Source organism: Pseudochaenichthys georgianus, chromosome 22 (genome assembly GCF_902827115.2).
Source record: "Pseudochaenichthys georgianus chromosome 22, fPseGeo1.2, whole genome shotgun sequence".
Classification (NCBI taxonomy): domain Eukaryota; kingdom Metazoa; phylum Chordata; class Actinopteri; order Perciformes; family Channichthyidae; genus Pseudochaenichthys; species Pseudochaenichthys georgianus.
Window position 1 is genome coordinate 25,830,338 of NC_047524.1, and position 68,542 is coordinate 25,898,879.

General features: G+C 41.8%; 1 protein-coding gene across 1 annotated transcript; it reads right to left on the reverse strand.

The window, feature by feature from the left end:
* Window positions 1-6,554: 6,554 nt before the first annotated feature.
* On the reverse strand, window positions 6,555-60,185 carry LOC117468095 (thyroid peroxidase-like). Its single transcript, XM_034112076.1, has 12 exons — window positions 60,095-60,185; window positions 54,319-54,403; window positions 54,045-54,205; window positions 31,370-31,499; window positions 30,222-30,351; window positions 27,241-27,732; window positions 11,827-12,085; window positions 10,874-11,044; window positions 9,752-9,989; window positions 9,439-9,647; window positions 9,150-9,323; window positions 6,555-6,619 (listed from the first exon to the last, which is right to left on the reverse strand). Exons 1-12 carry the CDS (start codon window positions 60,183-60,185, stop codon window positions 6,606-6,608), a joined length of 2,154 nt encoding a protein of 717 aa, XP_033967967.1. The 3' UTR covers window positions 6,555-6,605.
* Between the last annotated feature and the right edge of the window lie 8,357 nt (window positions 60,186-68,542).

Here is a 68,542-nt window from a genome sequence, read left to right on the forward strand (position 1 = left end):
TAATTACACAACATTGATTGGTTTGAATTGTGTACAATGCTTTTGTATTTTTCCCCTTCGATTCGGAGAAACAAATGTTTTTTCGGAGTTTTAGGATGGCCGAAGACACTACACTACCCATAATCCTCAGCTATCGTTTGGGACTACACCATGTGCTTAGCTTGACAAACCCCGTGATCAGTCCTCAACCTCTGTGATTGGATGCGCGACGTTACACCTGAATGAAATTCAGTGAAGGTGATTGTCAAGTGCCAACAATCAGGCGAGATATTTGATAGTTGGTGCTTGAGAAGACTAAATATTTATCTTCAGATCCGTTTAAAGCATATTCATTACTCGTTATTCTCTAATAGTTCATTAAAGACTGTATATAATTGCTATTTTGTACATCCCTTTCAAGATTTTATAAGGTTTATTGACATATCATATACACAACAGTGTAGTTATGCAATGAATGAAAATCTTGGGTCACAGGTTCCTCAACAGTGCATTACAAGACATCTATCAATGTGTGTATACTTCCACCATTACACTGTCGTATTCTGCACATTTCTTTAAATAAAGCCTTATTAGTTTGTCTGTTTTGCACATCCTCCTATCAGGCACTAAACTGTTTTATTCTAGATATCATTTGAGTATCTTCTTGATATTTTCTATAATATATTTATATAATTGACCTTCTACTTTCCCACTATTTTGTATGTACTCTTAATATTTAAATGTTTTCATAAAATATAACACATTCAAAAGTGCTTTACAAAAATGAAAGACATTAAGAAAAAGGCATTTTAAACAGTCATTACACAATCTACCTGTATTGCAATTACTCTACACGTGTAATAACGTGCTTTAACCAGTAGGTGGTTTGGGTTACAAGCATAGGTTAAAAGGCTGTCAAGTTTACAGTGTTAACAAAATCAAATATACTGCTGTTTCCGGTTTAGTTTACGACGAATATTATTTTGTTATTGTTTTGATATTTGTAACACAAAAGCGATGGAAAAAACCCATAGCAACAAAAAAAAGATGGTCTTAACATGACCCAGCGGTCTAGAAGTTAATAAAAAACAATAATATCAAAACAAAATATTACTACTAACTTTATTGTGAAATTAAAACAGAACGGTAAAAGAATAGTTTCCGGTCTATTCTAAGCCCGATCTCTGTAGATAAATAAATAACTACGACAGATGTGTAATATTTAATGCAGCAAACCATTTATTACAATGCATTCATGTGATGACTTTCAAAGAGTAAAGCAAGCACTGCTGAATAAAGTATGATTTTCTCTTTTACGAAACATTTTTTTTTCATATGGAATGCAGTTGGAGGTCAACCAATCAAAGAGCTTGAGGACTGATCACGGGGTTTGTCAAGCTAAGCACATGGTGTAGTCCCAAACGATAGCTGAGGATTCTGGGTAGTGTAGTGTCTTCTGCCGTCCAAAAACTCCGAAAAAATATTTGTTTCTCCGAATCGAAGGGGGAAAAAACAAAAGCATTGTACACAATTCAAATCAATCAATGTTGTGTAATTAACAAGGATAATCTGGTGTTTTTTAGTCGATGAGTAGTTCAGATATCACTGTAAAATCAATCGACAGTAAGGAGAATAGGCTACTTACTTCCGGGTGTAAAATTCTCCGTTATCCAATGGGAATGGACGCTCGTAATACAATACAGGGGACATGATCTTTATCTTTTAAATAATGTTAACTAAAGGGAACAATCTATTTGACACAGCTGAAGCTCTGGCCTTCCTTAAAAACTAACTAATTTAATAAAAATCACAGTTGCATTACACACAATGCAGTGTTTTTTGAGAACACAAATTCGTAACTAAAAAAAATAAAAATAATTATGAATACTGTGAATACTGTTCAAACAATACTTGTGTTTGTGTTTTATATTGATTTCTCTGTTTTATCCTTTCATAAAGGTGAGGACTAAAATGGCTCTAAACAAGGGCTGTTTAGAGTAAACAGGGTTTTATTGCCCTATGGGGGAGGTGTAGGCATGCAGGACAGGGTGCTAGGTGGGGGAAGAGTATATTCTGCTTAAGATCTCTAGCATGTCATGTTTCAGGGAAGTCTACATATCTTGAATAGTATATGTGTGGGTTTAATTACTTTGTATTCTGTGTAACCAGAAGTTGGAGATATGAGAGATGAAATATTTGTGTTATCTTAAATATCCTTTAAGACACATCTGAGGTCTCTGGAATGTGAGGGGGGGGGGGTGTGTGTGTGTGTGGAGGCTGAGTAAACTCCACCCCTTCCTGTTTCTGTTGGTATTTGAGAGCCATGCATCTTTTTGTTCTCTCTCTCTTCTCTTCTCGCCCGGACCGGAAGGTCGTGGCAGCCCGTGAACAAGGGCCAGGAGTAGGCATACTCCTGACATTACGCATATGATATGATATGGCTTTGTATGGTAATGTATTGATTGTATTGCATTGTTATATTACCATTAAAATAGATTATTGTTGTAACGGATACTTGTATGTTCTGGATTCCTTCCTGTATGATAACCAGCTTGTTAGGGACGCGCGGAGATTTGGAAAGCGGACCAGTTGTCCCTCAAAATCTCTATCAATACCCGTAGAATTCTGTAATTGCATATCAGGTGGTTGCTGGTTTAGATTATATATCAATCTTAGCTCAGTGTTTCCCCCTCGTAGCCGCTGTGCACTTGGGAAAAGCTCATTGTTGCTGTTTCCAGACCTAGACATAGAAGTCTCAACAGGTAGTATATTCCACTCAAAGCCGCTGTGCTTGGGGGGGAGATTGGAACTGGTCTCTCCTAGACCTACACATAGCAATCACTACGTAGTATATTCCCCTCAAAGCCACTGTGCTTAAGGGGGATGGCTTGTCGGCTGTTCCCCGGCCTTCACATAGCAGTTTCACTAATATCACCAGCGTCAGGCTCTCAGTCCTCACAGTTTTGGGGGGATGTAATCTCCATGCCGTGTTGGGGGATAGTTATCTAATCATCACTCAATGTTCTTTGTAAATCTGTGGAGTGATGAGGCCCGAGCCTAGATGCCAAACTCAAACTATATGCTGCTTCTAATAAACATATTAAGAAACACGTGAGTTGTCTGACTGAAATACAATACCTCAGAATGGTACAGGTAAATGTACTTAGCAGCTTTACACCACTGCTTATATCATTCTTATTTGCATAAATGTAGTTTCGATGATGACTAACTTCTGAGGGGAAAGCCCAGGGCTTCTGAATGCTCTATTTTAGTTTGAAAAAACATCCATAACAAGCAGAGCTATTTAATAGAAGAGTTACGACATCTCCGTTCACTCCAATGGACCACTTTTTTACAGCAATGGCGGATCGTGGAGCCTCTCAATCGTTCCCCGGAAGTTAGCGCCAAGGCTGGCAGAGCTGTGGAGTTGCAGCATAATACACCGTTCGTGACGGACTTTTAAAGGTAAGAAGAAGTTTAAAGATTTATATTGCGGATATTATCAGTACATCTGATTCAAATGAACATGTGAATTAAAGGATGTCAGTGGATTATCCCTAAATTAGTAGATTTAGGGAACGTTTACAGATAACAGATTAAGCTAGCATACCGAAGCAAGTTAGCAACACACGTTGAACAGCCTTTTAATTGTAAATTCCGTTCTCTTAATGTCATTTCGTCCAACATGTTGAATTAGAGAAGAGGGGCTTCTAAACGGGATTGTATGCGGGGGTGGAGGGAGTTAAATATTAGATAAATATAACTTTGGTGCGTGTAAGAGTGAGTGTTTTTAGCAGAGCCATATTGTGTCCTTGTGATTCTTTTGATTATTACCTGTCTGTATAATGTTGCAGCTCAGCTGATTCTGGATTGATGGCAAAGGGAGAGGGACTTAAGTGAGAGTGAAAACACAAGATACGTTTAATACTACTGTTTTATATAAGTAAACACCTTATCTCCCCAAGGCATTTCCCATCCAATAGGTGTGCTGTGTGTATAACCCTTTCTCCTGTCTGTTACTCCCTCTTTCAGCACAAGAACCAGAGGGGGATTCAATGGAGCCTGAATACCTGCACTGAGACCCTCACCCTGCACCCTGAGTCTCAACTCTCAGTGTTTTTCAAGCCTTTCCCTATTTGTTTGTATTAAACAAAACATTAAGCTTTCCCAATGGTGTGGTTTTCGTTTTATGAAAAAGTGCAAATGCAGTGTTTGTATATAATTACATCACATATTGTGTTGCTGTTGGTCGTGAAATTGCTCCTGCTGACTTGAGCCAGCCATTTTTTCCTCTGCTCTGTGTCAGTGGGGAAGCCGTACATTCGTACTCCTTTCTCTGAGCGATTTGAGCATCCCCAGGCAGCACATCAAACCATGGTGGCTACTAGGAGGCAGCACAGAAAACCAGGACAACACGAAGGAAAAGGCACCGACAAACTGCATGATATGCTATTCAATGTTTATTGAATTCCATGTATTTGCAATGGATGTTCCTAAAACAACACATTTAACATCATCACCATCATCATCACCATCATCATCATCATCATCATCATCATCATCATCATCATCATCATCATGCTGCTGCTGCTAGTCCTTTGATAGTCACCTGTCGGTCTCCTGTCCTTTCTGAAAGCCATAAAGATGACATTAGTCATTTAGATAACTTGTGTCCTCAATTACCATGGGATTACTGAAACTACCATGAATTTAAGAAAATGGTAGAAATGAATCCAATCTGAATTTTAAAGCATTACTTTAGATCCCCTCCCTCTAAATATATCAATACACATTAGAAAGTGATGCTCCTGACTACCATACAAGTTTAAGAAGATAATATTGGTTTGAAAGAATTCAAAGCTATAAATAAACAGCAACAGGCTCTTTAACAAGGCACTGTTAGTAACATGTAAACTAGTTGTTCACACTAATCCTAATATTATCACTTAATATTAGCAAATTCGATTTTATTTTTTAAAACATATTGATGTAAATACATACACATATCGATTTGTTGTATAAATATTGCAAATCAAAACCTTTATTCACTAATAATTAACAAAAATCGTAGTTCTATCTCCTGTTATCAATGCATTCACATTGCCCGCCATGAACTTCCGGGGAACGATCCTCGTCTACATGAACCACGTGACGATAACCGTTTTTGGACTTCCGGTGTCGTAACTCTTCTATCTATATGGCGCTGATAACAAGTACTGCCAATTAAATGTCTCTCAGAAAACAATACAAGGCATACCAACATACCTGTTGCTATAATCTCTTTCTTTGTGTGTATTCAGAACCAGCTGTCATGAATGATTAATTTGCCAATTTGTTAAACGGAAAGACAATTTATTGTTCTTACAGTTCAGTTATCAGCTCACAATGCTGCTACTTTATTAGCAATCCACTTCTTAAATAAAATAAAATGTATAACACTATCATAGTGATCAGGAAATGTTGTTTTGCATCCTAAAGGGGATATTCACCTATCATCTGGAAAAAAGTAAGTGTTCATTTTTAAATAATATTTAAAAGTCTTATTTAAAATGTCCAATGTAAGGAAGAGCAAGAAAACATATTATATTATTTTCCTATTGCTGTAGTGTGTTGTGTAAATGGTCACCAAAGACTACAATCCTATAGTTCATGTCAGTAGTAGTTTGACTATGCAACACTCACACTTCTATTGGCTAGTATTCCAACACATTGTATTTGATACAGGCTAAGGTTCGGGATATCTCCAATCACAACAGAGCCAGCCAGCTAACCAATCAGAGCAGACTGGGCTCTGGTTTCAGACAGAGGGTAAAAAGAGGTGCTGCAGCACGCAGTATGAGAAAAATAAAGAGCTTTCTGAACATTGAAGCATGGAGACACGTCACAGTAGAGACACAAAACACAAATATGAACGAAAATAGCATAATAGGGCCCCTTTAACAAAAACAATTACTAACAGATAGTTAAATGATACTGAATGTAAAAAATACAGAATACCAGCAGTATCAGACACAAGTACTGGCACGAGCAAAACAATATGACTCAAGAACACAACCAGGCAAAAAAGGTTTAGTCAAGCGTTTAATCGAAAAAGCAAAATATTACAGGCTAAGATAAAAAATGAACAGACTGGAAGCAATGAAAAACAACCAACTAAGTTGGAGGAAAAAGACTAATGGAGCAACAAAAAAACAACCAAGTAAGTTGGTAAAAACGCTAAACAGCTAGAACTGTAGCTTACTTTAGGAGAGTATCTTGGAGCACTTCATGCTAACTGGCACTGAACAAGGCAACATCACAGACTAAATACACAGGGGAGGAGGGATGATTAGGGACATCTGAGGCTCATTGCGGCCAGGCAGGTGATTAACAGGGAAGGAAAACACACCAGGTGAGGGAGTGAGGCGATTAGACAGGACCAGGATGTGACAAGCAGTTAACATGACATATAATCAACTTTATTCAATTTATTTTGTGTGTATTCAATTCCATTTAAATGTTTAAAACAAACTGTTAATCAAAACAATCATGAAATACAGCAAAAAAACAAAACAAGCATGGCTTCTTTCCCTGAGCTGGGTTATAAAATGATGAAGCATTTCTGGATCTGCTGCATTGTTAACAACTTAGTGATGAGTTCCTGTAAAAGAAAACCACAACATGCTAATTATTATGGTGACCTTTTAATATCACATGCATAACCATGATAACACTCACTGCCAACCAACCAGGACATACAGCAAGACTTTCCCACGTTAGATTGCATACTTTTATATAACTTACGTAATGGCCATGGCCCTGTTGTATTGTTAACACCCAAAACTAAAATAAATATTGTGCGTCCTGCAATTTGGATATTGCACTAGTCCATTTTGCACACACACACACACACACACACACACACACACACACACACACACACACACACACACACACACACACACACACACACACACACACACACACACACACACACACACACACACACACACACACACACACACACACACACACACACACACACAATAAACACATTAGAATACAGTCCCCCTATCTAATTTTGTTTAACTTTGATGTTTTCTTAATTTTTTCATTCTCTTTTTTTGTGCTTAAGGCAAGGCAAGGCAAGGCAAGGCAAGTTTATTTATAGAGCACTTTTCAACGCAAGGCAATTCAAAGTGCTTTACAAAAAAAGACATTAAGCATTAAAAAAGAAAAGCTAATCAAATAAACATTAAGAAAAAAATACATGGATAAAAGTTACAGTGCAGTCTAAAATATAAATAGTTCAATTAAACATTACAAGAAAAAGTACATGGATAAAAGTTACAGTGCAGTTTAAGATATGAATAGTTCAAATAAAAGCAGCGACAAAAAGAAAAGTCTTCAGCCTGGATTTAAAAGTAGTCAGAGTTGCAGCGGACCTGCAGGTTTCTGGGAGTTTGTTCCAGATATTTGGAGCATAATAACTGAACGCTGCTTCTCCATGTTTAGTTCTGACTCTGGGGACAGAAATCTGACCAATCCCTGAAGACCTGAGAGATCTGGATGGTTCATAATTTAGCAGGAGGTCAGAAATGTAATTTGGGCCTAAACCATTCAGTGCTTTATAAACCAGCAGCAGTATTTTGAAATCTATTCTTTGACACACAGGAAGCCAGTGTAAAGACTTCAGAACAGGAGTGATGTGATCCACTTTCTTAGTGTTAGTGAGGACTCGAGCAGCGGCGTTCTGAATCAGCTGCAGCTTTCTAATAGATTTTTTAGTGAGACCTGTGAAGACACCATTGCAGTAGTCGAGTCTACTGAAGATAAAGGCATGGACAAGTTTTTCCAAATCCTGCTGTGACATTAGTCTTTTAATCCTAGATATGTTCTTTAGGTGATAGTAGGCTGATTTAGTAACTGTTTTAATGTGACTGTTGAAACTCAGGTCAGAGTCCATGACTACACCTAGATTTCTGGCTTTATCTGTTGGTTTGAACATTGCAGACTGAAGCTCAGCGCTAACTTTTAAACGTTCTGCCTTGGCTCCAAAAACCATTACCTCAGTTTTATCTTTGTTTAATTGGAGAAAGTTCTGACACATCCAGTCATTGATTTGTTCAATGCACTTACTCAGTGTTTGAATTGGAGCATAGTCTCCTGGTAAAATTGTTACGTAGATTTGTGTGTCATCTGCATAGCTATGGTAACTTATTTTGTTGTTCTTCATTATCTGAGCCAGTGGTAGCATGTAGATGTTAAAGAGAAGAGGCTCCAAGATGGAGCCTTGAGGAACCCCACATGTCATATTTGTCGTTAAGCAGTGTCACTGTACTGTATTGCTGTTTTTCTTGTTATGAATGTTTTGGAAAATATATAATACAATCAAAATAAGAAAATGCTATAGCAGAAGGAAAATGTGTACATTCTTTTTGACTTTCTTGACTAAGCACATCAAGCTGACTTATGAGAGAGATGAACATGTTTTTATATTTCAGTATGTTCACTGTTGCAAAAGTCTCTGATTGAAGTTAACTTCATGCCAGCTAATAAATTAACAATAACTTAAATTCTTTAATAATAATTACGTTTGGGAATAAATTCCTTGGACAAACTATAGTAGATCAAAAGCAGTTATGTCCCTGAACACCAACAACTTTTATATGGATTGATAATTGTGATCTTTCCACATTCTAACAAACGATTGACCACACAATTGAGACAATGTTGAGAAATTAGTCCCCATTATTAAAATGTCACATTAACAAACTTCACCAACAGTTGTAGAAATGGCTTGGAGTTGAATTACAACTTGTTTTTGTCATAAAGAAAATGGGTGACAAATGGTTTGAATCAGAAATCAGCCTTTTCCCCATTGAAACATAACACTTTCTCCGCTAGTACCAGCAGATAGCAGTATAGCTCCAGTCAGCCAAGAGCACAACAGTGCTGCATATGCAAGAAGCGATATGTGCTGGGTTATGTCTATGGTTTCTATCCAAATCATATCAAAGACATCTGTATAAGTTTTTTTTGGATCAGTTCATGCAATCACGAGCATATTAACCAGCTTAAAGGGAAATATTCCTTTTAATGTTAAACCACTCAACATACAGTATACAACATTACATAGTCAGTCAAATCAATTTTAGGAAACAAATCCATGGCAAAAATAGTTCATGTACCTGTACATTGTGGGGGATGATTACTCCATCGATTTTCCTCGCAAATTATTGCAGCGGCACCCTTTAACTTGAAACCATGGTAACAGGAGTACAGAGCAACCAGTTTGCCAGATGTCGAGGACAGAATAAAATCCCCATTCTTTATCTGTCTTGGAGTTCCACACTGTACTAAGTCTGGAATTGAGAAATAAAAGTTTTTAATGTTCATGTGTAGAGGAATAATACAATTCAAAGTAATGTGTGTTATCAATTATAGGGACCAAATACGACGAATGTTACTCAAGCCCACCTCGGCTCTTCTCTTCCCTCCAAGCTTCCAAATTGATGGATGGCATGTGATCACAGGATAAGTAATCATTGGGGAATTTCCCAAACCTGAATGAATCAGTGTGGACTTCCCTGATGTTGCTGTTGTCACAGATGATCCGAGACAGAGAACCATTTAGAAGCTCATCCTTCTGTTGCTGGCTAAACATACCGTCAGCCTCCCACCAAAACCTGAAAGAGAAATCAAGAAATTATATTTTAAACAGCCCCGGTGTGGTCCAAGGTTAGGTAAATAAGATTAAAATAGTTTTTTAATCCATAAAATGTAAAGGTACCTATCACCATCACGAAAGGCTTTCATTTGCTTTCCAATCAGGCAAGCATTGAGGGGACCAGTTCTTGAGCCTGGCAACGTGTCTTCAACAAGCCCTCCAAGCCATACATCAATATTGTCAGGATTTTTGTATAGTTGTAATATCTTCTCTGCAACCCTGTAGTCTCTTACAACCTCTTTGAGACCTTCCAGTGTCTTGATGCGCTCCAATCCACAGAATGACCTCCAATCATTGTATCCTGAAAAATAATATCAACACAAAATCATTTAAAAGGATCATACTCAAATGCATTTCCTTCTCGGTAAGAGTGATACCACTCTCATGTCCGTACGATTAATATGAAGTTACACCTCAGATAGGGTTAGCTTAGCTTAGCAGGAAACACCAAAAAACAGCTAGTTAGCTCAACAAAGATGACAAAAGTCATACTAAAACCTATTACGCTCATTTTACTTTTCACCTATCACGTTTGTTTACTGTTTAAAAAAACAAATACAAAAAGTTGTTGTTACAAAGTGCTAAAGGGTAGACTTATTCTTGACTCACAATGGACAGCTATAAAAAAAATCAGCAGATCTAGAGATGTCTTCTTTTTTATTCCATGCATTTCTTTTCAATATCTGAAAATTAACCACAATGCAACTCATTCACATTCGGAATTTTGGGTGTTATGCTAATAGATGCTAACGTAGCCTCAAGCTGCAAAAATAAGCAGCATGCTACATAGGTCTGGTAAAATCACTTATTTCTGACTCAACACTACCAGATTTTTCAGTTTCAATCTTTTCTTTTTAATGACTGATTTTAAATGCCATTTTCTTAATGTCTTTCATTTTTTGTAAAGCACTTTGAATTGCCTTGTGTTGAAAGGTGCTATATAAATAAACTTGCCTTGCCTTGCAGTCACGTGGGGACATCACATAATGCAATTTATTAGACACAGCTCCCATTAGAGAAACAAAAGGTTTATAGCAAGATTTTCATTAGAGAAGTAGTACTACTAATGTCCTCCACACAGACTTGAATGAAAACATAAAGCTAATTGCCCAGCTTCATTTTTAGCGAACAGACGTGTTTTTGTAACTCTCGGAAATAAGTGAACTGATTCCGCCCAGCACTTACCTGGAAGGCCGTGATCCCGTCCTCTCTGTAGGTTCAGTGAAGCGAGGTCCATGAACTGTGAGTTATTGAGAACGATTAGCCTCTCTGTTACCTCCTCTGTCAACAGCATGTTTGCGCTTGCTGTAGATGCTGGAGTTCCAATTGCACCTCTCAGGGTCGGTTCAATTCCACCTAGACACAAAAACAGTCAATTTTAGATAGTTATGTTCTGTAAGGTTCAGAAATGCTCTTAGTACACATAACAAGATAACAACGTTCTTGTAAACAAACCATTTTCAAACAATTCTGACTTACTTTAACTATTCTTTAATCCCTTATTCCAAACAGACCAGACACAAATGGTAAAATGTCCTTTATGCTGTTCAGAAAACAGGTCTGTATATCACTGCTAAACCTGGCTTTTCTGCTACCCTTGGGCTCACAGGGGTCCAAACAACTTCATTCAAACAAACCGGATAAATGCACTGCTGGGGATGAATACTCTGTGTATCATAATAAAACCTAGTTACACTCAAAAATACACTTTTGGTAAGACTGCTGCGTTTCCCTCTATATGATGGGAAAACTTCAGACATAGGAGATCTGGAAAAAAAAGACCACCGGTTGTATGTTACTATTTCAAATGGATTACGCTTTAGAAAAACAATGAGTGTTCTAATATGTAATGATAGGTGTCAACGCAGAATGTCAAGTGGAGTAGTGCACATTTTGCTAGCAGCACACTGCATGTCATGTACTAGATATATTAATACAGGTTTTACTCTATAGACGTATGTCCATTCATAGGTTCTCTTTCATAAGTCACTTGTATTGCATTCAAATAATAATATCACTAAGATACACATTCATTCTGAACAAAGTCACGCTGAAGCTGACCTAAATACAGTATTTTGTGTGCGCATGTAGGGAACATTATTACATCCAATGGGCAGCTTTGTACTGTGTGTACTGACCTTCTTTGACTATTCTCCATGGACTGAAGAAAGTGCTACTGATTCTCAGGTGGGGGAAGTGCTCATGCATCTGGAAGCTCTCATTCAGTCTCTGGAGTATTGGAGAGATGGTGCCGTGGCCAAACCTGAATGCAGCGGTCGCAAACACATTGGATGTTGAAGGGTCTGTAGTTGGATCATATCCCCGATAGGGTCCAATGTACTGTTCAAAAGACTCCTCGCCAATGATTTTTGGAACATAATCTCTCATGGTGATGATCTGGTAGGCAAAAAAGAGAAGGGGGATCACAAAGAAGCTGGACTTAGATGGACATGAAAGAAAATAAAGCCACGTGATTGAATAACCTCCTGTAGCGATTACTATAACATACTCGCTGTTGGGGAATATTTTCCAAGGCCCATAACTTTGACCCAGTTTATCAGTTCAAACTGTCCTGACTGAGCACACGCACCTCGTAACCTTGGCTGCTGTGCTCTCAGTGTTCTGTCTCCCTGTTCCTGCCTGTTGGCGTCAGCTGATAGAGGTGTTATCATTCTATGTTCCTGCCTGTTGACGTCAGCTGATAGAGGTGTTATGATTTTATCTTGTTATGCAGCAGGTTGATGATGCTCTCTGAACTAGCTAAATACACGGGTCTGGGTTAGAGTTCTTCAGAATTGACGTGGCAACTCTACCGTGCAGTCAGATCGTGGCTGCTGTGACTTGTGATGTGAATTCTCCGGCCGAAGCTCCAAATAAACCATCAGTGTTTGACATCAAAGCTCCTGCTCTTCCCGTGTCTCTTTCCTGAGTCGGTGACTCCCACTGCATTGCTGCTACACAGAAGTTTCCCTTACACTTGCCCTTGGTATTGATTAAGAATATCCAGAGATAGTTTATGCATGCAACTAAAATAAATTCCCTTAGGCTTTCCAGTGTGAAGAATACTTCTGTAATATCTCGACCTTGAACACATGATTGCACATTTGTTCCCTCACAGTTCACTGCAGAGAACTCCATCCATCCTCATCTCTATTTATAAAGGCCTCAATTCACCACCTGAATCCCAACACATATCTCACAAATGCATACACATGCATGCACTCACACAGATGCTAATACACAGTACACGTTACTGCGATCACATGTCTTGGAGTTGTACGGAGCATTCAAATTAACTATGTTGTTGCATTGATGATACTAATGAAACGTCAACTGCCTTCAGTGTAAAGACAGACAGTGTTTAAGACTACTTTGCAAGAATGATGGCTAAGACTGGGTAATGTAACTTAATTAGCTGACTCACTGAAACACAAGAGGGACTTCACTTTGACTTTGAGGGCACACTTTAAATTGGACTGATGCAATTATCAACTGGGAAATATTGCACTTTCTCATCTACTACATTTACCTGATAGCTATAGTTACCGGTTCATTTCATTTCATTTCAAACCTTTATTTATACAGATAAATCCCATTGAGATCATTGATCTCTTTTTCAAGGGAGACCTGCTCAAGTAGTTCCACATGAAACATAAAACATAAATAGAACAACAAAAGGACATCATACAGCATCATTTACATAATTATCCACATAAACAGGTACCAATAGCTCCCGATTGACTAGCATCCAACCGAGCTTTAAAAACATTTAGTGGCACCAGATTGTTCAGTTTCCATTTAATTTGCAGACTATTCCAAGACAGAGGAGCTGCGCATCTAAAAGCTGTCTTCCCTAAGACAGTCCTAGCAGTTGGCACATTTAATAAAACCACAGCATTCGATCTCAGGCAGTAGCCACTTACAATTCTCCGAGAGATCAGGGAGCAGATATAAGATGGAAGTTTCCCTAACATGGCTTTGTATATAAAAATGTACCAGTGACTGAGCCTCCGTACAGTTAGTGAAAGCAAACCAGCCCTTGCATACAGGGTACAGTGATGGGTTAATGCTTTACAGTTTGTCACAAATCTCAGTGCACTGTGATAGGCAGCATCTAACTTGACCAGGCAATGGGCAGGTGCATTCATATACATCAAATCACCATAGTCCAGCACAGGTAAAAAGGTCACAGTGACTAGCCTTTTCCTGGCCTCAAGCGAGAAACATGACTTGTTCCTGTAGAAGAAACCTAGCCTAACCCTCAGCTTTTTAAGCAGGTTATTGACATGAAGTTTAAAAGTGAGACAAGATAAGCCAGATACCAAGGTATTTGTAACAGGTAACCACTTCAAGTTTTATTCCTTGCGTAGTTACAATATCTAAAACAGGCTCTGGTGTCTTTTTAGCTTTAGAAAATAGCATTACCTTGGTTTTCTCAACATTTAAAAGAAGCTTTAGATCAGAGAGCTGAGTTTGAATAATGTTAAAAACAGCCTGTAATTTAACACCAGCCTCCTTAATGGAGGGACCTGCACAGTAGGGCTGCACGATATTGAAAAAAACTGACATCGCGATTTCCCCCCCCCCCCCCGGGGTATATATTGCGTTTTTTTTTAACCTGTTAAGCCCCAAAGTCCCGGCGGGTACTTTACTTTTTTTTTCACGACACTGTGTCTCAGGGGATCTTAATATTTATGAACCTATTAATGTGTTATACCAGATTAACGGAAATAATCTTAGCTAACTAACGATACAAACAATTTTTACCAAAACAAAACACAAGTCTCATAAGAAGCATCTAAATGACCCCTGAGCGAAAAATGCTAACGCACTTTGGCACAGAACTCAAGATAAAAGTACCCTTATTACTTATCATAGCTGCACATACAAGATATCCGATTAAAGCTGAGGTTCCACATATTATTTAGGTATATAGTATCATCACTGAGTAATCCGAACTCGGACAGGGGAAGCAAACACAGACATCACAACACGTACCTTTACGTAGCTTCTAGGGGAGATGTCTCACCGTAGCTGTCAATCGGATCAAAAGACGTGTTCATTAAAACGAGAAAAAACGCAGCTGAATCGGTTAATCCATAGGTTGATAATGTATCCATGACAGTCCCTCAACACCCAGAGCCTTCAGCATTTCCGGGCGGATCTCATCCACCCCCAGGGCTTTGCCACTGTGGAGTTGTTTGACGACCTCAGTGACCTCCCCCCGGGAGATTGGTGTTGATCTCCCGTCATACTCCAGCTCTCCCTCTAACATAGAGGGCGGAGTTGTCGGGTTCAGGAGTTCCTCAAAGTGTTCCTTCCAACGCCCTAACACTCCATCAGGTGAGGTCAACAACGTCCCATCCTTACTGTACACAGCTTGGATGGTTCCCTGCTTCCCCCTCCTGAGGTGTCGGACAGTTTTCCAGAACAACTTTAGTGCCGCCCGAAAGTCCTTCTCCATGTCTTCTCCGAACTTCTCCCACACCCGCTGCTTTGCCTCGGCCACGGATGAGGCTGCTGCCCTTCGGGCCTGTCGGTACCTTGCAACTGCCTCGGGAGTCCCCCGGGATGACAAATCCCTGAAGGCCTCCTTCTTCAGTCGGACGGCTTCCCTGACCACCGGTGTCCACCAGGAGGTTCGAGGGTTACCGACCCTTGAGGCACCTAGGACCTTGAGACCACAGCTCCCTGCCGCGGCTTCGGCAATAGAGGCGTTGAACACCGACCACTCTGGTTCAATGTCCCCAACCTCCACAGGAATGCCCGAAAAGCTCCGCCGGAGGTGTGAGTTGAAGGCCTCCTGAACTTGGGCCTCCTCCAGACGTTCCCAGTTCACCCGAACTACACGTTTGGGCTTACCAGGTCTATCCAGAGGCTTCCCCCGCCACTCGACCCAACTCACCACCAGATGGTGATCAGTTGACAACTCCGCCCCTCTCTTTACCCGAGTGTCCAAGACATACAGCCTCAGGTCCGATGATACGATAACGAAATCGATCATGGACCTTCTGCCTAGGGTGCTCTGGTACCACGTACACTTATGAGCATCCGTATGTTCGGACATGGTGTTTGTTATGGCCAATCCATGACTAGCACAGAAGTCCAGTAACAAACCACCACTCCGGTTCAGATCAGGGGGGCCGTTCCTCCCAATCACGCCCCTCCAAGTGTCTCCATCATTGCCCACATGTGCGTTGAAGTCTCCCAGCAAGATTAAAGAGTCCCCTTCAGGAGCCCCATACAGGACTCTTTCCAGGGTCTCCAAGAAGGCCGTATACTCTGAACTGCTGTTGGGTGCATAAGCACACACAACAGTCAGAGTTTTCCCCCCCCATAACCCGCAGGCGTAGGGAGGCGACCCTCTCGTCCACTGGGGTAAACTCCAACAACGACGCACCTAACCGGGGACTTGTGAGTATCCCCACACCCGCCCGGCGCCTCACACCTTGAGCAACTCCGGAGAAGAATAGAGTCCAACCCCTATCCAGAAGTAAGGTTCCAGAGCCGACGCTGTGCGTAGAGGTGAGCCCAACCAGATCCAACTGGTACCGCTCCACCTCCCGCACAAGCTCCGGCTCCTTCCCCCCCAGAGAGGTGACGTTCCACGTCCCCAAAGCCAGCTTCTGCCGCCCGGGTCTGGTCCGTCGAGACCCTCCGCTTTCACTGCCACCCTTCTGGCAGCGCACCCGACCCCATCGCTGTTTCCCCGTACGTGGTGGGCCCGCAGGACGGAGAAGCGGAGGTGTTGCCCACGTTGCCTTTTCGGGCTGGGCCCGGCCGGGCTCCGTGGCAAGCCAGGCCACCAGACGCTCGCCGACGAGTCCTACTTCTGGGCCTGGCTCCAGAAAGGGACCCCGGGCTTCCTCCGGGCCGGGTATCCTCACTTCTTGTGTCGTCTTTCATGAGGTCTTTTGAACCAATCTTAGTCTGGCCCCTTGCCTGAGACTAATTTGCCATGGGAGACCCTACCAGGAACACAAGGTTCCAGACAACACAGCCCCCAGGTTCATCAGGGCACACAAACCTCTCTACCACGGTAAGGTGCTGGTTCTTCAGAGAGCCAAAGCAAATATTTTAATGCATTCAAGTAGTGCATTTACAGTGACTTGTCAAGAATAATGCTGTATGAAAACAGCATCCTCCGTTAAATTTGCCCTGTGTGAGCTTGTTTGCTGGGAACAGCTGCTTGAGGATTTAAAGTGTGTGTCACAACAATGAGCTGAAAGCTGCTGAGGCTGTAAAGGGACAAGAGGTTTTTCTTTCCTAAGATTGGATAACTAGAAAACTTTTCACATTACAGGCAGACTTTTCAACATTATTATTATACAATAATAACACAACTCCACTACATTAGGCATTAGTTTATTTGTTATACCTCAAATGTTTTGTCGTTTCCCCCTGGGATTTCACCAATTTCCCAATGGTAGAAATAATTCTCCTTCTGATTAAATCAACAGTACTGTAATTATTAATTGTCATAGAGTGGTGCAGTAATGAGTCGATGACATTTCAGCACTTCCGGTTCGCTCGCCTTAAAAGAATAGATTTTTTTTACTTGTTTGTGGTTCGAAATAAAGTTTAAAACACGCTTTTACTTCATGCGACGTGTATGCACCATAAACGTGTGTTGGCCACAAAGCTTATTTTCTGCAATACACCAAAATCCAATGCAAAAATTCCATTGCTTTTTGTCGAGGAAGCCCTTGCGATGCTAATCTCCAGGTTGGCCTACAAAAATAAGTCATCACTGCACCACTCCATTGCTCTGCATGACCCATGGCGGTAGTAACACATTTATTTGTATATTCATACCACTACATGACCTCAAGTAATTACTTTAATAGAATGTACTTCCTAGTCTTTTTGCAAATGTATTTTACATAGGGGATATTTGCGATCAAATGTATGTACTATCCGACTAAGAGATGATAATGAAAAAACTGAGCTTTGGTGTTTCTTTAATTCTTCATCTCAGCTTTTAAAATTCCACTCCACTTCCAATACAGGGATTTTCTGAGTTTGTCATGGTTATAGCTACAGTATTTAAATCCCCTACCTGCACTTTTATACTTCATCCTCACAAATTATTTCAAAAACCCATCCTCCTCCATTAAATCTCTCTTTAATAATGTAAATCTCTTTCCTCTGTCAGTAAATGTCAGGCCCCAAAGTCTGAAAGATTACACACTTATTTTCCATCGGCGTAGAAATGCCTTAGAAACTTCACGCATCAGGATTGTCCCTTTCACAGGAAAACATGATTCATTTCCATCAAAACCATATTTGTTAATATTTTTTTCATGCAAACATACAGTATGTACCCAACTAAATGAAACCCATTGCCTACAGCTAATATAACTTATATCTACAGTCATTGCTGCAAAGCCTGCCTTCCATGGTGACAGGGACATCCTTTGTGCTAAATGGTATGGAACGTGCACAGAGACTGTTTACAAGAAAGGATTATGACCTGTCAATCATCAAATTGTCCGTCTGGCTCTGTTGCTCCTCCCTGACATAAAGAACCATCCTAACAGAAATGTGTCCTAAGTTTTCACTGAGCAAAGCAGAGCCACATTAGCTATTATTTTTCACATTTATATTTGTATTTCGTGCCTCTACTGTGAGAAGTTTCCATGCTTTAATGTTTAATGAGCAGACTAGCCTCTGGTTTCAGACAGAGGGTGAAAAGAGGTGCTGCAGCACAGGCAGTATGAGGAAAATAAAGAGCTTTTTGAACATTAAGCATGGAAACAGGTCAGATGAACCTGAAAAAGAACATGACCGATTAAAATAGTTGGAAGCTACATTTCTTTTTACAGCACCTACAGTTTTTACGATCATCATTATAATGTCTTTCTCTACAAACATGGTAATTCACTAATTAAAATAATATATGTTTAGATGTCTGTATGTATATACAGACATCTAAACATATATTATTTTAAACTTCTATTCCTTGTCTGTCGAATAACTCAATTTGATGATGAATATTATTTGACAGGATAAAAAAGTTGTACGACATTGCTGCGCAGTCTACATTTGTAGCAATAAATGCAAGAATTATTTCTGAAAAAGCTCCAGTCAAGGCTATTTCTTTTTCTCTTCTGTGTGAATGACCTTAAGGCATGACACGCTTCATGAAAGAAGAATATCTTGTTTTCTTGTAAACAACAGGCCTCACTATGTCTTTTTTTTTATCAGTTTGACATTCTTTAATAAGTGCAACACACTCGCACTCCTGATATCTCATAATTATAAATTCACCACACATGTGAAAGTTGGATTAGTTTGTTCATAATTTGTGTTTGTTAATAGAAACTGTACAGCAGTGAATCATGTTTGCCTTTGTTTTCGTCACACAGCTGTTTCCCCTGCCTTCATCAAATGTATTTAGTGTACAGAAAAACAACAGCAAGTAGGACCTTGCATCATGTCCATAATTTGCATCATTCACCTAATCCATGTTTCTTTAAAAAATGCTGCGGTTCTTTCTCTTAAAGCCAGCAAACAATGTAACACTTCCATTTCATTTCTTCTTATTCTGTTGCCCTGAATCACAATAATTCACACCATAACTATTTGGATAAGTAGTAAATGCTAGTAGTTTAAGCTGTAAATACTAATTTTGTCCAGTTTTAAAAAAAACAGGCCATGGTTAACCTTACTGCAGCACAGTGACTATGCTGTTACATCTGGTTGCTACAATATCGAGAACTATGCATTATTTATTTACCACACAATCTGAAATTGCAACTGACATTTTTTCTGAATTTTTTCATTCTCTTGCACTATTTATCTATTTTATGTCCTATATATATTCATGTTGCACTGTTGGAGGACCCTGTGTCTTAAGTTCTATTTCGTCCCTAATGACCGCCAGAGGCGGTGCTTTAGCACTGGATATGTCCATCGCACGCATGTGCAGTTCGAGTACCAATAACAACAAAGTCACCTGTGACCCACGTGACTACGGCTACATAGGCCGGCGTCATTAGTGGATCGGTTCCTTTTCATCTTCTCGCTTCGCGAGAGTACCGCGGCTACATTCTTGTAGCCTACAGCGTTCAGGTTTGAACGTTTGATCTGAGGGATTTCTCTGCAAGCAGCTGGCCGCGTGCAGCTTCGCGACTGACAGTCGGAGCTACAGGTTGTTAACGCGTCCTCCAGGAGCTGTGGCCGGCTGTGCGCTGTGCAGAGCCTCGACGGACAGGTTTGTGTCAACTTGTTGCTGGTGATGGCTGTGTTCCCGCACCCTCTCCCAGCTAAGTTGTCCTGATTGCTGTCTTATTTATTGTTTGGCTTAGACTTTCTGGTGACGACAGTGTTCCCGCTTCCTCTCCCATAAAGTTGCCCTTATTATGCTCTTTTGAGAGTTCTGCTTGTGGCGTTGTGCCCGAGCTATCATTAGCATTTGAGTCCCAGCTTTAGCTGCGTCTCTCATTCAATAGTATGGAAAGCCAAGTGTGCCATAATTTGCCCGTTTTTTGTTTAGATGCAGAGAGTAAGGTAAGTACTGGCCATAGTTACTACTGTAACTACGGTCCTATGTAAGCACTGGCTATGGTTACTACTGTGACCATGGCCTACGGTTTATGCGGGCTGTTCTATTTCATAGAAGCTAATTATCTGGTCTTAACATTGTGTGTTGACTTGGTTGCTTGATTGTTAGCAGCAGCCGCTTGGCTAACACCTTGCATGTACTGTTAAGCTTCATTATTTAACTCAGCCGGTGAGGGCAGTGCTCTCGCTCCCGCTCCCGGTAAGGTATGGTTTTGATTGCAGTAGCGCTATATCGTGGTATTTACTGCTCCTAGTACTAGACTCTAGTCTACTACCACTGTACTAGGATGATATGCAGAAAACAATCTTCACTGTGTGTGCTGTGTGCTCTGCATGTGTGGCCATTAAAGAGGATTTCATCCTCCCAATATTATATTATCTAGGGTGCAGCCGTTGGCTGACACTTTTAGACGCCGGCCACAGTTACTACTGTAACTACGGTTCTAAGCCGTGTAAGTACTGGCCATAGTCATAGTTACTACTGTAACTACGGTTCCAAGCTGCGTAAGTACTGGCCAGAGTTACTACTGTAACTATGGGTCTAAGCCGTGTAAATACTGGCCATAGTTACTACTGTAACTACGGTTCTATGCCGGGTAAGCACTGGCCATGGTTACTGCTGTAACTACGGCTCTGTGCTGTTCTCTTCTTTAGAAGCTAGTTGTCTGGTCTTAAACATTTGTGTTGACTTGATCTCGCTTGATTGTTAGCAGCAGCCGCTTGGCTAACATCTTGCATGTTTTGTTAAAGCTTCTTTATTTAAACTCAGCTGGTGAAGGCAGTGCTCTCGCTCCCGGTAAACTTATTGTTTTGATTGTTAGCAGCACCCGCTTGGCTAACATCTTGCATGTTTTGTTAAAGCTTCTTTAATTAACTCAGCTGGTGAAGGCAGTGCTCTCGCTCTCGCTCCCGGTTAATGTATTGTTTTGATTGTTACTCAGTTACTCAGTAGTAATGATTTTATGTGCTTTTTTAACGATAAAATTGTTACTCTTAGAAACAAAATTAATGACCTCTTGCCTTCGACCAGTATAGTGTTATCAACAGCTCCCGGAATCGTAAGTTCTAATATTACACTAGATAGTAAACTAGAATGCTTTTCAGCCATTAACCTTGAACAATTACATTCAATGATTCTCTCTTCTAAACCATCAACGTGTATGTTAGACCCAATTCCAACTAAGCTGTTGAAGGAAGTTTTTCCATTAATTAGCACTTCTTTATTAAATATTATGAATATGTCTTTATTATCAGGCTATGTTCCACAATCATTCAAAGTAGCAGTGATAAAACCGCTTCTTAAAAAGCACAACCTCGATCCAGAGGTTTTAGCCAACTATAGACCTATTTCTAATCTTCCGTTCCTCTCAAAAATTCTTGAGAAAGCGGTCGCAAAACAGTTGTGTGATTACTTAAAAAACAATGATTTATTTGAAGATTTTCAGTCTGGCTTTAGAACACATCATAGCACAGAGACAGCTCTGGTTAAAGTCACAAATGATATTCTAATAGCCTCAGACAAGGGACTTGTCTCTATTCTTGTTTTGCTCGATCTTAGTGCTGCATTTGATACTATCGACCATGATATCCTATTGCAAAGACTAGAGCACTTAGTTGGCATACAGGGAACTGCTTTAGGCTGGTTTAGGTCCTATATATCTGAACGCTCTCAGTTTGTACGTGTTAACGATGAATCTTCCACGCAAACCAAAGTTAGCCATGGAGTGCCACAGGGCTCAGTGCTCGGACCTATTTTGTTCACATTATATATGCTTCCGTTAGGCAATATTATAAGGAATCATTCTGTAAACTTTCATTGTTATGCGGATGATACTCAACTATATTTATCAATCAAGCCTGATGAAATTAATCATCTAAATAAAATTCAAGACTGCCTTAAGGACTTAAAAACGTGGATGACCTTAAACTTTTTGATGTTAAACACGACCAAAACTGAAGTTATTGTACTTGGCCCGAAGAATCTACGAAACAAATTATCTAAAGACATACTAACTATGGATGGCATTAATTTGGCCTCCAGTGAGACTGTAAGGAATCTTGGTGTTATATTTGATCAGGATTTATCCTTTAACGCCCACATAAAATCAATTTCAAGGACCGCCTACTTCCATCTACGTAACATTGCAAAAATCAGGCATATCTTGCCTCAAAACGATGCAGAGAAACTAGTCCATGCATTTGTTACTTCTAGGCTGGATTATTGTAACTCTTTATTATCAGGGAGTACCAAGAAGTCAATCAAGTCGCTTCAGCTGATTCAAAATGCTGCGGCTCATGTACTAACCAGCGTTAGGAAAAGGGACCACATTACTCCTGTTCTGGCTGCCTTACACTGGCTCCCTATAGAACACAGGATAGAATTTAAAATTCTTCTTCTCGCCTACAAAGCCCTTAATGGGCAGGCGCCATCTTACCTTAAAGAACTCATTATACCCTACTGTCCTACTAGGGCATTGCGTTCCAAGAATGCAGGGTTGTTGGTTGTTCCTAGAATCTTTAAAAGTACAATGGGAGCCAGAGCCTTTTCTTATCAAGCTCCACATTTGTGGAATCAGCTTCCAGTTTGTGTTCGGGCGGCAGACACCCTATCCGTTTTTAAGAGTGCGCTTAAGACCTTCCTTTTTGATAAAGCTTATAGTTAGGGCTGATTAGATTCAGCCCCTAGTTTTGCTGATATAGGCTTAGTTTGTCGGGGGACATCTTACTTCTTCCTTCTCTCTGTCTATACCCGTGTACTCTCATGTTCCGATTAACCCAGCTTCCCCAAATGTCTTTCTTTTTGGTGTCTATATACGCTGGGATCCGGAGTCATGGATGATCCTGCGGTCCTGTGTCCTGGATCGCGAGCGCTGGATCTTGAGTCGTGGCTGTGGTCCTGGATCATAGGTCCTGGATGGATATCCTCGTGGATTCATCTTCCTATTATACACACATGCATTTCCAAACATTTGGACTACCTATGTTGCAAATGTATTATCTTTTCAATTTACACACGGCATCTATTGCACGTCTGTCCGTCCTGGGAGAGGGATCCCTCCTCTGTTGCTCTCCCTGAGGTTTCTCCCATTTTTCCCTTTAAACTGGGTTTTCTTTGGAAGTTTTTCCTTGTACGATGTGAGGGTCTAAGGACAGAGGGTGTCGTATTGTCATACTGATATTCTGTACACACTGTGAAGACCACTGAGACAAATGTAACATTTGTGATATTGGGCTATATAAATAAACATTGATTGATTGATTGATTGTTAGCAGCAGCTGCTTGGCGAACATCTTGCATGTTTTGTTACAGCTTCTTTATTTAAACTCAGCTGGTGAAGGCAGTGCTCTCGCTCCCGCTCCCTGTAACATATTGCTCTGATTGTTAGCAGCGGCCGCTTGGCTAACATCTGGCGTGGCTGCCCCGTTAAGCTTCTTTATTTAATCCAGCTAGGTGAAGGCAGTGCTCTCGCTCCCGCTCCCGGGTACGCTGCACCTGGCATTAGTTATTAACTCAACCAGTGAAGGCAGTGTTCTCGCCCCCGCTCCTGGTAGACGTGTTGCTTGATTCTAGCAGCAGCCGCCCGGCTAAACTGTCCTATTAAACATCTTTATTTAATCCAGCTAGGTGAAGGCAGTGCTCTCGCTCCCGCTCCCTCTGCCGGTAACGTGGGTGTAGTTACATCTCTCTTTGTTTTCAGTGAGTTGGAGCATTGCTCTACTCTTTCCGTTCAGCAGGTAGCTGGGGAAGGCTGTGTTCTCGCGCCCACTCCCGACTACGCTGCATCCGGCTACCTATAGACTGGCTCATTCATGTCGCGCCTGTATGGCTTCTCTTGAGCCCGAGGACGGCCATAACCGCTGCCCCCCTCTGCCTTGGCCTCGAGCATTTGAGGGAGGGTCTCACGCAAAGCGCCTGCATGAGCTGTAGATTCATGCCTCGGGCGCTCAGAGTGGCTAGAGTCGCAGAGGTGGCACCTCTCCTCGTCACAACTTCCTCCAGCTCAGTCTGACCGTTCTCGGCGACTTGATGGAGGGATGACTATGGGTTCACCCCCCAGGTAGAGGGCTAGAAACAGGCTGTCCTCTAATGTGGGTCGGTTAGCTGCCGTCATGGAGCAGACGAAGTCGCTCCTGTTGGCCCTTCAGCCAGGGGCCGGTGCGGGGGCTACTAGCTTGCCGCCTGGCCCTCCTTCGGTTGCCACACCTCTACTTGAGGATGCCATGTCGCTAGCGGCTCCGGACAAACCTCTTCTATGAAGGGGGGGGGGGGGGGCGGGGGCCCAGCTCACCCCCGAGGAGGCTTCCCACTCCTCTGCTCAGAGCTCTCTGCAGCCTTGTTACGCTTGCAGCTTCAGGTTCCGCAGGCCGACTCGGCTCAGGCTAGCGCCTTTTTCTGGCATAACCCTGCCCCTTTTCATTCCCACTGTTCCTCCTTCAGAGGAGTACCTGAGGGACCTCCATGCAGGCTGGAGAGACACCAGGGCCCTCTCCCACTCTGCTGCCAGGCAGGATCCGGGGAGGGTGGGGCTGGGTCGCTTGCCATCCATTGAGCCTGCCATCGCCTCCCCGATTCGGGCTCCTGATGCCAGGTGCCCTCGGCCTCAGTGCAGGGTCACAAACGAGCTGCTCTGTAGGGCCTACGACACAGCGGCACGCATCTGATGCTGGCTTTCTCTACCTCTCTGCAGCAGACGCCGGCTGAGCCTTCTTTGCTGGGCCTCAGTGATGCATCACTGTAAGCCTTTGCCCTAATGTCTAGGGAAGGGGGATGAGTTATGTCCTTATTGGTGGTTTCCACCTTAACCCAGGGGTACGAACCGCAGTTCCGGCCCCTAGCCTTCGGCCCGGCCAAAATGACAGTCATCAGCGATCCGGCAGAGGCCCTAGCTCTGGCCCAAGAGTTGTCCGTCATTCTGTCTAAGGACGCAATCGAGCCAGTAGACCCTCTGCTTAGCCCAGGGGGTTCTACTCGGCGTACTTTCTCGTGAGCAAGAAAGTCGGCGGATTTCGCCTGATCCTGGACCTCAGAGGAATCAACAGATTCTTGAAGGTGCTGCCACTCTATATGCTGACCACAGCACATGCACAGCCGTGGAATTGAGGGATGCCTACTTCCACGTGGGCCGGGCAACATGGTGCCTTATATGCAGTTCCTTCGGCCCTTGGGCAGGCTTCCTCGGCCATTGTGCCCTTGGGCCCGCTGGCGTTGCGCCCCATGCAGATGTGGCTGAACAGCCTTCACTTGGACGCCAAGTGGCACAGGCGCAGGGAAGTCAGGGTGTCGCAGCGTTGCCTCCACTCTCGGTCACACTGGAGGGGCCTATCTCCTGATGGGCGTGCCCATGGGCGCCATCCCATCCCGCCAGGAGACCGTCACCATAGGTGCAGGTCTCTCAGGATGGGGTGCAGTATGGCAGGGCAGGACCGTTCAGGGTCAGTAGTCTGTCCAGGAGGGTGCATGCCATGCCAACGTGCTAGAGCTTCAGGCTGTGCAGCTTGCACTCACGCACTTTCTACCCCTACTGGGGGGCAAGAATGTGCGTGTTCCTTGGGACAGCAGGTACGCTGTTGCCCAGACAGCAGTCCCTTCTAGACAGTGGGCGTTCTCACTCCACCTTGAAGGTCTATACGGCTGCTATATCTGCCCGTCATGTGGGAGTGGACGGCGCCACAGTGGGGCGCCACAGGTTATTGTCCCTCTTCCTGAGAGGGGCTTTACGGCTGCGTCCGCCTAGCACCCCGAGGGCTCCAGCTTGGGACTTGCCCCTAGTGCTGGATGCCCTGTCATCTCCTCCCTTCGAGCCCCTAGCCCAGGTGGAGCTTAAGTGGCTGTCCCTGAAGGCAGCATTTCTGCTGGCCATGACCTCAGGGAAACGAGTTGGAGAGCTACATGCCCTCTCTGAGTGATACATGCCTGAGGTGGAACTCCGATGGCTCGGGTGTTGCCCTCTGGCCAAACGTGGCGTTCCTGCCCAAAGTGCTTCCGCTAGCCCACTCCAATCGGCCTATCCAGCTGGCGTGCTTTAATGTCCCACAGGAGAACGGCACAACTGAGTTGCTGTGCCCTGTGCGTGCCCTCGAGGCGTATATTGGTGCTACGGCCCATATACGACAGTCAGAGCAGCTCTTCATCTGCCATGGCGGCACGAGAAGGGGCTGTGCTCTCTCCAAACAGCGGCTGTCCCACTGGGTTGTGGATACAATCACACATGCCTATGGGGCCAGTGGCCGCCCCCCGCCATCAGGGGTGAGATGTCACTCTACAAGGAGCATCTCAACATATTGGGCTGCCCTGAGAGGGGTGTCCCTGGAGACCATCTGCGCTGCGGCGTCGTGGGCATCGTCTGGCACATTCTCCAGGTTCTACCGGGTCAATGTCGCCACTCCCCATCCTTTGGGCGTGGTCCTGTTGCCAAGCTCCGCTGCTTCCAACTAGGGTAAGCAAGTGTTCGGATTCTTCATGACATGGTTGGTATAGTCATCCAGTGCTAAAGCACCGCCTCTGGCGGTCATTAGGGACGAAATAGAACGATAGTTACGGCTGTAACTACGGTTCTATGAGTCCCGGATGACCGCCAGAGTTTCCGGTCACTCAGAATTCTTGTGTGCTCGCGAGAAGATTCTGGGAACCGATCCACTAATGACGCCGGCCTATGTAGATGATGGACATATCCAGTGCTAAAGCACCGCCTCTGGCGGTCATCCGGGACTCATAGAACCGTAGTTACAGCCGTAGCTATCGTTTTCATTGCCATATCTACACTGTAGCTAATGTGCACATGACAATAAAGCCTTGAATCTTGAATCTTGCATAAAGTGCAAAACACACTATTAAAAGAAAGTTTTGCACGCAATTAAATTGTCGATTTTCAATAACTCAAATACATAATCAGCAGGTCACTTGGAAACTAAATAATATACTTTAATGCTTAAAGAGGTTTTTGTTTTTGCATATTTTTAAACATGTTAAGCTGCTCGTCACATACCTGATGCAGTGCTCCGACAATCTTGCGAGTTTCTTGGTAAATAGTCTCCGGGCTCCAATGACTGTTGATGTGTTTCAGTGCCTCTGCGATCCGGTTGTGTTCCCTGAGCCACAGTGTGTGCAGACAGATCAGGGGCAGACCCTCATTCAGCCGACTGTCTCCAGCTCTGAAACACTCGACTCTCTCCACGTGCGGACCCTGGCGGCAGGCGGATGGCAGATTGGCAACGGATGGAGGGTATGTTCTTCCTGTGTGATCCCTGAACTGGTCATTGACAGCAAGCTTCCCATCGAGGCCAGAGAGGTCACGGAGGGAGCTCTGCAGCCTCGGACTGTGGCCGTACACGGTCGAAGCATCTATGAACGATGTGATGCCGTTCATCTGCTGTCGCTGCAGAGCTTGTCGAATATCTGAGCCACGATGGATGGCGCAGGCTGCGTTGGAGCGAAAAAAAGGCATGCAGCCACGTGCAGCTTTGATAGACTCACCTGTCTGTGGAGAACATGAAATCATTTGTTACAATCTGTTAACATCCAGAGCAACTCCTGATCAATGTAGTTGTGTTGTTTCTTCATTCACAAATCCCTTCATCCATTCATCGCTTGACCCTTCATCCCTCCCTCCCAACATTCATTCATCCTAATATATCTAGGACTAATGTCACAGCAGGATTTGGAAAAACTTGTCCATGCTTTTATCTTCAGTAGACTCGACTACTGCAATGGTGTCTTCACAGGTCTCACTAAAAAATCTATTAGGAAGCTGCAGCTGATTCAGAACGCCGCTGCTCGAGTCCTCACTAACACTAAGAAAGTGGATCACATCACTCCTGTTCTGAAGTCTTTACACTGGCTTCCTGTGTGTCAAATAATAGATTTCAAAATACTGCTGCTGGTTTATAAAGCATTGAATGGTTTAGGCCCAAAATACATTTCTGACCTCCTGCTAAATGATGAACCATCCAGATCTCTCAGGTCTTCAGGGACTGGTCAGCTTTCTGTCCCCAGAGTCAGAACTAAATATGGAGAAGCAGCGTTCAGTTATTATGCTCCAGATATCTGGAACACACTCCCAGAAACCTGCAGGTCCGCTGCAACTCTGACTACTTTTAAATCCAGACTGAAAACTTTTCTTTTTGTCGCTGCTTTTAATTGAACTATTCATATCTTAGATTGCACTTGAACTTTTATCCATGTATTTTTTCTTTTAATGTTTATTTTATTATCTTTTCTTTTTAATGACTGATTTTAAATGCTACTTTCTTAATGTCTTTCATTTTTTGTAAAGCACTTTGAATTGCCTTTTGTTGAAAGGTGCTATATAAATAAACTTGCCTTGCCATCATCCCGTTGCACATTCATCCTTCATTACATCCCTTTATTCCCCCCTACATACCTTTGTCTCTTCAACCCCTCCCTCCCTACATTCCTTCGACCCTTCACCATTTTCACTGTGCAGCCATTCCCTCCCTTCATCCCTCTCTCCCTACATCTGTCCGTTCTTTCCTCTCTACAGTACATCCCTTCAACCATTCATCCCTTTCCCTCCCTCCCTACACCTCCTTCAACCCTTCACTCCCCCTCCCTCCCTTCCTTCATCCATCAAGTCATCACTCTCTCCTTACATCTTTCATCCATTTATCGTTTTAACCCTTCATCCCTGCTTCACAACATCTCTTCAAACCTTCACCCTTCCCTCCCTTCCTGTATCCATTTGACCCTTCATCACTGCATCCCTACCGTAGATCCCTTTATCCCCTCTTCGTGTCTCCCCTTATCTCTTTCTATGCATACTTATTATCTTGTTCCTGGTACGCCTGGTGCCCCTATTGAGATTGGGCAGAAACACATCATGAGACCGAACTCCCACCCCAAGTCTCTCCTCTGAGTTGGCTTCAGTTCATCCTTCAGACCAGACTGACAGGCGTCATCTCTCATCCTTTTATCCCTTTCCATTTACATTCAATATGTCCTGTGAATACATCTTCAACTGACATACTGTATGGTCCTTGCTAGTGAGGCCGTTATTGATCTAAGTCTCAACAAGAAAAATGAAAATGTTCAAGGACTGTTGTGCTTACCTCAATGGGAAAGCACGGATGCACATTTTGACATGTCTTCAAACAGTCCACATCACTCCAAAGGCCGGCTCCGCCTTTGATTTGAGGGGTCATGGTCATGTCATGGCTGATGTACTGGCCCCACTCCACTAGCATGTGAGAATAGACATCGTCCTTCAGTTTGGACGAGCTCCTCATTATTTTCTTGCTGACTTCCCATGGCTGTTAAAACAGAAAGATTATATTGTTTTGGATGACAACAAGTACTTATTTTTAATGTCAGGGGTGATGACAATCACCCCTTTTTGATAATCATCTTACATTTATTTATTCATGCATGCATTCATTTCAGAATGTATTTATGCAATTATTTATGGCCTTATTTTGTGGTACTAATGTCATTTTCTTTCCTCTATGAGAAATTGATACATTACTAAAAGTCATAGTTGGATATGCAAGCCTCTTTTCTTTCATAACCTTATTATCTACTTAAAAAAGTACTTATTCAATTCAATACATGTATTAGCCAATACTTCATTTAGATAATCTTTATAAATGACTTTGGATACCTTTTACCTCTTATATGCAGATAAACTACGTGCTGGTTACAAAATATTTTCTTCCCCCAAATGACCCCGCAAAACAGTTTGATTTCCGTTACACTGTTTATCCCCATGACTGGAAATATACTTTTATAGCTTGGGAAATAGTGTCTTTTAAAGCAAAGGCCACAATATTTAAATGAAACTGTAATCTGTGCCATCTCACACACTTCTGCTAGTGGACTTTATCTGCTGTGAAACAGGTTAGGAAAAGAAATAGAAAGCTACATTAACTTGGGTTTGCAGGGCGAGCTCGCTTCACTTTCTAATGTCTCCACCAAGACTTTTTGTGTCCGCTGGACCAGAATTGAGCAGATTACCGGGGGAAGTTGGAATCCATTATGGAGCCGTCCTTGGTTCCAGCCCTTGGGCTCTCTCCCTCCGTCTTCGTATTCAGCTGGAAGCCACCTGACCAAGGGAGTGCTGGCTACTCCCCTGAGAGGATTTTGCCTGACAAAAAGAATCATGAAGCATTCCCCAAAATACAGCAGCACAAACAGAATATGCCATCAACAAATATAACATCATTTATTTCCTTCCAAAAGGTCATGAGGAGTTTCTAACACTACATTTTTATCAATATGCTAGGTAACTAATTGCGAATGTGTGAATGTGTGAATTTGCTGTTAAAATTGGTTTTGTGTCCTGTGTCTTATGTTGCCATATATTAATACAGAAATACATACATTTGATCAGTTACTATCAGGCCATTTCTGGACTTACATCATCTAGGCCGCTCTACTTTCTAACAAGAAAGAAGCCACTATTGAACCCATGTTGTTCACTCTGGGGGCAGGTATAGTGAGTCATGTAAAAAATAAATAAACAAAATAATGATAATTAAAGTAAGTTTTCTGTTTTGGAGTAGACCATGAACTGTGGCAAGAAAAATACTTAATGTACTGCTGAAAGACCATGAACAGGCATGTGTTCCCATGGCTACACTAGTTGTTAAATGGGATCACAATTCATAAAATAAAATGACACTGCCATTCCTCCCCCACCCCTAATTCCATTGTTTTGTGTGTGAGCATTGTCTTTGCACCGTATCACTGTTTTACTTATTACAGTGTATCTGCAATTAACAATAACATCTAAATGATAACAAAAATAATAATAAAAGGTCTCCCGTGTTTACATTCAATTGGTTGTAATTCAGACAGGCATTAGGTTTTCGCAAAAACGTAAGGTAATTCCCAGTGGTGGGTAGAAGCATAATATGCAGTTTCTACGTAAATTCATAAACTGCTAATTAAAATACGTTGTATTTGCCTTTTGGGTGCACATTGTGTATGACACAGTAAAATCAACAACATCAACATGGGATACATGACTTCTACATCCCATCACTTTTCAGAACCTCCTTCATTAAGTCCCACGAAGATTCTGTGTGGACTCTAATACAATATTTATTCCTTTATAACAATATAGTCGAGCCTCTTCGACTTACCAAAAATTGGAGAGTTACCTGTTATTGCAGAGGCCAGATATGGAGCTGTATTTGTTGAGGTGACTTTGATGACAGATGTTTGGATGTGTCACAGGAGGACATCGAGACAGCTCGGCAATCAGCTCCACGTCTTCCCGTGAGAGCAGTCCTAGCATTGTGACGGAGCAAAGTTTAAATTAAAGCTTATTTATATACAGTTGCAAGAAAAAGTATGTGAACCCTTTGGAATGACCTGGATTTCTGCATAAGTTGGTCATAAAATGTGTTCTGATCTTCATATAAGTCACAACAATAGACAAACACAGTCTGCTTAAACTAATACCACACAAAAAATTATATGTTTTCATGTTTTTATTGAACACACCATGTAAACATTCACAGTGCAGGGTGGAAAAAGTATGTGAACCCCTAGGCTAAAGACTTCTTCAAGAGCGAATTGGAGTCAGGAGTCATCCAACCTGGAGTCCAACCAATGAGACGAGATTGGAGGTGTTGGTTAAAGCTGCCCTGCCCTATAAAAAATACACACCAGTTTTGAATTTGCTATTCTTAAGAAGCATTGCCAGATGTGAACCATGCCTCGCACAGAAGAGCTCTCAGAAGACCTACGATTAAGAATTGTCGACTTGCATAAAGCTGGAAAGGGTTCCAGAAGTATCTCTGAAAGCCTTGATGTTCATCAGTCCACGGTAAGACAAGGTGTCTATAAATGGAGAAAGTTCAGCACTGTTGCTACTCTCCCTAGGAGTGGCCGTCCTGTAAAGATGACTGCAAGAGCACAGCGCAGAATGCTCAATGAGGTGAAGAAGAATCCTAGTGTCAGATAGAGACTTAAAGAAATCTCTGGCACATGCTAACATCTCTGTTGACGAATCTACGATACGTAAAACACTGAACAAGAATGGAGTTCATGGGAGGACACCACGGAGGAAGCCACTGCTGTCCAGAAAAAACATTGCTGCACGTTTGAAGTTTGCAAAAGAGCACCTGGATGTTCCAAAATATTCTGTGGACAGATGAAACCAGAGTTGAGTTGTTTGGAAGGAACACACAACGCTATGTGTGGAGAATCCAAAGGGTTCACATACTTTTTCTTGCAACTGTATAGCCCAGTATCACAGATTTTTACATTTGTCTCAGTGGACTTTACAGTTTGTACAGAATATGAATACAACACCCATTGTCCTTGGACACTGACATTTGATAGGGAAAAACCCAACAGTTAATGGGGGAAAATGGAAGAAACCTCAGGGAGAGCAACATAGGAGGATCCCTATCAGACAGACGTGCAATAGATGTCATGTGTAAATTAAAAAGAAAATACATTTGTCACGATTCTTGTGTTGTGTCACGTTTTTAGTTGTGTGCGTCTGGTAGTGGGTGTTTTGCTTTTCTCCTTGTCATGTTATATCTCTCACAGGCTCCGCCCTCTACTGGACTCGATGGGTACTACCCTCTATGCAAGCATTCTCCCACTGAGACTTCTATAGACGTAGCCGGCCTTGGGCGGGCCTACCTGAATGCGCGCGCATCACACCGTATAAAAGGAGGCCTCGCCTCCTGACTATCATCCTTTTCTCTTCAGCAGCGGAAGTGATTCCACGAGAGACTGAGACATTTGAAAGAAGAAGAAGAAGAAAGAGTTATCATACCTCCAGGGAGTCGCCACTGCTAGAGACCCGGGCCTGTTCTTCGTGCCCTGGCTGAAATAGCGGGCGCCGATCCCCACCACCTTGCTTCGAGTGGTTGGGGGACCAGGATATGGCCGAGGCGGTGCCATTCACGTTCGCCATTCCTTCCGGGTCTGGCGTCCATGGAAGTCCACCGCCCAGGGCTGTACTCTCCCTGGTTGATGATCATGGCGGCGGGTGTGTGGGCTACTCACTTATTGCTAGAGATGCCCCCGTCTCACCAGGTCAGAGCGATTATTGGGCCGCAAGGCCGAATAAGTAGCTTGGTCCACGGGCCTTGCCCCAGGCCCGGTTCCCCTGGGGACCGGTGCTCAGTGGCTTCACGTGATATATGGTCGACCCTACTTCATCACAGGCCGCCACCGCTACCCGCCGTGTGATGTCCCTGGGATATCACGCCGCGTGGCACTTTCCAAAGAGGATCGTGCTGATCTCCTGGGAGCCCCCGTGTTTACGGAAGGGCTCTTTGGATCGATCTCCTTGCTCACGGGATGAGGATTAGTCGCAGCGTAGCTGCTTCTTGCCCATCCCTCGCGGAAGAAACACTGTCCTACACTCCCCGCCCCTGCTGTAAACCCCAGTATAGGGAGCCAGCAGGTGGGCGTGTGCACTTGAGTGGAATAAACCGAGTGATGTCAAAGCACTGTGCGGGTTCAAGAGACGCTATTGCCGGCGTGCTGTTGTCAGAAAACAAACCTTGCCTGGTATAATAGCTCCGATTAATGCATTTCACCGTTGCAATGGGAAATACAGCGTTAATACGTGGGCGCGCGGCCCTCGTGAGAGTGGCCGCGGTGCGTTCAGGGACCCCCGCAGGAGAACGGTGTTTTACGTTTGTAAACTCTAGTTCTGGAGTGAGGTGTGTGTGTGGGAAAAATGCATTCAGTAATATCTCTCCACAATTGCACTTTTCCCCATAATGTCCGTTTCAAAGAGACGGCATTGTGACGGCGCGCGCGGCCCCCCTCCCCCGAGGGCGGGCCACGGTGCGTTCAAATACCTCAGTAGATAGGTGAGACGAAGGGAGAGGTGCCGGCACGGAGATCCCGTGCCCGCGGCGCCATCCACCTCTTCGGCCCACCCCGTGGAACCGGCGTACCGGCACTCACGGGGACGGGCTTTCCGTCTTTACGGATCTGACTGGCGGGGGGAGAAAATCCCTCCGCCCGGGACGAGGGGGCGAATCCCGCCTCCTCCCTGTATAATGAACAGATCACTACGTTTTCTAATAAGAATGAGGTTGATCTGTATCCAAATCTAAGTGTCTTTTGTTTCCACAAAGGCTACACTTAGGCCTACACACAATGTTAACCGTACAAATTCCCCATTCGCTGCCCCAGCTGTAGCTCCTGTAAAGGAGGTGGCTAGTGGGCATGCGCAGATGAGAGGGATGAACCGCAGGGAGTGCTATCTAAAGGAGAGCGCTATGCGGGTACAGGGACATTATGGCCGGCGTATTGCTGTCAGAGAACACACTACGCCTAGAGCAAAGACTCCAATGCAGTTTACCCGTAGTGGTAAAGGCTGCATTATGGCGGAGCCCGTACTCACACAAGAGCGTGTGGCGGTGCGTTCAGGGACCTTAGTAAAACACATTACGCCTATAAAGACTCTGATTAATGCTGTTTACCGTAGTGGTGAGAACAGCATTACGGTACGTCCACACAGCAGCTTCAGAAGAAACTTCCACCGCTTCCAACGCTTCACTGCCCATTGACTTTGAATGGGGATGACGTCATTTTGCCTCGCTTTTCGCCGAACTGCATTGTGGGGGAGCGAAGCGAAGATTTCCAGGATGTCTAGGATCTCCAGGATTCAAAAGTTGAGCAATGTTCAACTTTTGAAGCTGAGCTGGAAGCGCTAGCCAATCAAACACGTTTATGCAAATCTGACAGTAGAAGCGCTAGCCAATCAAACCGCGTGCAAGCAGGGGGAACCAGACCGCAGTTAATTTCCTCATATTCCAAACGAGAAATTACGGTAGCAAATCACCCGGTTCTTTACGACCAGAACTATTAACGGGATACAAACCGGAGGAACCAGGCATGGAGGGAGGTGGTAGAGACAGTGGGTGAAACTGGTAGGTTTTCGCCTGTTTGGGGAGTTTATATATATATATATTGCTCGCATAAAATCCCCGGGGTTTTTTGCTTTGTATGTCGGGGATTCATGTGATTGGTTGTTGGTCGCATTGCTCGCAAAAAATCCCCAAGCTGTCAGAAACGCCCAGCTCCAAGATTTTCAAGGTTTTTGAAAAGCTGCTGTGTGGACGTACCGTTAGGGTGGAGCGCGCACTCACACAAGAGCGCGCGGCGATGCGTTCAGGGTCCTCAGTAAATAATCGGCCCTTTCTGTGTCAACCCTCCATGGGCAAATCTTCCCTTCGCGGGGAGTTTTTGCGGCGGAACGGATCACCAGAGAGTATCACAGCTTCATAGCTGCGGCCCCACGGCTGAGGGCTTGTCCATTAACACAATGTTCTGGGGAATGGAAACTCAGCTGTGTGCTAACACAACACACTCTCACTCCCAAGCGTCCAGGAGCGACGTTTGGTCAGTGTCCGTGGCGTCCAATTGTGACGCTCCTAGGCTCCTTCAGCGTCATAAAGGGACACAAATAACTTTCAACTGATTGCAATGTATTCCCATCTGCGTCGGGATTTGACGCTCATGGAAGCACGGCATTCGTTTGTGTCGGCTGCCCTTAAAGGCAATGTGAGCGTCCATTCCCATTGGATAACGGGGAATTGTACACCCGGATGTAAGTATTCCTCTTACTGTCGATTGATTCTACAGTGATATCTGCACTACTCATCGACTAAAAAACACTAGATTATCCTTGTTAATTACACAACATTGATAGGTTTAAATTGTGTGCAATGCTTTTGTATTTTTCCCCTTCGATTCGGAGAAACAAATATTTTTTCTGAGTAAAGGATGGCAGAAGACACTACACTACCCAGAATCCCCAGCTATCGTTTGGACTACACCATGTGCTCTGTTTGACAAACCCCGTTTTTTTTCACCATTCATTCCAATGGCTGGCGTCTATGTCACGTGATCTTCAAATTTCTCCCTGCAGAAAAAGAAAACATGGCCGAACTTCGTTTTATTCTCGGTGGAAAATGCCTATTTTAAAGTTAGTTTGGCCATTAAAATGCGTTTTGATGTCATTTGATGAGAGAAATATGAGTTGTTATTTCAGATTATATGTGCAGTGGATGTACATGATCTTTAGTTTGCTAGTTATTACGAAGATTACTTCAGGAAATCGCGACGTTTTCATTGTTACCAAGGTGGTTGCAAGGGACGCTGCTATCGATATTATTTATGTTATGTTGTGTAACTGTTTAATGGTGTTATCTTTATTGCTACCCCTTCCCCGTCAAGGTTAGGGTTAGGGTTAGGGTTTCCTGTCTGTCGTTAGTTTCCCTGGTGTGTCTAATTTCCTGATTGTTTTCACCTGTCACCCCTTCTGTGTCTCCTGTGCTCATCAGTGTCAGCCTGGTTGTTCCCACCTGTGTCTTGTTACCCAGTGTTTAAATTCCCCAGTCTCCCAGTGTTCCTTGTCAGTTCGTTTTTGTCTTTTGCCATGGAAGGTCTTGTCTCTTGCCATAGTCAGGTCTATGTTCTCTTCGTGCTATTGTAAAGTTTTGTTCCTCAGCGATTTTTATTTTGTTTTTTTGTTTTTTGTCATCTCAGCTAGAGATTTGAAAGTGACCATTTTTTGCTCATCTTGCTTTTTGTTTTGGAAAATAAAGTATCTTACCAATACTTTACCTGTCTCCCGGGTCGTGCAATTGGGTCCTACCTCCTAAGTGTCTGAGTTCTTAACAACATTTACAACATAGGTATTCCAAAAGCTTGAAATATGAATGCGTCTATAAATAAGGGGACACTAGAAAACTTCAAATTGAATCTTGCTAACCTGAAAGCAGTGGCGGTTCTACAGCTGCCAACCCATGGGGCCCGCCCATCCAGGATTTGGGCCCGCCCATCCAGGATTTGGGCCCGCCCATCCAGGATTTGGGCCCGTTGTTGTTTTAATCAGGGCTGAATACCACATTTTTATTGTTTTATTATTATGTTTATTGTTGTTATTTGTAGGGCTTTGTCCTAATATTTATTTTTGTATTAGTTTAATATCATTTTTTTATTTTGCTAGGAAATTCTGAATGAAAGGCTGCGCGCAAGACTTGTTTTTCGCTGGGTTGAGTCGCGTGGGTTTTTGAGTGAGATGCGGCACAGCAGCCTGTCAGTTAGTTTACTCTTGCTAGTGGTTCACGAAAGAAATATGGCAACTCAGCGCCAGATGCAGGCACATTAGTAGAAATCAGTTAGGCCTACGTTACCAACCAGCAAGCAAGTCAGCTGGCAATCAATTATATTTTGAAGAGAAATTTACTCTCAAGCCGGCTCTCTCACAAACTCCTGCTCTGTCCGCAAGCAGACCGCTGCACAGGCTCTCTGCCTTGCTCAATCTCTCTCTCTCCCTTTCTCTCCATCGCTCAACCTCACTCCACCTCTCCACCCTGTGTGCGCTCAAGTTTGCCTGCGTGCTTGCCCAAGTTGGCACAGCGTTACAAATGTGCCACAAAACCAACCAATGGATACATAAGACCATCAACAGCCTTATGGCAACCTAAAACCCCTCTCTTTCAACAATTCACAAGCGCCTCTCTCCTCCCCCCCCCCCTCCCCTCGTTGACAAATCGCGAGCATCTAACAGCCCCCCCCCCCTCCCCGTTGACAATTCCGATTTCCCAGGAAATGTAAGTGTTGTGGTGGGCCCGCCCTGGTAAATCAAATGCCCGCCCAGAGATGTATGTCTGCCGCCGGATCTGCTGCCACCTCAGAAAAATGCCTTGCCACCCCAGCTGCCACCCCAGTTGGCAGCTTTGTTTTGAAAAAAAGGTTGTGGCTCATCGGACATTTATGAGAGAAAATCTCTATGTCCGAGTGCAAGTGAATGCAGCACAAGACGTGAGCCTTGTAACCCCTCCCCCGGACCTGGAACGAGCGTGGAAATATGATTGGCGGCGATTTCATTTGAACGGGGGACAGCGCAAAACGAGAAGCATTTCGGATCCAAGTAGATGGAAGGAATGAGGTATTTGCGGTCAGTGGTGGCGCCAGGGTATGGCTGGGGTAGGCTACAGCCATACCAAGAAATGGCTTAGCCCCACCATGAAAAATGATGTTAAGGTAAGCAAAATAAAGTCCCCCAACTCGCGCAGAGTAAATTGCACAGACAGCAGTTAGTAAGATTGATTTCAGTAGCCACTTGTCTGGAAATACCGAAGACTAGAAACGGTTTTGAAAACTTTTGTCACGTAGTGATCGACTTCTCAATGGAACATCTTTGATGTCTTCTGGCCAATCAGAATCACGATAACGGCGTGGTGTTGTTGCAGGAAGTCCCGATACATCGATACAACATTATGTGTTGATAGAAATCAACACGTAATGAAATAAGACCCCACGGTTTGATGATTGATAGGTGTGTGGGCTGTCTTTCATTTTGACACACAGAACAATGGGGGCTATCCACCCTCATCCTTCTTCCTTCTTCTCTCTGTGAGGAGCAGCAGGTTCAGCTTTCAGAACAAAGTAACAAAAAACTAAAATACCATTCATTTTTTTAAATATGTCGTGTAGTAATAGATTTATTTATTTTTCTTCTCAAGAGAGTACCAGAATGTGTATTTTATGTTAGTATTTCAAAAAATCTCCTGGGGGAGAATCCCCCCAGAACCCCCTGCAGGGGTTGGGTTTTCAGCATGTCAACTCTTTCACTTGTGGGGAAATTGCAGGATTGGCTCCAGGTCGCCCTTTTTATTTACTACAAGACAAATGTGCCTTTTTATTTCATACAGTTCAATTTGGATTGAGACAGGGAAATAATCTACACCTCACGCGTGGCGTTTCACTGTCAAGGGGAGCGTGTATGTAATTACATTGCAAATACTGACTTGAGCCCCACCACTGTATGGGTTAGCCCTACCATAGATTACCCAACACAAATACTCTGGAGCCCCCACTGTTTGCGGTCTACAATGATAGAGAAGAGCCTGTCAAGTTTGGCTGTACTCAGCATTGAATCAAAACAAACTAAAGCTTTAAATCTTAATAAGTTTGTGAGACGTTTGGCTGATCAAGATCGCCACATTCAGCTGTTATAGGCATGCCAACTTGATGCTCTGCTCACGGATGAGTCGATGAGAATAATAAACTGTTAAGATGATCACCTTACTTGTGTATAATATTTTTCTTCTTCGTGGGGTTCTGCCCCCAAAAAACAGTTTCAAGTCCTGAGAAAGTCAAATAAGACGGTGTGTAAAACTACACTGCCCAGCCAAAAGAAAGTAACCACTTTGATTTAACTAGGCCAGTAGGTAAGGACTTTCCACTGGATAATAACTGCAGCGATGTATATGTTTTAGCTGAATACACGTTTTGTAACCCTAACTGATGCAGTTAGTCACTTTTTTAATGTTTGTTCTTTCTGATGTAAAGTCCAGGTTGTAACTGTTTACAATGAAGTTGTGGGGCGCTGAACTGTTCTTTTGATTATTTTGATATATGATAGTAATTACTTGTCTTTCAAATTTGAAGGAGGGTGAGCAAGCATCTTCAGGAACATTCATCATTAACTCCTCCAAAAAATATAGTTTATTTAATAATAACACTGAATATGTGAATCATAACAGTGATTGACAGCTGATAGTAATAATATGATTGTTAATATTATCATATTCATACAGACAAACATCGATGAGACAGTTAATTAATGTACTTATTGCAGAAGTCTTCATAGATTTGGTATCCCTGCTGGTCTAAGAGTGAAAAAAAACTCATTCTGTTATTGTTCAGTTAAAATTCATTAAATTATGTCTGCCACCTTATATATGTATATGTAAGGCTTTACTGATGTGCCACAATAATGTCACCTAATGTTATTGAGTTAAAATATCAATATTGTGGCTGTCCAACTTAACATTGATTGATATGACTGCGATTAAATCAGCATATACTTCTGCCAGGGGATGCCACCCCTGAAATTCTCCTGCCACCCTCTTGCCACCCCATGAATATTTTTCTAGATCCGCCCCTGCCTGAAAGACACACCTTGGAAAAGCTCCACCGTTTAATGGTAATTTCCTTTATAAAGGATGGACTCTTTGCAGGCATGGTTTGAATTATCCCATTTTTGGTAATCTGTTATATTGATATGAATAATGGTGTGACGAAGGTAACCTGGTGCCCTGTGTTGTCTCTTCCCCCCTCACCTGTGTCTAATTGCTGATTAGTGTGGGGGTATTTAGGCTCTGTTTCCCTATGTGGGTGGTAGTGTGTGTGAGATCCTGGTGGCTGGTGACTGTGCTCACGTGAACAGCAGATTGAGGCTGTGTCATGTGCCCGTGAGTAATAAATGCCCACACCGGGTTGTATTTTGGACGTTCTGCCTCTGCCTCCTTGCTTGGTCGGGCCGCTCAACGGTCAGCTTCACAATTGGTGTCAGAAGTGGGATTGACCAAGTGAGGAGGTGAAAACGATGGAGGAACTGAGGGAAATTATGAAGTCATTCCTGCAGTATGAGACAGCCAAATTCAAGCGGGAGGAGTGCCATTTGGGAAACATGGAGCAGCCGTTTTCAGGGATACAGGAACAGGTTTCCCTGATAGAAGAGAACAGACTAAAGGCGGAGCCGGCTGCAGAGCAACAAATGCGTGCATATGTGTGCATCTAGACCGGGTGACAACACTACCTATTGACGCAGCAACCACTGTAAGTTATATTCTTGTTTAATTAGACTTCTCTGTTTCATTTATTCTACTCTGTATAATTGTTCTGTAGTTATTGTAGCTAAAACGGCGCTTTTGAGAGATTTTAAATCTCAGATCTGCTCAAGTGAACCTGTTACACAGGTCTCAGTGGGTCACTCAACCCTGCATTACAATATAGGCAGGGACACTCTGCTGTCGCCCATCAGCTGTAGAGAGTTAACTAATTAGAGGGGCGTGGCCCCACAGCTGTGAGAACTCAGCAATCAGGCGTCCATTTTAGGTAGCTCTTTCCTGGAGCGTCAGCTTCAGCGTCAAAGACTGACAAAGACATTGGAGTCCTGCGGGAGTCACGAGGGTGGCAAAGAGGAGGCAAATCCTCCTCTGATTGAGCTAATTACCGCTGGTGTTTTCTTTTCTTTTCTTTAGTTTTCTAGCCCCTCATGCTATAATCATGTGTATTTTCTCCATTCCTGTTCATGTGTCTTCTCGCAATTATCACTGGCCCCGTGTATCTCGTAATCGATATAACTGGCCTGCTCTCGTCTATCCCACATGCTCCACTGAGATCCAACATCTAGTTTCAGGTGGCCTGTGGAACTGCCAGTCAGCTGTTCCTAAGGCTGACTTCATCTCTGGCTACGCCTCCCTGCAGACCCTGGATTTCCTTGCTCTCACTGAGACCTGGATTACTCCATTCAACACATCCACCCCAGCAGCTCTCTCCACAGCATATTCCTTCTCCCATACACCCAGACCCACTGGCAGAGGAGGTGGCACTGGTCTCCTGCTCTCTCCAAAATGGAGCTTTTCCGTCTTCAAGCTACCTAACTTCACTCCTTCCACCTTTGAATTCCATGCCGTCACAGTAACCCATCCTATACAATTAACCATTGTTGTTCTCTACCGTCCACCAGGCGCCTTGGGAGACTTCTTGGAGGAATTAGATAATCTCCTCTCATACATCACTGAAACTGGCCCTCCGCTGACTTCAACCTCCAGACAGGGAAGATAGACGAACTAACATCTCTGTTAACCGCCTTTGCTTTCTCACTGTCTCCATCCCCACCAACTCATAAAGCTGGCAATGTCCTTGATCTCATATTCTCAAGGAACTGCACTACTTCTAACCTCTCTATAAACCCGCTCCACACATCCGATCACTTCTTCATTTCATTCTCTCTACCCCTTTCCAAACATAACAAACTAATCTCTTCTCATCCTGCACCTGTCCGCCGTAACCTTAGTTCCCTCTCCCCCTCTACCTTTGCCTCATCGGTGCTCTCAGCCCTCCCTTCCTCTGACTCGTTCCAACTCCTGCCTCCAAACTCTGCTGCTGAAACTCTACTCTCTCATCCTCTCTGGACTCTCTCTGTCCTCTCACATCTCAGCAGGCTCGTCAGTCCCCTCCTGCTCCCTGGCTAAATGACGCACTGCGTGCTAATAGAACCGTCCTTAGGGCAGCAGAGCGGAAACGGTGGAAATCCAAACACCATGACGACCTCCTAACCTATCAGGCTCTCCTCTCCTCTTTCTCTGATTCGATCTCTCAGGCAAAAAGCACTTTCTTTCAAGATAAGATCCAATCTTCCTATTCCAATCCCAAAAATCTATTTTCCATCTTCTCCACCCTCTTGGACCCTCCCAAAGCCCCTTCCCCCTCCTCCCTTCTGTCAAGCGACTTTGTTAACCACTTTGAAAAAAAGGTTGATGATATTCGCTCTTCTTTTTCTGACTCACCTTTACTCACCGCTGGGTCACCAGACCCTCCTTTCACCCACACACTAACCTCCTTTTCCCCTCTCTCTCCAAGTGAGGTTCTTACCCTCATTACCTCTGCTCGCCCTACCACCTGTCCTCTGGACCCTATCCCCTCAAACCTCCTTCAGACTATCGCTCCTGATATTCTACCGTTTCTCACCCATTTCATCAACACTTCTCTAACTTCTGGTCACTTTCCAAATAGTCTCAAGGAGGCAAGAGTAAACCCTCTCCTAAAGAAACCCACTCTCAACCCGTCTGATGTTATAAACTACAGGCCTGTCTCTCTCCTCCCGTTCCTGTCTAAAACACTTGAACGCGCTGTCTTTAAACAACTCTCCTGTTATCTCCATCAGAACAACCTTCTGGATCCGCACCAGTCTGGTTTCAAGGCAGGTCACTCCACAGAAACTGCTCTCATTGCTGTCACTGAGGAACTGCACACTGCCAAAGCAGCATCCCTCTCCTCTGTCATCATCCTGTTGGACCTGTCTGCTGCATTTGACACGGTGAACCATCAGATCCTCCTTCGCACTCTCCAAGAACTTGGAGTTTCAGGCTCTGCACTTTCCCTCATCACCTCATACCTCAAAGACCGTACCTACAGGGTAACTTGGAGAGGGTCCGAGTCCGACCCTTGTCAATTAACTACAGGGGTCCCTCAGGGCTCTGTTCTTGGTCCCCTCCTCTTCCCCCTGTACACAAGCTCGCTCGGATCAGTCATTAGCCCGCATGGTTTTTCATACCACTGCTACGCTGACGACACCCAATTAATTCTGTCCTTTCCCCGCTCAGAGACCCAGGTCGTCGCACGCATCTCTACTTGTCTAGCTGACATCTCTCAGTGGATGTCTGCTCATCACCTCAAGCTCAACCTTGACAAGACTGAACTGCTTTTCCTTCCGGGAAAAGATTGTCCCACTCTTGACCTGACAATCAACATCGGCACCTCTGTTGTTTCCCCGACTCAGACTGCAAGGAATCTGGGTGTGATCCTAGATAACAAACTGTCCTTCACTGAAAACATCGCTGCTACAACCCGTTGCTGCAGATACACGCTTTACAACATCAGGAGGATACGTCCCCAGCTGACCCAGAAAGCCACGCAGGTTCTGGTCCAGGCTCTCGTCACCTCACGCCTAGACTACTGCAACTCCCTACTGGCTGGTCTACCAGCATGTGCCATCCAACCTCTGCAGCTCATCCAGAATGCAGCGGCTCGTCTGGTCTTCAACCTTCCTACATTTTCCCACACCACTCCGCTCCTCCGCTCACTTCACTGGCTTCCAGTAACTGCTAGAATCCACTTCAAGACACTGCTACTTGCATACCATGCTGCGAATCTGGCCCTTCTTACAGATGTAGCGCTTCGTTTCAGACACCTACCCGTACGGGTCCATGATCGGCATGGGGTGGGCCCCTGCTGAAAAGGAAACCCCGCCCCCCCCCCCGCAGGACTTGAAACGCCCCCTTGATAAATACATTTAATTATAATGAAACCAGCTGCAATGGATCATGGATCCACCAGGGGGAGCCGTGAAAAGCTGCCACACTGGAACTCATGTGAAATAAACAGCTGATCTACAGGTATCTGATATAGCGGATATTTGTTAAGATCCATATGTCACGGATAGGATCATATTCTGTGCTAAATAAGAGACATGTAATCATTTACTAAACATCACCATGTTTAATTCACGTTGGCGTAAATACAAAACCATCGCTATGTTTTTAGATCAGGAAATGCATCCAAGCTCAAACAAACGATTTTCAATTATCATCCTCACGATCATTTAATGTATCATATGTTCGCGAGTTGAAATGAATGCACTAAATGTAATCCACGTGAGTTTCCAACAACAAAAATAATCGCTTTGTTTTTATATCACATCCGACCGGAGGAAAATGCAGCGGCTCTCACTACCAATCATCCTAATCCCACGGGCAAACAATAATATGTACAGTGTTAATAGTTTACTGTATTATTAGTGTCTAATATTACTGGGGTTTTCGGAATAGTACTGGATTTTGATTTAATAATATATTTTATTTATAAGCGCACTTTTCATTTGCGTAAACAAAACTCAAAGTGCTACAAAATTAAAAATTAAAAAGGGTGAAACAAAACAACAATAAAAAAACAAACAATTAAAACAACATAATAAAAGCTGTGACATTCATGCCCGCATGGCATAATGTGGGGGATTTAAAAATCTAGTTAAAGGCTATTCTAAAAAGATGCGTTTATTGATTTATTGTATCGGCTTCATATCGCAATATATTCCCGAAGTCTGAAATGCAAAAATGTCCCACATTAGGGCAATTCACCCTACATTTAATCATTCAAACAAAATCATATTTTGTTTCTTTTTAACGAAATAAATGTGGTTTAATCCACATAATTTACTGTGTTAATTGTTTACTGTAGTATTGTGCACATTACTTTTCGCTGCTTGTTGCACCTGGTTAGAAGCTAAACTGCATTTCGTTGTCTCAGTACCTGCAATATGTGCAATAACAATAAAGTTGAATCTAATCTTGAGCAGGAACAAATGTATTTAGGCTACTTAGTACATATCTGACATAAACGATTAAACACATTTGTGCATTCTTTAAACCGAGCCAAGCCGAGTCCAGAGGTGGCGGCACATTAAAGTGTGCACCTGATTGTTTAACTTGAAGGTGCCTGATGACATTTAATCATTCAAACAAAATCATATTTCCTTTCTTTTTAACGAAATAAATGTGGTTTAATCCACATAATTTAGGCCTACTGTGTTAATTGTATACTGTAGTATTGTTTAACTTGAAGGTGCCTGATGCAGAGTCCTGCACGGGTCTGATTTTCAAGACCCGCTCCCACCACGCGACGTGCAATACCGAACCCGCCCTGCTACCCGCTACCTGATGTGAACATTTCCAGAAGAACTCTAGCTTGAATGGCCTTTGTATGTGTATACAGTAGGCCTACAGTATAGCCCAACCATGTACACCTTCCTTTTTTCCCGTCCAAAGTTTGAATTGGATAAAGGTAATGGTTATCGATGGTGCTTTTATAGCCTATTGTATAATAACTGTGATTGATATTGCTTTTCAAATGCATATATGGCCACCCATTTACACGGCTCTTCCCGTCAAGAATATGAATAGAACTTAGTTAGATCACTTTACATTTCTGCTAATTAATTTTTAATCACACACGTCTCCCCACGTCTCCCCGTCCCGAAAATGATAAATAAAATAAAAAGAGGAAACAATTTTCAAGTTCAGTTTTCAACATTTTATTTAATGTCAGTGGTTCCCAAACGTTTTGTGCCTAAGGCACACCAAAGGACAAGTAAAAATCTCAAGGCACACCTATTGTCCAAAATAGCCCTTATAGCACGTGTTATCACTCATATCATGTAAAATATCTGTAAAAGTGCATAATTATTTACTAATGCCAAATAAAATGTGACAAAGACAACTATATTACTCATGAAATATTTATTAACGAAATATTTCAGAAATTAATTTGAAACTTTATCAAATTAGGCTTCATCAAAGCAGCAACACACTCATTTAAACCAGACAGGTCACAACATTAAAAATGAGGCAAAGGAAACTCAGCAGAAATTCAGCACAGAGAACTGTCAATGCAAGGAAGCTGCATTGTCCATGGTCCTGAACTACAAATTATAAATGTAACATTTCAGCAATCAGCATTGAAACATGTGCTATTGTAAATATTTTTGCCGACTTACAAATTAGTGAGATACATGTGCCTGTCGGGGCGCGCAGTTTTTTTAATCCTTGGTGGCACTGAGGAGAGGGCCACTCGCAAGTCCTGTTCAACAGAGAGCCGTGACCTCTTGTTGTTCTTCATGTAAACCAGAGTAGAGAACGCCAACTCCAGAGATGGGGTCGTTACTAAAAAAATTTAATATATTACATATTACTTTTAAAAAAGTAATATATTACACTACTTCGTTACTATCTACATAAAGGTTACTTTACTCGTTACTTTACTCGCCGAGCATGTACGAACTGCCCATGCATGAGTGGCAATAACTTTCCTTACCAGCGGCGGTAGTGTGTATTTGTCATTCAAAACAGGCAACAACCGGAAGACAGAGAAGAAGAATAGACTACGTGATAATAAACAAACAACAAATAGCATGTGCGGTAGCTTCACCTTAGCATGTGTTCTTTGCAGGTGTTTGTTGAGGTTTGACGTGGTGTTTACAGCAGTGGATAACAGCTTCTGGCCTGGACACAGTTTGCACCTCACCGTCACATTCCTGTCTATTCTTCGGACGAACTCAAAATAATGGGTATACCTCCACTCCTCGAAAGTTATCGCTGACTCAGCCATGTTTATGCAGCACTGCACGTGGAGATGTGGACGCACAAGTCGCACAGATTACGTACATATAAACCCACAAAGTACTGTGTGACGACCCCTCCCCCCTTCTGCCTGGCTGTGCTCCCTGCCTTGCTGTCCTCTGGCAGGTACTGGGAGTGTCGTCCTGTTTGTGCCCGCCCATCTAGAGGCGGAGCCACAAGAAGGTATAAAGGTTGCCCAGCTGCAAGGATCACTCTCTGATTCAGATCCTGGCATGCTGCAGCAACCTCAGCCTACAGCCTGTGCTAGGTTTGATGCACCCTCCAACATGCTACAACACCCTTCCACACACCCACACACTGCTCACACTACTGACAGCCTGATTCTTACCACATTATACATCAGAGGTGTTCTTCAACAATCTGTTAAATAAACATATATTTTCATTTAACTCTGTGTGGCCTCCCTGTTTGTTCCAGCCTTTGGAAGGTTGTAACAAGTGGGGGCTCGTCCGGGATAATTTCCGGTGCTGGATAAAGGACATGGTGACCTATTTCAGTCAGGGAGTGTTCACACAGCTGGTTGGTTGACTCTGAGTTTGTAGGGGAAAATAGGTCACTGTGAGTAACTGGTCTTACTCACAGTTGTGTTTCTGTCCAAGACAGTTGTGTTTATGTCCAAGGCAAGCTATTGCTGTTTTGTGTTAAAGGCTGTCAAATGTTTGGAACCCTTATTCCTGTTCGGTATAAGCAATGAGAGACACAAGTTGTCTTCATTGAACCTTTTTTTGTTTTTGTTTGTTATTTTTGTGTAGTAAGTGGCTAGAGCATTTGCTCGGGTGCACTCCATGACTGCCTAGGTGATTTTCGTTTGCTGAGAATTAACCGGGTCACTGGGGTTTTGTGCTTAAAATCCTACCACAATTCTACACGAAGACTAGGGGTGAGTGAGTCAGTAAGCATTTGGTAAGGTAGTTAGCCAGAGGAGTGGGGTCTCCATATGTAAAACTGTCTTTCACTATCAGTACTGCTGGAAAAACCTTGCCTTGGTCGGTAAACAGTTAAATGGCTTCTATTGAAGAGTTTGTTGAGTCCCCAAATAAGGATTTGTTGAGTACTTATAAAAAAGATCAGCTTTTGAGAGTGGCTGACCATTACGGTCTTGCACTTCCCAAAAAGTTGAATAAAGAGGAGTTGTTGGTAGAAATAAAGGCACAGTTAGTGGAAAAAAGTGTTTTGTCTGTCTTTCTGGGGCCTACCTCCCAACAGTCAATTGAGTCAGGTAAAGTTTCAAGTATGGTTCCAGTCCTGTCTGGACTTGGGGTTGGACTGTCATTTAAAGAACAAAAGGAGCTTCTAATGCTACACTTGGAACGTGATGTGGAGATAGAAAAGTTGAGACAAAATGCCCGTCTTCAGGAAGCAGAGATGGCTTCTAGACAAAAACTAGACTTGGAGCGCTACAGATTGGAGCTGATGAGTGAAGGTAAGCTTCCAGCTGAGACCAGGAGAGCTGCAGAGACTGTAGGTCAAGCATTTGATATTGCTGTTAATTTGAGGATAGTTCCGAGGTTCAACGAAAAGGACCCGGACATTTTCTTTGTGTTATTCGAGCGTCTAGCTGAGGCACGAGACTGGTCTGATGTTGAGCGCACCCTTCTGCTTCAGTGTGTCTTCACTGGAAAGGCCCAGGAGGCTTTCGCTGCCATGACTGCTGAAGACAGTAGCAATTACCAGTTGGTGAAAGCTGCTGTACTTCAGGAATTTGAGTTAGTACCTGAAGCATATTGACAGCGCTTTAGGTTACTCAGAAAAGAGAAGCAGTCACATATGGAGTTTGCTCGTGATTTAACCACTAGTTTCAACCGTTGGTGTGTTTCCTCACAGGTAAAAACTCTGGAAGATCTGCAGGAGCTTATCTTGCTTGAGCAATTCAAAGGTACCTTGCCTGACCGTGTTGTTACCTACATTAATGAGCAGAAAGTAAACAGAGTTGCAGAGGCATGTCAAAGGTGTGGATAATACAGTGGCTGATGCCATGTCCAGGGCTATAACCTCCTAGGTTAACTAGTGTTTTTCTCCCTGCAGGAGTGTCTGTTTTTTCTGTTTTGCCCTATCTTAAAATGCTTCTTAGGTACCAAAGTTGCTGAGGGGTTGAGCAAGAGGCTACAGATGTGCTTGCAGGTTGTACGAACATTTCAAGGTTAACTTTGGTTGGGTCTATTGTGTTTGGTGGTTGTGTTTTTGTGCCTCAGGTTGGAGGATCCTAGTGGGTCCTCCATTTTAAGGGAGGGGGTGTGACGACCCCTCCCCCCTTCTGCCTGGCTGTGCTCCCTGCCTTGCTGTCCTCTGGCAGGTACTGGGAGTGTCGTCCTGTTTGTGCCCGCCCATCTAGAGGCGGAGCCACAAGAAGGTATAAAGGTTGCCCAGCTGCAAGGATCACTCTCTGATTCAGATCCTGGCATGCTGCAGCAACCTCAGCCTACAGCCTGTGCTAGGTTTGATGCACCCTCCAACATGCTACAACACCCTTCCACACACCCACACACTGCTCACACTACTGACAGCCTGATTCTTACCATATTATACATCAGAGGTGTTCTTCAACAATCTGTTAAATAAACATATATTTTCAATTAACTCTGTGTGTCCTCCCTGTTTGTTCCAGCCTTTGGAAGGTTGTAACAACTGATATAGTAAATTAAAAAATAATTATTTTTGTGTAGTTGTATATTGCAATAATAAAGTATGGTTGTCACAAAATCCCACGGCACACCCGGACTTGCCTCACGGCACACCAGTGTGCCGCGGCACACCGTTTGGGAACCACTGCACTAGATATACACAGCAGCCCAGCCTGTGAGCAGTATGAACACCAATGAGCGCTCAGCTCGAGATACCAGCGAGTCGAGAGAGAGAATGATATCTGCATTTTCTCTTTTGGTTTGATTAGGACACATCCTGGGGATTGTGTTTACAAACATTGACCAGACCGTTCACCAGCCCCCACCCCCCATGTTGCCTATGTTGTCCTGTGTTGCGAACTCTTTGTTTAAAACAAATTGGCCATCGGAATGTGTGGAGGAAGGGTCACATTCCACAGCTCTCCCCCCCCCACCCCCCCACTCTGTAGGTTTTTGTTTGCATATTTCTATGCCGTAATTCATACTGGTCCTCTCACACACATACATTCTCCTTACAGTATACATACATAGGCTATATGAGTCCGTGTATCTACGGACCATTTGTTTTTCTTTATTAAAAAAAGTAAACGGAAGAGCATCTGAGAGGCGTTTTTGTCCTTTTGCTTTTTACCTTACTAAATGGTCTAATGGTCAGTGGAGCGAGGGGGGGAGGCCCGCGAAACTCGCGGAAGTGATTTCAAAACAAAAAGCACTCGTTTGCTTGCAACAAAGAAAACGGCCAAGACACAAATTGAGTCCAGAAAATGAATGTTATTAAGGCTGTAAATATAATAAGCCCGTGTCTAAAATTGACAACAGGCTTATTATATTTACAGCCCTTAAGATACACTTTTGTGTTTAACAGCTGACCACCATGACATACTTTGTTTTAGTAGATTTCGCATGAGAGCAAAATGTATAAATATGAGCATTCAATTATATGAATATGAGAACAAAATGCATGAATGTGTGAGTGACAATATATGAATGTGTGCATTGAAATATGATAATATGAGAGCAAAGTGTATGAATGTGAGTGTAAATATATACGTGTGTGAGAGTGAACATGTATGTATGTAAAAGGAGAATATGTGTGTAAGAGTGAAAATGTATGTAAAAGGAGAATATGTGTAAGAGTGAAAATATGCTGCATTTTGAATGTCCGATAGTCCACCATTTCCACCGGAAATATCAAACATTTAATAAAAGTGAAAAACAATGAACAAGACTTAATGTATTCATAATTAATTATATTTATTTCGTATGGATGTAGGATTTTTGACTTTGTTTAGAGCAGTGATCTTCTACTATATGAACATTTTGGACCCAAAATCACACAAAAAACGTAAAAACAGATTTTGAAAATGATATTATTTTTCATATAGGTAACACAAACATACACAACGAAACCATTTAAAAGCTGGAAATATATACATGGGATGTCACTATGATAATGTGAAAGTTTGATTGAGGTAGCATGTGATTTCATTCTGATAAGACAAAAGTGTTATTACAAATATATATATATATATATACACATTATGTACAAAAATCTGTTTTTTCTGTCTTTATCTGTGCCACGCTTCAAAGCGGTTTCTGTCAACTACGACACAGAGGGCAACATCACAGATTCCTCCTCCTCCATGTCAAAAAACAAGCTTAAAGCTTGACTCACGTTCAGAGTTCTCTTCATCATAGTTCAAAACTCTAAATCTAACTATATCTAAATTCTCAATGTTTGTCTGTCACTTTACTTCAATCGCAGTCTCCCGCCGCCTCTCTTCGTCTCCCGCCGCCTCTCTTCGTCTCCCGCCGCCTGGCTTCGTATATCTTCGTCTCTCTCCATTTGCAGCCGTCTCTCTTCGGTTCCCGCCGTCCCTCTTCGTCTCTTTTCGTCTCGTTTCGTTTCACTCCGTTTACCTGATTACCTCACCCCCTCCCTGGTAAATACATTCTGTTGAGCAGAATCTACAGTTTCCAGTATTTTCCGTTTCGTAAAATGATAAAATACGGCGAAGATATTAAAATATGTGCTTCCATTATTCATACTTCTGAAATATATCTGTATTAACTTTATATCATCGTATGTCCATGTTTATTGGGTCTTTTTGCCTGAAACAAAGACTGGCATATAGTTTCAAGCCAGTACTTTCGACAGAAATACACATACACATCCCATTGAGCAGGATCTACAGTTTCCAGTATTTTTCGTTTCGTAAAATGATCAAATACGGCGAAGATATTCAAAAATGTGCTTCCATTTTTCATACTTTTGAAATATATTAACTTTATATCATCGTATCTCCGTGTTTACTGGCCAGTACTTTCAACAGAAACACACGGCAATGTTGTCCGGACTGTTGTTTTTATGCGGCACCGGCTTGAACCGGTCATGTGATCTGATCACGCCGACGTGACGGTCGACTCCAAAGGGTTAATATTAAATACATATAAGTATTTTTACAACTTGTATTTAGAAATACTCTGTTGTAATTATTGATGCATAAATGTGTTCATCCACTCAATGTGGCATCTGCTATAATGGGGTTAATGTATGATATTACTTAATAATACAATACATTATAATATATGATATGATAATTACATTTTAGTTTTATTCATTTCTTATTTCATAGTTTCTCATTATTATTATTTGTATCGCTCATCTTATTTTTGATTTTATTAATCTGTGTGAATCTGTGCCGTCCTGTTTTTCACTCTCACCTTGTTGCTGTTTGAACTACTGAATTTCCCCACGGGATTAATAAAGGTCCATCTTATCTTATCTTAATGTATAAGTTGATTTACTTCAATCTACTGTACTGTGTAAAAACACCCCAACAATATTACAAGAAATATACTGCATAAAGCAAACTATATACTTTATTTGATCTAAAATATTGATGTTTCTACAACACCCAGTTGTCTTTGTGTATTTTGTGAATGAAGCGCCATCTCATGGTTAAATCCTGTAATTGAACAAATGGGGAAATTGGGCAACGCCCTCTAGCAATTTGGCAACACCCCCAGCCACTGGCATCCGCTGGGCTTTTGACTGGGACACACCCATTTGAGTCTGATTTGGAGTGCTCCATCTGTACATCCAGGACATGGTTAAACTGTACACCCCAGCGCGTGCACTACGCTCTGCATCATCCAAACGACTTGCTGCACCCTCGCTGCGAGGGGGACCCAAGTTCCCATCAGCAAAAACACGTGGGTTTGCTATCCTGGCTCCAAAATGGTGGAATGAGCTCACCATTGACATCAGGACAGCAGAAAGCCTGCACATCTTCCGGCGCAGACTGAAAACTCATCTCTTTCGACTCCACCTCGAGCGATAGAATTACTAACAAAGAACTGCTAACAGAGCACTTATATACTAATAAAGGACTGGCTTATCTATAGCCAGTTGAGTAGCACTTGAAATGTGTGGCTCTATGCAACTTGATGTACTTATATGATTCGGTTTTCTTCAAGGTTGTGTCTTCCTGGTCGAATGTACTTATTGTAAGTCGCTTTGGATAAAAGCGTCAGCTAAATGCAATGTAATAAAAATGCCTCGGGCCACTCCATCAAAGAAGAAGAAGGTTAAGAAAAGTAAAATGGAGCCGGATGCAGTGGAAGAGGAGGGTCTCGTGCGTCCAGCTGAAACGACAGCGGAGGAAAAGAAAAAGGGGAAGAAGGTGGATGGTCAGGAGGAGGTGCAGTCTGAGGACCAACCAGCAGGGGGCGATGCAGAGACAGAAAAGGAGCCGGAGACAACAGACGCAGACGCCTCTCTGCTCGCGTTGGGCCAAAAGAAGAAACGTCTCCGGAAGAAACTGAGTCTGAAGAAGAGACAGAGGATCCAGAAGAACGAGACGCAGAAACACCGGGCGGAGTGGAGACACATGGAGGAGAGCAAAATGGCCAAGATCCATAAGTGTTGCAGGAATGAGGTACTGTTCTCTTTCGGGAGAGGAAGGAGGAAATGTGACGAAGGTAACTTCGTCACTGTGGACTGACGGCTTCGGGCCTTGTAACATAGCACATGTGGTTTGGTTTGGGGGTGTTCCCCAAACCCGTTTTGTCTGTTGCTCCTGATTGTGTTCACTTGGTGACCTGTGTTGTCTCCTCCCCCCTCACCTGTGTCTAATTGCTGATTAGTGTGTGGGTATTTAGGCTCTGTTTCCCTGTCTGTGTGGGTGGTAGTGTGTGTGTGTGAGAGATCCTGGTGGCTGGTGACTGTGCTCACGTGAACAGCAGATTGAGGCTGGGTCATATGTTTGTGAGTAATAAATGCCCACACCGGGTTGTATTTTGGACGTTCTGCCTCCTTGCTTGGTCGGGCCGCTCAACGGTCAGCTTCACAAATGGTAATGGCCCAATTAGGACCACTCGCAATAGGTGTTGTTTTGACTATGGTGCCTTTCTCTTAAACTAGATTTTAAATAATAAATCAACTCTACCTGGTGCCATGACATCCCTCTTATATCTCTGTCTCGCTCTGTTGTCGAGGACGTGTAGTGTTGTTTGAAAAAGCTCTGCAGCTCGGGAACTCTCCAGGGTCTCGGGCTCCATTTGCCGAAGGAATGGAGACACATGCATGGAAGAGGAGGCTGAGCTTCGTCTGGAAATGGACAGATAAAAGAAAGGTTTTTTTGTTTTGTTTTTTTGTCTGTCCCCTGCTGAATACATACTGTTGCAGTTGAAAGTTTAAAAAGTCATTTGATGATTCATCACCTTTGTCTGGAGTGAAGAGAGGCTTCATGTAGCATTCGCTGGCTTTCTTGAAATGACGAGATAAGCAGTTCTCTCATAGATGTGGCTGGAAGTGTCACAAAATAACAGCATGAACATCTGTGACTACAATATATTCTGTAAAGTGTTGGATAGGATATACATTTACCAAAATACAGGACTGAAATTACTGTAACATTTTTGAAGTTATTGTTCTTTAGGTCAGAATATTGGAAGTTCTATTGTCTGGTTCTACTTAACATTGTAGAAAGAAATATATTCATCTTAACCAATACATGTGGATTAGTCTATAATGTCAAAAAATATAGGAAAAAGTTCTAGTTATGTTGATAAACTCAAGTATATTGAAAATATGTTATGAAAAATACATGGTATAGTATATCGAAAATATAATTTAAAAGTCTAAAACAAAGAAAGTTTGATCAAAAAATATAAACAGTATAGTATCATGAATAAAATCATAGCGTAGTATTTCGGAAATATCATGAAAAAAGAACAATGTAAGAAAAGAAGGTTTATCAAAGCATGTTGAAAATCAATATAAAAACTCATTTTATAGTATATGGCAGATATCCTGAATAAAAGTATAGTATGTCGAAAATATCATGACTAAATGGCCTAGTATAGTATGACTATAGCATAAACTGGAATACAATTGATAGTATGGTAAAAGAAAAGTAGTAGGCGGAAATATCATAACAAATCATAGTATAGTAAATAGTAAGTAGTAACAAATAAGAAAAAGAGTGATAGCGTAGTTTGTCAAAATGTCATTAAGAACATTTGGTACCACTTCACAATATGACTACCCTTATAGAGGATTCATAAAGGGTTTATAATGAGGTTATTAATTAGGTTGTAAACACTTTATTAATTATTAAGAACCATTTATAAACCAGTTCTAACATAGTTTTCATACACCAACACAGGCTCACTATTTGGCAAGATGACTAAGCCTTATATTGGCACTAGCTTACTTCGTCTTCTTCATCAGCCAGCATCCTTGGTATCTGTAGTTCACTGAGTTGATTCTCCCCCCATCCATCTTGATGTTTCTTGGCATCTCTTTATGACCATTTATTTACGAGTTACTAACATTTATAACTGCCAAAAGGGAGCCTTGTAAAGTGTTAAACACATTCCCATTTATTAATGAGTTACTACCAGTTATAATTTGTTTAAGTTATATTAAGCCTTAAAGTTATGTATACATTAGGGCGTGGTCACATTGAGTGACAGGTATGTCCAGCGATCTGCTAGCAGCTCCGTGGTGCTACAGGGATTAAGCCTGCTCAACTCATCCGCGGAACATAACTTGAACTCGGCCGTGTTTGTTGTGCTGGTGCCTTGTGGACTATTCTTCATGCTTATATCGGACTATTGTGACTCGCTCTGCGGTTAAAACAGAGGGTGCATGAATGCGGTGTTGCGGTAAGTGAAATTCGAGTACTTTATACATGTGTTGCTTATAGGGTGACCAGGTCCCAACAAACCAAATGTGGGACAAGGAGTATGTTTGTGTGGGACCCCCCCCCGGTTTATTGGTTTATTCAACAGCATCCAATAAACAATGACAGAAAGTGAAGTCAAAATGCAATAACAATTTAGTATCTTAATAAAGAAAAGTAAACTAAGGCTAACCAAGGCAGCAGGCATTATTCACTTCAAGTGTTTAGAAATGCATCTTCCTAATTCAACTAGTGTATTACCTGTAAAAGTAGGCACAACTTAAATTAATAGATCAAATAAAACCATAAGTAGGGAGACCAGGGACAGTTGTAACACGGGTCGGTTGTAACACCTTCAATATCTCCAATCACAAACAAGCTAGAGTGATGAAACTCACTCTGCACATGCGCAGTTAGATGGTAAGATCGCTGAGAAAAAAAGGAACTAGTTTGAATTTCTCACGTAAGATATCAGCAAATGTGTGTTTCTGAGGTAAAACATTAACTAAAATTATATGATGTATTTTTTGGATACTGTCTTGAGTTCAAATGTCTAGGAATCCAAACTAGTATTATTAGAATCACTGTTTTGTAAGCTACAAATATAACTAGCTAAATATGGGTCAAGCTAGCAATCAGGCAGGTTCACAGGGGGTGGAAGCCAGACTGGTGGTCCTGGGGCGGTTGTAACATGGCACATTTACAATGATGGCTCATTTGCTTGAATGATCAATTGTTCATTCAAGCATACAGTTGTATTGTTGGTTGGTGTGCATTGTCCCTGTAAAAATAAACAGAATAAAATACTGTATGGTAAGCCTAAAGTGTGTGCGTGTGTTTACAGTATGCCAAATGTCAGAAAGAGGAAGACAGACAGGGGAGTGCCACTTCCTCTGCTGCAGAGGGCCTCAAATGAAGTTGAGAAGGGCAAATCATTGAGGGAAGTGGCAAGGTCCCATGATATATGCCATGTCACCCTGTACCGGTTCCATACAAAGAGGCTGGGGTTGGAGAGTCAGGGATCAAAATCACCCCAAAGAGTAGGCTACTGGACACCAAAGAAGGTGTTCTCAACAGAGCAGGAGATGCTTTTGAGAGACTACCTGATGGAGGCAGCTGATTTATATTATGGTCTCAGCTCAAAGGAGGTAGGTCTACATAATTAAGGTAGAAGCACCTCTCAGAGAACAGTTTAATCCTTCACAGAGGATGATGCTGTGTGTGTTATCTGTTATCCTGTTCATTGCTCATTGTTTGTTGGGGGATGTGTGAAACCCCATTCAAATCTTGTTGCCTTAGAATTTGACAGCTTTCCCTATTTGTTGTCATGTAGTGTGAAAAAGGTAACTGTTAAGTGTAAGTATGAATATGTCTGCATGTAACTGCACTATAACTGTTCCACAGTAAGAGGGCGCTATAGGCGTAAGGAGGCGCAGCTATTGTAGCTGACGTCAGGTATCAGGTATAAGGGATTGTTCTCTCCCCTTCTATCTCTCTCTCTCTAGCTCTCATGGAGAGCAGGTCAAGTGGTGCAATGCACATATGAAAATAAACCATGCCAGTTAAGGCTAAAGAAGACCTCGTCGTCATGACCAGTTTATTGCTATACATGTGACTCTGTCAACAGTAACCGTTATTAACATGTTACAACCGTGCCTGGCATGTGTTACAACTGTCCCTGTACACAAGGACAGTTGTAACAGTTGAGGTTTTTAAAAAAAAATACATTTTCCAACCTGTGCTTATTTCATAAAAACATCTTAAATACATTGTTTCAGTAGCTGACATATTGATAATGTATAATATAGCAAAATGGCTATCCTATTGTAAATGGTTTTTTACTTATTGGGTCTCCCCTACAAATCATAACTGGCCAGGAGGGAACAAAAACATAATAATACATAAAATAAAATAGCTTTCAGTTTTGTCCATCACAGCAACAACAGGTGGGTGAGTAGGAATGTTTCCATAGAGTGGGATGTCTCTTTTTGAGCGACACATTTCTTGTGAGAATCGCATTCTCGGTGTCTTTTGACGTCGTATTCACCGCCATGTGAAATTGAAAAATTACTCTTGCAAAGATTGCAAAAAACTCCCTCTGAGAGTCGCCCTGCACTGGCTTCACCTACGGGTAAGTGTCTTCCCAGTCTTTGTTGTATGTGCATCTTCTTTTCTTCTTAGCTGTAGTTTCAGTTTCCTCCATTTTCCATAACCTGCTGCGTCGCCTGCGTTATTGACTGACATTCGTTGTTGTTGTTTGGCGGGGCCGCGGAGGTGTGTGTGTGAGTGAGTTACTCTCATTGGTTAACACTAGACCAGCAGTTACAGTTTGATTGACAGCAAACACACCCCTGTGATGATAGCCTTCCCTGCTTTCTCAACTGCCGTTGGATAAATCTGATTTTAAAGAAAAGCGTTTTAGCCTATCAAAATGAAATATGCGGGACATGGTCTCAATTTGCGGGATGCACCAAAAGTCCTGAAAATGCTGTGCAGTCCCGCGCAAAGCGGGACATCTGGTCACCCTAGTTGCTTATGTTTTTAGTCAGCTAACGTTAATGAATGTTAAGGCTTGGGTTAGCATTTAAGCAAGTGGTAGCTACATCTGCGCTAACGATGCTAATCGTAGCATCCAAGTTAAAACATAATAGAGAAGTGTTAAGCATTAAGTTGGATAATACTGTAGATCAAATGCATTGATAAGGTAATACCAATGCTGATAAAGCAAACCATTTTATTTGAGTATTTGTGTTTGGGAGAAGGTACTGTACCCAGTTCCTATGTTCGGCAGTGAAAGACTGGGCTTTCTTGTACAAGAGAATACAAAACAATAAAACAAATCAATATGGACCATTACTGTATAATTATCCTTAAATTATGTTATACAATGCACCTAATAAACAAGTATGGCATTTTGAAACATGATGTGCAACCATTTTTACTGTAATTTGTGTGCATTTTGTTGTTAACAAAGATGATGTTATGATTTATTTTTTGTTAGTATGCTCGTGGACGCTTTGGACGTATCTGGAGAAGGAAGAAATGGGTCTTCGGAATGATGGGAGTTAAAGACAAAAGGCGGAGACTAGTGTTGAAACTAGTGGAGAAACGATCAAGATGCCACCTTGTCCCTCTGATTAGACGGCATGTTAAGTCAGGAAGTAGCATATTAGTGATGAGTGGAAGGCATACAGGAGAGTGCTGAGTAACATGGGGTACAAGTTAACCACTACATCATAAACCACAGCAGCTGGTTTGTGAACCCCCAGACGGCAGTCATACACAACATAATGAAAGAGCTTGGTCGACCGTCAAAGGACATGTCCGTAGACTGAGAGGAAACCGTACAGAGAGTATGTTGGAGGAACACCTCAAGGTTCTTGAATGGTCATCTTGGCTTGGCTCTGCTCACCCCGATGGACTGCTTGGACGCTTGTTCAAGGATATACGCAAAGCCTTTCCAGTCTGAGTACCATTATGTCTTACCAAGTCTTTCATTTATGTCTGAGAAAAGCTTTTATGTTTAAATATGTGTATCAGTCATACTAAATAGTCATTATTTTGAGTCCTGATTTTCTTCATGTGTGAATAAAGTGTTTTGCTTGGTTCTGTTGCATCTTACTTTGCATCTCATGCGAAAAATGTGTATTAGGTTAGCGTTAATGTTATAGCTCATTCATAAATGGACATGTGTATTAAACTTAAAAACAACGTGTTAGTGAGTCATCAATAAATGGTGATATGTGTCGCACTTTACAATAAGACTCCCTTTTGGCAGTTATAAATGTTAGTAACTCATGGAAGGAAGTCTTATTGTAAAGTGGTACCGAACATTTTTATAGTATTATAACCATTAATAGTATAGTATGTTGAAAATATAATCAAAATAAGTCCTTAGTATAGTATGTCCTTAATATCTTAAACAAGTCATATATGTTGTATATATCAGGACAAATAGTGATAGTATATAAACAAATCATGAAAATAGTAATATTATATTAATTTTAAAAAACAAAACATTTTTAGTATAGAATGTTGAAAATGTCATGTTTGTATATTATTTAATGGATTCAAGGCATTATTACTGTCACCTAGTAGGACATCTGATGGCTAGCAAAACATACTTTTTTTTTTACAGCTAATGATTTGTTTTCCATTTATTTTCTATACAATTAAAAAAAACACCCTCAATGAGACATAAGAATGGCTATCTTGCAAACATCTCCATGGTTATGTCATCTTTCTAATCCTTGAATGTATGCAGATAATTAGCTTAAAAAAATCGATTTAAGACGAAACTGTTTACTTACCGTTTAAATGTGTGGCTTCGTCAGTTGAAACTCTTGGGAGAATGATGCAGAGCAGAATGATAAGGAAATTCATATTTAAATAAAATGCCATTTTTTCTCTGCAGTTTTACAGTACAAGCGTTAAAGATTTTCACAATTAAAGCCCTATCAAAGTGCAGTGTTCACTGCCCAACGTTTCCTTTTATATTCAGATAAAGCAGGGAGCCCATGGCAATGGTTAAGAAAACCAGCCCACACGAGAGCCTCTCTTACATTCAGCGTTGCCCTTGTCCTTGGTTGACTGGTTAAAAAAACACACTTTTTTTCTATAGAAATAATGTAAGTAAGCAATGACTCCCAATCCATTGACTAAAATAGGATTTGACATTGACACAGCGTTACACCAATGATTAAATCTAATGTTTTTTTTTGGATCAGTGGTTCTGACACCAGTCACAAATTGCCTTAATTTAAAACTAAAAGTATCAAAATATAAAAGTAATGGATAATCTCAATATCAAATGCAATGCCAATCAATTCAAGGGAAACATAGGTATCCACCAGAAAAAGTTAATACCATAACATTTAGAAAATTCATACGGTAGGAATATAGCTTCCATCTTAAAAGTATACACAAAAAAAACTGTTATTAAAATCAAAGACAGAGAATATGCTTTTACTACAATAAATGGATTAAGAGGATACAGTATTTTTTAACAAATCAGGTGTCCACCTACTAATCTGTTAACAAGAAGGAAACCACAGCAAACTGTTTTAGTTTGATACATTTAAGTGCATAAATAATATTTTTTTTTAATAAATCATGTGTCGACCGAGTGAAAGTGTTGTAAGGTATGTGAATATGCTTCGTACTATATCATATTTAACTTTTTAAACCTTTTTTTATGTAGCTGCTATCTGTTAATGTATTTTTTACGGAACTGTACAGAATACAGGAACATTTTGTGAATTACATTTTTTAAAGTAACTGTATTCCCTTATTATGAATACAAAAATGTAACAGAAATAGTATCAGCTCGGGCACTTACTTTCTTTTTTTCAACTACTTGAATATCAATTTTAGTTTACTGTCAAGGTACGAGAAACCCCAAAAGATTTGAAGCAGAGATGTAGGAAGCATAACAAAAAAAACACATATGTATATATATAATATATATATATTATATATATATATATTATATATATAATATATATAATATATATATATATAATATATATATATATATTTATATATATATATATATAATATAATATATATATAATAATAATAATATATAATATATATATATTATATATATATAATATATATATATATTATATATATATATATGGCCCCCGGTGAGTTATCAATTAGATTCTTTTTGGTGAAAGACTTCAAATCTTATTGTGTAATAACAACAAATGTAATGATAAATATGTGTACTATTTCAAGTTTCATTTCAAGATAAGATTTTCATGTAGGCTACAGGGGCTGAAATAATAATACAAAAAAAGAAATGTCAAACTTATACATATATAGATAACAATAACATAATTATGCTATAACCAGTGTTGTGCTAGTTACTGAAAACCAGTAACTAGTTACCATTACTAGTTACTTCATTTCAAAAGTAACTCAGTTACTTTACTGATTACTTACACCAAAAAGTAATGCGTTACTGTGAAAAGTAACGTTTTAGTTACTTAAAAAAGGGCTCCCATTATATTAATGCCCTTATAGCCTTCATTTCAGTACTGTTATTGCATTGGAGAATAATACAATCTGTTGATCAACTTGACATGCACTATATGCAATCTGGATAGCATCGATATTAGCTGGCTTTACATTTTTGTATATTCTTTCTCAAGTGTTCCGTCCCATATGCCGTGTGCCGCCCGGACATGCTATCATGCTAACTAGCTCCCTGAAAGCGGGTGACTCCACTGTAGCAATAGCCTGCATGTGTTCTACAACATACCGTGCAATGGCTTTATCGACTTTCCCCTGGCTAGCAGTCCCTTAAAGTCCAGCCGCTGTTGCTGAGGTGCAGGTGGAGGTGGAGTGGCGTCGGCTGAGTCTCTGTGGTCTTAGCTACTAGCTTCGTCCCAGCATGTTGTTTTTGCAGATGTTTTAAGAGATTTGAATGACTGGTTTGGGCAGTAGATAGGCTCTTTGACCCGCCAGGACACAACTTACATTTAACTAAAACTTTCTTTTCTTTGTGCTCGACAAAAGTGAAATAGTGAGAATATCTCCAGGTGGAGAAACTAGACTTGAGCTCCGCCGCCGCCATGATAGTCTTGTTAGTAAACAACACAAACACGCCCACAGCCCGTCTCCGCATGTGACACAGGACGTATTTAAGTACATTTACTCAAGTACTGTACTTAAGTACAGTTCTCATCTCTGTTCGCCTGGCTGTTGACTATATAAAAAAACTAACGCAGTAACGGAGTAACGCACCATGTAGTAACGGTAACTGAGTTACTGAATTTAAAAAGTAATGCGTTAGAGTACTAGTTACTGCCAAAAATAACGGCGTTACAGTAACGCGTTACTTTGTAACGCGTTAGTCCCAACACTGGCTATAACGTAATCTTACATTTTTGAGAAGGCCTGTTTTGTACTTGTTCTTGTACTGCTGGTTGGTGATCTGCTGTAACTAGCCAACGTGCTAACCCCTTTCTTTCTGTCAGTCAGTTACAGTAGCTACAGCTCTCTAAGATATTATTTTTATTTTCTCAGTAATGGGCCGTTTTATTCCCATGCCCTTTTGTTTTCAGATTTGTTCATTTAATTATATTAAGAGTATAATAAATCTTGCATGTTCTGTCTGCTTGGTTGCTTACGAGTCAATACAATCCTAGGGTTTATATGTTAATAGGCGGCAAACCATTTCTCATTTCAATTCACTTTGACTTAATTAAAGCAGAAGTTGCAACACAGCTTGTCTTTTTCTTACATTTTAGACTATCAGGATCTCTTTAACCGTTTAATATGGATATAGAAACGTATTTTTCTTCTGTACACACATGCTACAGCATTGAGTTTGTCACTGTGTTGAATTTTCTAAATCAGGTCGCAGCAGAAAACAATTTTCCTAAATCCTCATGAATTCCGCTTTGCATCTTTCCTTGACCTTGTAATGTTTGTTTAATATTCAAAGAAAAGTGATTCAGAAAAGACATTGGATGTAATTATTTTAGACATCAGCCAAATTCAAAGGGAATGAAATGTTTTTGCATAAAATCCCACTGTTGTTACACTTCAGTCTGAAAACAACGCTTTATTTCAAGGACAGCATTGTTCAAAGAAAAGACCACAGTTTTAGCTGCAGCATTCTGTTGATAGGTTTGTTGTTCTGCCTTCTTCCGCTGTGCCTCCATCCTCCAAGCATATTTTCTGAATTCAAGCAACACACTGTGGGGATTACTTAGAGAAAAGCCAATGCAGCGGACCTGAAGTTACCCTGGAAACTTCTTCTTGTCACAAATACTTCAGTTAGCGTTCAGGGTCACCAGAGAGCCAGATTCACGGCCCATTGACAGCTGAGCAGTGTTCTTGAAATTCATGCTTGACATAGTGCTGATGCAACTTGATGACGCTGTGTGTGTGTGTGACATCAGCAGCTCTCTGAACACTGTTACTGTCACGGAGCCTGGTTTCAGACAAACATTTTAACAAATTAATCCAAGAGTTTGTAGAGAATGAAGCATATGACATATAAAGAAAAACTTGTGCTATACTGTATAGCCAAACTTTATGTGCTCAGTCAGGCAGACCCTTATAAAGATGGTGCTTTCTTATATCTCTTGGTATATCAATTATTCAAATACATTGAAACCTTGGAGTTTATACATATTCTCACTATCCATCTCATGTTAGGCATCTTTTAAATAGACTTTATGTTCTATATCTATCCTTGTGTCAGATCAGATGACATGGTCGACCCATAGCTGATAAGAGTGGGCTGGCCCAGTGTTCTCTGCCATGCAAGGTCCAACACAGTCTCACTCCCTGATCGTCCAGTAGCGACGCTTGGTCAGGGTCCTTTGGTGTGCAGTTGTGACACGTCGAGGCTCCTTCAGCTTCATAAATAGACGCAAAGAGCTTTCAACTGATTACAATGTATTCCCATCGGCGGCGGTATTTGACGCTAAGGGAAGCACCACATCGGTCCATGTCGGCAGCACTTAAAGACAATGTGAGCGTCCATTCCCATTGGATAACGGAGAATTTTACACCCTGAAGTAAGTATTCTCGTTACTGTCAATTGATTTTACAGTGATATCTGCACTACTCATCAACTCAAAAACACCAGATTATCCTTGTTAATTACACAACATTGATTGGTTTAAATTGTGTGCAATGCTTTTGTATTTTTCCCCTTCGATTCGGAGAAACAAATATTTTTTGGGAGTTTAGGATGGCCGGAGACACTACACTACCCATGATCCTCAGCTATCGTTTGGGACTACACCATGTGCTTTGCTTGACCAACCCCTTGATTAGTCCTCAAGCTCTGTGATCGGATGTTGGTGTGGCAGTGCGCCAAGTTTACGCCGAGCGTCAAACAGCACTTTGAAACAGAATGAAGCCCATCGACGGCACAGTATCCAAAACATGATTCGAACTATTCCACCCCCACCGAATGTTTTTGTTACAGCAGCATGTAAAACATGCAATGTATTGTTACTTTGTAATTTATGGGCATAGATATGTCTCATTATTATTTGTGTGAACATAAAAATAATTTGTGTGTAAATATGTGATTTGTAAATGTAAAACACCATCCACAAATGCATTTAAAAGATTTGCAAACTCACAAATAAATGTGCAAGTGTAAAACGGATTTGCAAATACGCTAAATATTTTCACAAATAAAAAAAAGATCTGTGAATATCTCTTTAACATTTACAACTTTCAATCAGGCATTTGTGAATCCATTTTGTATTTGTCGACCAAAAATGTGCTTGCGGATCTCAAATCTCTGCTCGTGGATCTCACATTTCTGCTTGTGGATCGTCATTTTACACACACGGAATTTTGAGACATATTTTCCGCCGGTCTCGGATAAAATCTGCTCGTGTCACTCGGTTATTTTCGGAAACCACGTGATGGCCCGCTGATGACGACATTTCCGCATGATTTCAAAGTAAGAGCATGATGTTTAATGCCCTGTTTTTTTATTATAATGAGCAGCGGAGCGTTAGATGCATTCTTTATCATCATCATCATCATCATCATCATCATCATCATCATCATCATCATCATCATCATCATCATCATCATCATCATCATCATGTTATAGTGATACAGTTAGTTTGTGTTAGTTTGTTGGTTCAATACAGCATATATTGAGCACTTTCGTTGATGTTGAAGTACAGGCTATACGCCACTTTCGGGTCCCGGGGGGAGCAGCAGGCAGCGAAGCAGCCCAGATAAAACTCTTTCTTTATTGTTTGTTGTGTATTCAGTCAAGCGGGTCAAAGTTACAATGTAAAATTGTAAGTACAATGTAAAGTCCTCTGCAGGTGCCGGTAAAGAGCAATACAATGACAAAACCTTTCCAAACAAAACAACTAGTAGGTAGGGCAGGCAGGTATATAGGCAGACAGGCAGACAGACAGACAGACAGGTAGATGGATGGATAGGTAGATAGACAGATAGATAGATAGATAGATAGATAGATAGATAGATAGATGGATATCATATATAGATAGATACTTCATTCATCCCAAATTGTGAAATGTGTGGAAACAAGTATAAACACAATAACATTAAATACAAATGAAAGCAATAGACAGGAATATATGCATATACAGTAGAAAGGACACGATGAATATTATAACATTTAATGTAGCCTTACTATGAAGGCTAACCTAAATACGGTGCTTTTCTACAGATTACTTTATTACTGCACTGGTAAAGTAAAATTAGGCCGATTAATAAGATGTGAAGTGCTTTGTAACTTTGACCCGCTTGACTGAATACACAACAAACACAGTGGCGAGCCGTCAGGGCCCTCTGTGAGGGCCTAAGATATTCTACAAAATAATATTTAAAAACATTAAAAAAATATATATATTAAATATTTTTTGTAGTTATATTTTTCATTAGTTTTACCAAAAATAACTTGATTTAATTGTATTTAAAATAACATTTCCAAAGAAATAAATCCTAAAGTCAGAGGGCCTAGGTATAAAAGTCACGGCTCGCCACTGAACAAACAATAAAGAAAGAGTTTTATCTGGGCTGCTTCGCTGCCAGCTGCTCCCCCCAGGATCCGAAAGTGGCGTATAGCCTGTACTTCAACATCAACGAAAGTGCTCGATATATGCTATAATGATCCAATAAACGAACACAAACTAACTGTATCACTATAACATGATGATGATGATGATGATAAAGAATGCATCTAACGTTCCGCTGTTCATTATAATAAAAAAACAGAGCATTAAACATCATGCTCTTACTTTGAAATCATGCGGAAATGTCGTCATCAGCGGGCCATCACGTGGTTTCCGAAAATAACCGATTGACACGAGCAGATTTTATCCGAGACCGGCGGAAAATATGTCTCAAAATTCCGTGGGTGTAAAAAGACGATCCACAAGCAGAAATGTGAGATCCACGAGCAGAGATTTGTGATCCGCAAGCGCATTTTTGGTCGACAAATACAAAATGGATTCACAAATGCCTGATTGAAAGTTGTAAATGTTAAAGAGATATTCACAGATCTTTTTTTTATTTGTGAAAAATATTTAGCGTATTTGCAAATCCGTTTTACACTTGCAAATTTATTTGTGAGTTTGCAAATCTTTTAAATGCATTTGTGGATGGTGTTTTACATTTACAAATCACATATTTACACACAAATAATTTTTATGTTCACACAAATAATTATGAGACATATCTATGCCCATAGTAATTCTACTCAAGGTTCAAGGCTTTTATTGGTCATGCGTACATAGCTACAGTGTAGTTGTGACGATGACAATATTAGGTCACAGGCTCCTCCAACAGTGCAACACAATACAACAGATAAACAGAAAAAATAGTGCAAGTAAATACAAAACGAAAAATAGTGCAATAAGAGTCTATATACAAGTGATTGGAATATGATATATTAGATCAATAATTTCTAAGTTGCAGCCAGATGGATGTTGTTTCAAAAGTTCAGGTGTTTAATAGTCTTCTGGCCTGTGGGATGAAACTATCCCTGAGTCTGGTGGTTTTAGTCCTGAAACGGTCCCTGAGTCTGGTGGTTTTAGTCCTGATGCTGCGGTACCGCCTGCCAACCGAACAGTTTGTGGCTGGGGTGATGGGGGTCTTTTGTAATCCTGAGGGATTTCTTTAAGGTTAACCTGGTATTTTTACTCCACTACATTTATTTTAGTTACTTTACAGATTTGGATCAATGATGTGAAATATAAACAACCCTTAAATCAGACTTTAGTTACACCTGAGTAAAATTCAGAGAAGGTGATTGTCAAGTGCCAACTATCAGGCGAGATATTCGATAGTGGGTGCTTGAGAAGAAATATAAAGCATATTCATTACTCGTTATTCTCTACTAATAGTTAATTAAAGACTGTATATAATGGCTATTTTGCACATCCCTTTCAAGATTTAAAGATTTTATAAGGTCTATTGACATATCATATACACAACTACGGTGTAGTTATGCAATTAACCCAAAACTTGGGTCACAGGTTCCTCAACAGTGCATTACAAGACATCTATCAATATGTGTATACCTCAGCCTGTCCTCCTACACAAAACTACAATATACGCTGATTGTTCATGCCCTTATTACGACCCAGAGACACGTTTTAAAGTGTATGTCGTTTCTTACACGACCACTAGTGCTCTAGTGGTCGTGGAAGAGACAACATGCTCCCGGCCCGTTCATTGCAAACGCTCCGGAGGGACGTTTATTCACAAATAAGTAACCCTCTCTGGAAAATCCTAAATTGTGGAATAGTTTGGCCATTAAAATGTTTTTTGATTCGATTTCTGGCGAGAAGTGTATATTGTACTCTTAGAATCCACGTCCAGTCGATGTGTAGGATCTATAGTTTGATAGATATTACGAAGATGATTTGAGGTCTCGCCAGGATAACGTGTATGTAGCTTCCATGTAAAGTTAGCGTGGGTGAAAACAGTTTTTCCCGGTTTCAAAGTTTTCATAATAAAACCGGATATATTCCCCTCACTGTCAAATTATTACACAGTGATATCTGCATTACTCATCCACTAAAAAACATCAGTTTATCCTTGTTAATTACACAATATTGATCGGTTTAAATTGTGTACAATGCTTTTGTGTTTTTAACTTTCGATTCAGAGAAACAAATAGTTTTTTCGGAGTTTAGACACTACAGTTTCCGAAGACACTACACTACCCAGAATCCCCAGCTATCGTTTGGGACTACAACATCCGCCTTGCTTTACAAACCCCATGA

What these genes read in the sequence shown, in the direction of transcription:
- LOC117468095 (XM_034112076.1), bottom strand. Translation starts at nt 60,185, where the DNA reads ATGGCATTTTATTTAAATATGAATTTCCTTATCATTCTGCTCTGCATC. An exon ending in ATGGATTCCAACTTCCCCCG is followed by an intron (nt 27,733 to 30,221) that starts GTAATCTGCTCA and finishes TGTTCTCCACAG; the next exon opens with ACAGGTGAGTCTATCAAAGC. An exon ending in GAGGGAAGAGAAGAGCCGAG is followed by an intron (nt 9,324 to 9,438) that starts GTGGGCTTGAGT and finishes TCTCAATTCCAG; the next exon opens with ACTTAGTACAGTGTGGAACT.